Genomic DNA, 72,089 nt, shown 5'->3' with positions numbered 1-72,089 from the left:
AGGGGAGGCGGGTGGACAAAACGGGGCCCTGCCAAGCCAACGGAACATGAGCACTTCAGCTCCAGAAATCGACAGAACCCCAAGGCACGGGGCAAAGACCCCCGCCCCCCCCCCCCCCAGGGGACTCCAGACCCAGCGCATCCGGAGCTGGAGTCCAGAACCTTTCCCCACCAGCAGGGGGCGCCCTGAGCCCTCAGACAGGAGTCAGTAGGGGCGGGGCTCCAGAAATCTGAAAAACAGGGAATTTATCCCCAAAGACTGGGCCCCTCCCAAAGTGATTCTTTGAGAGCCTGACTTCCAGCTGAAAGCTGGATTCGATATCTAGTTAGTTTCATCTAACTGTTCCCAGCTACATGCCCTGAACCGAGCGTGGGCAGAAAGCAGGGACGTTTCTGGGGCTGGCTGTTGCCATAACTGTGTGCAGACGCTGGTGGAGAGTGAGGCCACAGCAGTAAGCGGGAGGGACCCCTGTCAGCCAGGGTAGCGGGCGTTTGTCATTTCAGCGATTTGCACAACGTTCTTCCCTTTGTGTTCAAACAAGATGGTTCAGTGACCCTGGGCGTGCTCCCCAGGGTCACGGAACAGCCCTGTCTGAGGTCCCTGTTCTCCCATGAAGAGCCCCAAGAACCTGGTGGGCCTGGCTGCTCCCCGAGGTCAAGGGCTACTTTCTCCTTCCACTCAAAACCTGTAGTAAAGGTTCGGAAATAAACTTCGCTTGAAATGGACAAGGAAGTCAACAACACAGTACGTTAGAGAGCTCACGGCCAAACTGACTACCTCAGAAAATGTAGGGGGGTGGCGCCCGCGTGGCTCAGTCCCTTAACTGTCTGGTTGAGCGTCTGACTCTTGGTTTTGGCTCAGGTCGTGATCTCATGGTTCATGAGTTCAAGCCCCCAGTCAGGCTTTGCACTGACAGTGTAGACCCTGTTTGGGATTCTCTCTCTCTCCCTCTGTCTCTGCCTCTCCTCAAAAAAATAAATAAACTAAATAAGAAAAAAGAAAAAAAAGAAAATGTAGGGGCACCTGGGTGGTTAAGTCAGTTAAGCGACTGACTCTTGGTTTTGGCTCAGGTCATGATCTCCCATTTTATGGGTTTGAGTCCTGCATCGGGCTCTGTGCTGACAGTATGGAGCCTGCTTGGGATTCTCTCTCTCTCTCTCTCTCTCTGCCCCTCTCTTGCTCACATTATCTCTGTCTCTATCAAAAATAAGTAAATCAACTTAAAAAAACAAGAAAATGTAATCTCTTAGGAAGAAGGAATTATGAATCAGGTTAGATGTGGACTCCTCGTTCATCGAATGCCTGGTAAGCATTTGTGAAAAGAACAACTTAACGACAGACCGATTGAAAAACAAATTCCAGTTAGGTTAAAAGAAATATTATGCTTAAAAAGTCTACATGCGAACGGTTTAGAAATACACGTTAAATGTATCTCTCAAACCTGTGACTGTCACAGGATTTTCCAAGTTTGAACACTAGCATTTATTTCAAAGACGGTGATAAATATAGTGGAATTCATCAAAATTTAAACAGTATGTGTCAGAGCAAACCATATGTAGAACTCAAAGTCAGACATCTGATTTCAAAAAGTCTTTCAAACAAATATGAAAAGTGGAAATATCATTAATATAAATTTCTTATACATATGAATAGAAAGGAATTCAAACTTTAATAGAACGAGCAAATGCAAGGTCAGATATATACAAATTATGATACATGAGTGACTAATAAATATTTGGACAAATGCCTGGCTTTATTAGTAACCATGAAAAGTGGTTTAATAATAATGTACAGTTATAAACAATCCATAATATAAATGGTAGTAAGTACCATTCTACGCACTCAACCATGAGCAATTGTTAAAAGTTGAGGGGCGCCTGGGTGGCTCAGTTGGCTAAGCGTCCGACTTCGGCTCAGGTCATGATCTCGCGGTCCGTGAGTTCGAGCCCCGCGTCGGGCTCTGGGCTGATGGCTCAGAGCCTGGAGCCTGCTTCCGATTCTGTGTCTCCCTCTCTCTCTGCCCCTCCCCCGTTCATGCTCTGTCTCTCTCTGTCTCAAAAATAAATAAAAAATATTAAAAAAAAATTTTTTTAAATAAAAATAAAAAAAATAAAAAATAAAAAGTTGAAACTTCCCGGCGGGCCTGGGTGGCTCAGTTGGTTGAGCGTCTCACCCTTGATTTCAGCTCCAAGTCCTGATCCCAGGGTGGTGGGATCGAGCCCTGAGTCATGGGCTCCACGCTGAGCATGGAGTTTGCTTCAGATTCTCTCTCTCCTCCTCTGCCGTCTCTCTCAAATTAAATAAGACGAAATACAAAAACGACATTAAGACATTTGAAAATTCCAAACCATCGTGAGAGCTCGTGAAAGCGAACGCTGTCTGATGCTGTCACTCGGGTCATAAATTGTCCTGACGTTCCTTGACTCCAATTTGACGTTGGACAAGCCCGTGCCTTTTGAGTTTCGAAATCTAACCTGAGAAATGATTTCCGAATTCAAAGATTTGTGCACAAAACGGCCATGGCCATAATATTTACAATGAAAGAAAGAAATGGAAATAACTCAAAGAGTAGGGCAGAACAGACTATGGCTTTCTATAAAATGTAATGCCGTGAATCATATTTTACAGAGAGTTCATAATGCCCTGGGGAAATCTTTCTCTTTAATATTTATTTGCAAAAAAGATACACCATTGCAACGCTTGTGGTTGACCTTTAAGACGTGAAGAGTTTTTAGAAGATAGTTGCTATTTTTTTTATGAGCAAATTTTAATTTTTTATCTACTGTGGTGAAAACAAACTGCTGATTTAAAGAACACTTAAGATTTTTAAAATTTTTTTTCAATTTTATTTATTTCTGAGAGACAGAGAGAGACAGAGCACGAGCAGGGGACGGGCGGAGAGAGAGGGAGACACAGAATCCGAAGCAGGCTCCGGGCTCCGAGCTGTCAGCACAGAGCCCGACTCAGGGGTCGAACTCACGGACCGTGAGATCATGACCTGAGCCGAAGTCGGACCCTTAACTGATTGAGCTACCCAGGCGCCCCAGAACACTAAATTTTTTAAAGATTTTTTTTTCTTCCCCTCAGCATCTGAAGCAGATGACGGAGGCCTTCCCATCTTAAACAACGAGATTCTACCTCCGGATAGAACCACATATTCAGAGCAGCTTAAAAATAATTACAACTGAGTCATTGTGTATAGCAGCTCGTATTTTTTTTCTCACTGTGACATGTGTGGGAATCCTGCTTTTCCTGATATAATTTGGTCTCTGTTATTCCAACATACGATGGGGGTTTGTCGTGAATGACAATGTCAGCATATTTTAATAACAGAATACACCTTTTGGTATCAGCGAAGGAATTAATTATTCATCGCACCCAGCTGCCAGAAGACCCAGCTCTCAGCCTGGGTAGCACGTAGGGCCTCAGCAGTGCATTATTAATGTTCCCTACTTACAGGCCTGTACAATGCAGAAAGCAATTTCCCATAAAATTGCTGGGTGTTTTGCCTTGTTCATTTGGAACGACTTGGAAAACGGTCGTTCAGCTGGATTATTACAGTAATGTTACAACTTTATGCGGTATTTTAGAAACAATCATGTAAAATTTGGTGGCATCGTGAATCATAAAAGCAGCTGTTTACAAATTACTGCCAGCTCCTGAGAACCAAAGATTGACAATTCTAAAGGCCACAGGCAGCTCCTGGGTGTCCCTTGAAGGGATAAAAAATGTCCGCTGTTTGCTTTTCATTATGCGTCCTACAGAATGCGTCCACTGTGGTGCTGCTGGGGCATCAGGCAGCTCCTGGGTGTCCCTTGAAGGGATAAAAAATGTCCGCTGTTTGCTTTTCATTATGAGTCCTACAGAATGCGTCCACTGTGGTGCTGCTGGGGCATCAGGTACCCTGTGCCTCCGTCATCCCCAGGCCCGCCCATCCCCCCACCACCCATAGCGCCGGTAGACCAGGAAAGAAGCCCACCCCCCAACGCGCCGATTAGAGTCTCTGTCCAAGGAATTTGCAATTTGCGACTTGGAAACGAGTTGACACACGGTGGCAAGCCCTGGAGACCCGTCAAGACACCTTAACACACCCTGGAGACAAATTCATTTAGATCCTAAATGGGTCACACATAGGATGTCTGTATGGCCCAGCAAATCCCCTCTTCGGTATATAAGCCCCCCCAAAACTGAAACACCAACCCAAGCAAGTACACGCTCTTGCCAGCATTATTCACGATAATCAGAAAGAGGAAACCACTCAAGTTTTCATCAATAGATGAATGGATTGGGGCGCCTGGGTGGCTCAGTGCGTGAAGCAGCCGACTTCGGCTGAGTCGTGAGCTCACGGTTCAGGAGTTCGAGCCCCGCGTCAGGCTCTGTGCTGACGGCTCAGAGCCTGGAGCCTGCTTCGGATTCTGTGTCTCCCTCTCTCTCTGCCCCTTCCCCACTCACACTGTCTCTCTCAAAAATGAATAAAACAGAAAAAAATTAAAAAATATATATGAGTGGGTAAACAAAATATGGTGTAGCCCCACAATGGAATATTATTCAGCCATGAAAAGGAATGACACCAAAGCCACATAGATGAAACGCAAAACACTCCGCTAAGTAAAGGAAGCCGGTCACCAGGAGCACATAGTAAATGATTCCATTCATGGGAAATTTCCACGATGGGTCAATCCAGAGGCAGAAAGCAGATTGGCGATTGCCAGGGGCTGGGGCTGGGGATACTAGGGAGAGGGCTTCATGGGTATCTCAGTCTCTTCTGGCTGCTGTAACAAAAATATCATGAACTGGGGGGGGGGGGGGGCTTGTAGACAACAGAAATCTCTTTCTCACAGTTCTGGAGGCTGGGAAGTCCAAGATCAAGGTGCTGACAGGTTCAGTGCCCGGTGACCTCAGCTTCCTCACGGAAAGCTGTATTTTTTTGTGGTGCCCTCAGATCGCAGAAGGGGCAGGGCTGTCTCTGGGGTCTCCTTTACAAGGGCATCAACCCCACTCATGAGGGCTCCACCCGGTGACCTAATCCCCCCCCCCGCCCCCGGGAAGCCCCGCCTCTTGGTTCCCTCCCAGTGGGCATTAGGTTTCAACACACGAATGCAGAGGCAGGGACCAAATATTTAGTCCGCAGCAATGAGCACCGGGTTTTCTTTCGAGGCGATGAAAATGTTTTGGAATGAGAAAGGAGTGGTGTTGCACACGTTGTGCATGTAGCAAACGCCACTGCATGGGGCACTTTAAAGAGGCTAATTTTATGTTAGATGAATCTTACTTCGGTGACAAGTGATTCGTACAGAGCTGGCACTCGGAATTGCTAAGGCAGGTGCTAAAGGAGGCCAGGAGGGTGGGCTGGAGGCCGCAGTGGCTGGTGACATCCTACCCCCGACGTTCAGGTTCTCAGGAAGTCCTCTGCGGACCCACGGCACATGCCCTTCCCTCGCTGCGGGAATGGAGTCTGCCTCTCGAAACCCAGCAGTTTCAGACGAAGGTGGCCTCTTTCTAAGAAAATCACGGATAGATGCGTCCTGCTCGACAGACCCGGCCAGGATCCGACCCGGGACTCAGAGCTCACCCTACAGCACTGGGGACTGACAAGCTGCTAGGATCAGGAGGGAGGCGGCTTAGAGATCAGCCCTGCTTTCTGCCAGCGACATGACCTGGCCACGTTTGTGCCTTCGGTGCTGGGTCAAGACCAGTGGTCTCCTTGCATAGAAACAGGAGGGTCTCACTACCAGAGGAGCTTAGGGACACCCATCTGGCCCAGCTCCGACAGGAAGCCTGGAGGAAAAGCCTGCACTTGGGCACCACGCGGACCAGATCAAGCCCTCCTGCCCCCTTTCCTGCCCCGCCACTCGAACCGCATTTGCAGCCGAAGCCATTTTGCCGGAGGACCGCAGAGCAGCGCTGATTGAATTTTTCCTCACCGACTCGATGCCTTTGAATTGATTGAGCCAGTTCAGTGCTTGGGCATTTTTACAGGCACGGCCTTAGTGTTCAAGCCTCCAGCGTTTACATCTGCCACAGTACTTGTTTGTTAAACGTGTCTGGAGCCTTGGAGCGCGCAGCCAACGCCCTCACTCTCGGGGGGGCCCCACACACTTGACCTTGTGTCCAACAGGCCTCCTAAGCCGTGTTTGTCGGGCCCGGCTGCCTCTTCACTGTCTGGGATGCGAGGTTTATTGAGCACCGGACGTGTGGAATCCGGATTCCTCTTCTCGACACACCTTGGAGCTCGGCCGCTTCACAAGGCCGTCCTCCTTCCTTTCCGAGAGCCCAGCGAGGTGACCTCGCTGCTTTCTTCCAGGTTCAGCTCCAAAGGGCCCCACAGGGAGGTCAGAGACGGGAGCTGAAGGCTGTTTTCTTCTCATGCACAGACTCCCTCCCTTGGTAGACGTTCAGTCTACCGAGATCTGTTCCTTAAAGGTCAAAATGCAAGTGACCATTAAAACCCACTGGAGACCCTCCTGTCTGTTCGAGCTTTCAGCTAGTCTGGGATTATTGTCTAAACCACCTTTCACCACCCGATACCAACCCACTGGGGAATTTGGTAGCTCTTACTTTTGAAATGTTAATTTAAAAAATACAGTAGCGTTCAGCTAATGGTGGTTGTAACTTTGGCTGATGTTTTATGTTATTTTACTTTTTCAGTTTATTTATTTATTTTTGAGAGAGAGACAGACAGAAAGAAAGAGAGAAAGCAGGGGAGGGGCAGAGAGAGGGGGACAAAGAATCCGAAGCCGGCTCTAAGCTCTCAGCTGTCAGCACAGAGCCCGACGCGGGCCTCGAACTCACGGACTGCTGGATCGTAACCTGAACCGAAGTCGGCCGCTTAACCGACGGAGCCACGCAGGCGCCCTTGACATGTTTTTATCAATGAAAAGCCAACCATACCAGCTCGCCAGCAATAACCCCTTTGATGAATCCCCCTTCTGGGCGTCCTGGCTGTTCGTGTCCCCCGCCCCCCCCAAGTTCATTTGCTGCAGCCCAATCTTCAGTGTGAAGGTGGGGCCTTGGGGAGGTGAGGTCCTAAGGGCGGAGCCCGTTGATGGGACTAGTTCCCTTGTAAGGAGGTGAGAGAGCTGGCTTCCTCTCTCTGCTCCCTCCAGCCGTGGCTACAAGAAGACAGACACCTGCAAAGCAGGAAGAGAGCCTTTATCAAGAGCCCGAGCCCCCCGGCCTCCGAATCCCGGACTGTAAGGCTCCAGAACCGTGAGAAAGACCGCTCTGTTGGTGAGGCCCCGGGTTCTGGGAGATTCTGTCACAGCAGAACGAGCTGAGGAAGACACCTGCCGCTCACAGTCGGATCTCTCGCAGCCACGGCCAACCCAGGCCCCTCCCCTGCTTGCAGTTCCCTCATCTGGCTCGGTGGGCCCCTGGCTGATTCTCCCCTGACAGCCTGCCTCCTCGGCTCCCGTTAGCGCCCACGTGGCCAGAATGTCACAGCGTGCGTCCCGTGGCTCCAGATATGCCGTCACTGAGAACGCCGTTCTTTCCCAGGTTGTCTCCGTTGATGTGCCCCTTTGTGTAACCTGCCGTGCACGCGCGATGCCCGTTTTGTTCCCCCTCCCATGTGCCCGGCGTCTAACAGAGCAGGTGCTCAGCAGCTATTTGCCGAGGGCGGCACTGAAATAGTGGCGGCCAGGAGCTTTCCCGAAGTCCCCGACAGGGAGGCCCACTCCACGAGGTAAGGCCAGAGACTCGGGGGGTGCACAGCAGGAAGCGGCCTCACAGCCACCAAGCGCTTGGGGCAGCCACGGTCTGGAAGGGCCACGGGACCTGCCCCAGGCTTGTGGCTGCTTCCGGAGCGTCAGATCCCGGAGGAAAAGCTGGCCGAGCCGGTGGGAGCGTCTCCTGTCGCTCTGGCTTGGAGGTGATGTCATCTTATGGCGAAGCCGTTCAGGACGGAGGAAGTGACTGTGTCACAGTCACGGCGGGAGGAGCATCGAGGGGAGGGGTGTGGCCCTTGTCCCCTCCCTCTCCTCTGTTCTTCTCCTCCCCCCTACCCAAGTGACGAGCACAGACAGATTAGCCGCTTGAGTATTTTTCTAGAATACTATCCTGTCCTCTCCACCCCCCTCTGCTGCAGCCGTAGCTGAAGGGCCTCCTCATAGTTTTCCTCCCGGCACAGAACCATCAGAGCAGTATCTTAAAACCGCAAATTTAACTCCCGCTCGAAGTGATCCGATATGTCAACGCAAGTCCAAACTCACAGCCCTCCTTGTTCTGGGCTCTTTCTTGTTCCCTGGGCTTCCTCCAGGAAGCATTGCCTCAGACCCCTCGTGCCCTAGAAGCAGTGGAGGACAGCTCGCCTTCCTCAGACTCATCAAGCTCGATGCCCCTGGGCCTTTGCACAGGCTGCTCTCCAAATCCAGAGCTTGATCCCTTCCCTGTCTAGCTGATAAACACTTACTCTTCTTCTCAGAGGGTACAAGGACCTGTTTCCACGCAAGCGTTCGCCCGTGTTGGCCCGTGTTCGCCAGTGCTCGCCGCGTGCCGAGTGGCACCTTACAGGTGCCCGTGTCAGCGCCGGCCTCGTGGAGCCAGAGGACAGAGACGAGGGGCTTGCAATTGGCTGAGTTCTGCCAAAGAAAGTGTCGGAGGCACCAGAATCCTCAACATCCCGGTTGGCCCAGACTCTTCTCGCTTTGGCAGCAAAAATCTCATGTCTCGGGAAATGGTTGGTCACCTTTAACCCTGCGGGGACTCAGAGAAGGAAGGCCCGGGTGCTAGGCGTTAAGTCCGCTAGATGGCAGGAAGCGGGAAGAGGCATCCAGCAGGTTGAACTGCTTGAGTGGAGGGAGGAGGGCCTGGTCAAGGAGCAGAAGGAATCCCAGTCCGGCTGGGCAGGGCGGAGACTTTCTGGAATAACCCCTCCGCCCTCAGCCGCCACGTCAAGCTCCAAGAAACACTCCTCCTCTCCTCTGAGGCCCTATGGACCACACGCCTCCACCAAATATAGCCACTCCCACATTTCATGACGTTGCTCAACGTATTACTTCCTTGGCCCTCTTTACCGATTTTCTTGGCAGTGACCCCAGGCCGGAGACCGCTGCGTAGTCCCCTGCGTCTGATCGGTAGCAGGACCGCAGTAAACATCCCAGGCATAGATGGCACTTGGACGGTGCCTGCTTGTTCCCAGAGCACCTTGCAAGCACCCGCTAAATTAACACTGTATCCAACGGAGATATTTTTCCACGACAGACAGGGAAGCATTAATCCCGGCCACGTCCGTTTCCAAGGCTCGCCGGGAGGCCAGGAGAGAGGCCCGGAGAACAGGATAGGAGGGGACACCCAGGGCCAGGGCACAACGCACGGGACAAGAAAATTCATGAGCGCAGGCTCAGAGGAAGAGTCTAGATCAAACCGAGTTGGCATGGGGCTTTGTTCTTTCCTATACTGTCCCGGACTCGAAGTCCCGTGAGGACAGAGACCATCTCGCTCCTGTTCACCGCTGTGCCCCGAACTTGCGGGGGGTGGGGGTGGGGGCTGCTGGGACTTCGCAGGTTTCGGCCGGTGTAACTCCCTGAAGCCGGTTCGGTCAAGCCTCTCTGTTCAAGCGTGGTGGCTGCTGCCTGGGCCGTGCCTCCTGGACCGCCCGCCCCCCACCCCCCCACCCCCCCCCACCAAATCATAATCGGACGTCTTCACGATGTTCTGTGTGGTGCATCTTAACTTCTGAGAACTGTTGTAATGGATTTCGTCAAGCCAGTGATCCCGGGTGGCTCTAAAAATTAATTACAACTGAGGCCTCCTCGCCCACCTGGAAAACGCTTCTTTATCTCTGAACACCCAGCTCAGACATCCTTCTTAGGAGAAACTTCCCAGGCATCATCGCTTTTGCCATCAGGGAAGATCATTCCATCTGCCAACTTGTCCCGTGTTATGTTCTCCCTTCTGTTGAGACATTTATCACACTGCATGCAACAAAATTCGGTCTGTGTGCCCGTTTCGACCACCAGATGGGTCAACCAGACTGAAGTCCTTGACATCGGAGAAGTGGTCTTGTTTCTTTTTCCATCCCAGGCCTGTTTACACTGAACTAACCGATGAGCGACTGGTCTGGCGCGAGCTGGCCTGTGGACTTTCCCTTTGAGTCCCTCATTCTAGAACCCAAACCTCATCCAGGCAAGTCTGTCCTCCCTTCCTCTCCCTCCCTCCCCACCTCCCTCCCTCCTGTCCTTCCTTCCTCCCTCCCTCCTTCCTTCCTCCCTCCTTCCCGTCCTTTCTTCCTTCCTCCCTTCCTCCCTTCCTTCCTTCCTTCCTTCCTCCTTTCCTTCCTTCCTCCCTTCCTTCCTTCCTCCCTTCCTTCCTTCCTCCTTCCCATCCTCCCTCCCTTCCTCTCTTCCTTCCTCCCTTCCTTCCTCCTTCCCACCCTTCCTCCCTTCCTCCCTCCCTCCCTCCCTCCTTCCTTCCTCCCTCCTTCCCGTCCTTTCTTCCTTCCTCCCTTCCTCCCTTCCTTCCTCCTTTCCTTCCTTCCTCCCTCCCTTCCTTCCTCCCTTCCTTCCTTCCTCCTTCCCACCCTTCCTCCCTTCCTCCCTCCCTCCCTCCTGTCCTTCCTTCCTTCTTCCCTCCTTTCCTTCCTCCTTCCCATCCTCCCTCCCTTACTCCCTTCCTTCCTCTCTTCCTTCCTCCTTCCCACCCTTCCTCCCTTCCTCCCTCCCTCTCTCCTTCCTTCCTCCCTCCCTCCCTCCCATCCTTTCTTCCTTCCTCCCTCCCGTCCTTCCTTCCTTCCTTCCTTCCTTCCTTCCTCCTTCCCACCCTTCCCTCCCTTTCTCTCTCCCTCCCTCCCGTCCTTCCTTCCTTCTTCCCTCCCTTCCTTCCTCCTTCCCATCCTCCCTCCTTTCCTCCCTTCCTTCCTTCTTTCCTTCCTTCTTTTTTTCCAATGGGGCTGTGGAAGGCGGTGATAAAGTCTGGGACGTAAACAGAACACACCCTATGGGATATAAGTCTCCTTGTTCACGCTGCAGTCCATCCTTAAGTAGACTGGCATCATCTGCACACTGCAAGCTCCTGGGAGACACAAACTCTGCCTTCAATGCCTGTGTATCCTTGGCATGCGACATAGCACCAGCTCGACGGATGCTTAGGGAACCAGGGAAACCTATGAGGTGATCACATCTGCGAGATCAAATCGACAAGACGCCCATCTGCCTGTACACACAGGGGGACACGCGTTTGCCACGCCCCTCAAGCAAACCACACTACACCCAGGCTCGCGACCGGTGACACGGAAGGAGGCAGCGCAATCAGTCCCGTCGTGGCCTCCGAGCCCACCTAACATGGGCGGTGCTGGAAAGAAGGTCAGAAGAGTAAGTTTCTTCTGTGGACTCGCTCTTGCCTGAAGTGCTGGTGAAAATTCATACGGATCAGCAGGATGTTAGAGCTTCATTAACTGGGGAGGGCGCGGGGGGCTGGGGGGCTCAGTCGGTTAAGCATCCAACTCGTGATCTCAGGGTCGTAGGTTCAAGCCCCACATTGGGCTCCATGATAGACGTGGAGCCTACTTAAAAAAAGAAAAGAGAAAAGAAAAGAAAAGAAAAGAAAAGAAAAGAAAAGAAAAAAGAAAGAAAAGGAAAGAAAACTTCATTAAGTGATGTAAGAGGACAATCACTGAATAACTACTGTTCTACAGTAAGGAAAATAGCTATTTTTACAACTGCTTTGTCAGCTCAAAAACAAAGCCTCTAGGCAGAGTAAAATAGAAAAAAAAATCCATTCAATAGATTATTTAACAATGCAAGGGAGATACATTTTTTAACCTCTTAAGAATGTCCCCAAAACCCTTTTTAAGAGTAATCAAATTAATCTGACCAATGCTTTAAAGCCCAAACGATGCCCAAACCTGGTTATGCTTCAAAATGAATTAGGGATTTTTTTTTAAATGCAATTGTGTGTGAGGTGCCAGCTGGCACCCACAGAATCTATGTGTTACAAATCCCCCCAAAATGTCCCTTCTCCTGGTTGACTCCACCCTGAGGCAGGGCTCACTGTGGATAAGCTGAGGGTGGCCTGGATTTCAGTCCCTATTAGTCTCCCTGGCCAGGTGCCTTTGCACAGTGCACAAACTTCACAACTGCACCTAGCACTCTTGCTCTATTTTTAATTTTTTTTTTAATGTTTACTTGTTTATTTTGAGAGAAGGAGAACATGATCAGGGGAGGAGCAGAGACAGAGGGAGAGAGAGAACCCCAAGCAGGCTCTGGCCCATCAGCACAGAGCCTGACCCGGGCCTCCATCCCATGAACTGTGAGATCACGACCTGAGCCGAAATCAAGAGTCCGATGCTTAAATGACCTGAGCCACCCAGGTGCCCCTGGCGTCCCTGTTCTTGACTTTTGCGACAGATTCTGACTTGGGGAATGGAGTGGATGAAGCCTGGGATAGGTCATTTCAGCAAGTTCCCCAGGCCAGTGTAATTCACAAGTATGAGAACCACGCCTGAAGAAGGCAATCAGCATGTATTCAGCAATCATGTTTCCAATGTACCTTGGCACTCACTTCCTGGTACTTTATTGGAACTGTTTGGTGGTTCCCACGTGCGGAAGAAGACAAGTGTGGCTTTTGGTTGGAAACACAATTTGGAAAGTCCTTGGTGTGCCGTGCAAACACCTCCGAGTCACTGTTGTGGCTGCGGACCGCCCGTCGTTGTGGTCTCACCGGGGACCCCGATATGAGCTAACCGGGCTGGAGGAGGGCACCTGACATCAGCGTGCCCCCCCCCCCGCCCAGCCGGGCATAGGTGCCCCCACCGCGGGCAGGAGACCCTCTCGGCCGCAGTCAGCACAGCTCCCACCATGCCCTGCTTTGCACCTGTCTCTCTGTACCGGTGCTCACCCGGTGACTGGCAAAACGCAGTCCTGTGAGCAGAAATCATCCCTAAACAAATACGCGCAGTGGGTGCCTGTCTGCCTTCTGAGATGTTGTCCTTGAAAGAAAATTCCACGACAAAGCGCGGCTGCCCTGCAAGTGGGAATGCTCCCCGCCCAGCCCTTGCCCTCAGCCTCCGCCCCTGCGAAGAGCGGGCGGCTGCTGTGTGGACGGTACTCCCAGCAGGACGCCCAGAAGGAGCGTGGATGGGGGGGGAGGGGGGCTCTGTCAGCAGACAGCAAGGGCAGGGGTGAAGCTTATGTTGCCAGAAGCTTCACTCTCCTAAGGAGAAGATGGACACCGTGTGCCTCATCACGCCCAGGAATGGGGCGGCCCGAGACCCCCAGGCTGCCTCCCCAGGAGGCGGAGAAAGGACCAATCCCGTCTCAGCCATGGTCCGCCTCCCTCAATCAGCTTATTATCCACATGAAATTCCATCCAGAAAAGTAGCCTAGAAGTCACCGCGATAAATGTTTTCATTTTCTTTCTATCCTAAGGGTCTCCTATCACTTACCTACAAAAGATGCTTCAAACACGGTTCGGAAAGGAATCTTTACTTGGTAAATAGTTTTTTGATGCCGGCTTAAATCCCATTTGCTTCCAAACATGAAGCCGGAGTCACTGAAACCGACAAAGTTAAAAGATACTCAATAAAAGTGAGGCAGGTGCAGAGCTGGACGGAACTCAGCCTCCTAAAGCCCCCTCCTCTGCCCGCAGGCTGAAGAAGCACCTGGCCTGCCTCGGTCTTTCTTGTTTCAGGGGTGCACCTGCAGACAGAGGGTCTGGAGACCAGCACACCCCGTAGAAGTGGGTCCCGCCCGCTCCCACCACAGGGCACCGACTCTTGGCTCTAGTAATCAGACCTCCGTACCCACGGTGAAACTTGAAAGGCATTCTTAAAAATACGAAGCTTCCTCAATAAGGTAAACAGAATTATCACACGACCCATACGTCCGTTCCTAGGTGTGTGTCCGAGAGAAATGAAAACATGTGGACACAAAACCGACACACCAATGTTCACAGCAGCTCTGTTCACAGCGGCCAAAAGGTGGAAACAACCCATCGACTGAGGAGCGGCCGTGCAAAATGTGGTCTGTCCACACAGGGGAACATTCCTCAGCCGTGAAAAGGAGTGAAACACCGACAGGTGCTGCAGCCTGGGTGAGCTGGGAAAACACGACGCTCAGGGAAGGAAAGAAGCCAGTCACACAAGACCTCGTGGCGTAGGATTCCGTGGATAGGAAACGTCCGGACCAGGTCGATGCGCGGAGACAGAAAGCAGGTTGGTGGTTGCCAAGGGCTGGGGGAAGGGGTGGGGAGCGGCCGCTGATGGGGAAGGGGTTTCCTCTTGGGGTGACAGATATGTTTGGGGGATGGGTAGAGGTGTCGGTGTCCAACAGTACGAAATGTACTAAATGCCACGGAAACGTGCGCCCTGTAAGTTGGTGAAATGGTGGATTTTATGTCAAGTGAATTTTGCTACCAAAGGGGGAAAAGAAGCGCCCAACCCCACTCTCCTCTCCAAAGGAGTGATCACGGCCCTCACCAGCTTCGTTCTGTCACCACACACCTTCCTGCACGACCTCGGTCATCAGATCGCATTATTGCAATTACTTGTTGGCTTATCTGTCTTTCCTGAGGGGCTGGGGACACCACTGGGGAGAGAGCAAGCCTGTGTTAGTTCTGAATGATGACCAGACTGTCCCCGTGGGCACCCAGGTGAACCACACTTGCACAGTGGTTCACACACACTGCCGGCCCGTGCCGTTGACCCCTCCCTTCTGTACTTCCTCCCGACCCCTCTTCTGTCTTCACAGCCTTCTTCCAGACAGGTGTAACTTCATTTCAGTTACTAAATTATAATACCATTCCCAGAATTTACACTGGGGTCCACATCACCTTGATTAGATGGTCGGATGTGAAAGTACCCAACAACCTAGAACAAAATTCTCTTTAGCTCTTCTGTATCGAGTTGAAAGAGGAAAGAAAGAAAGATTAAGGAAAACTACAGCCCTTCACTGTCATTTAAAAACAAGAAGTGTTTTCCTTTAATGCTCTCACTGGTTCTCAAAATGTGGTCACCGGATCCATGGCGGCCACAGCGTCACCTGGGAAATCATTAGGAATGAAAGTTCTCAGGCCCCACCCTGGACCCACTGAGTCAGGAACCTGGGGGCAGGACCCAGAAATCTCTTTTAAGAGGCCCTCCAGCTTTATTCTGATGCACATGCAAGTCTGAGAATGGCTGTTTTAAGGCAATGATTCCTATTCTGGATGCTTGTTGGAATCACAGGAGGAATTTTATTTTTTATATTTAAAAAAAAATTTTAAGTTTATTTACTTATTTGAGGGGGGAGGGGCAGAGAGAGAGACATAGAGAGAGAATTCCAAGCAGGCTCCACACTGTCAGTGCAGAGCCCGATGGGGAGACTCAAACCCACATACCTCGTGACCACAACCTGAGCCGGAATCAAGAGTTGGATGTTCAACCGACTGAGCCACCCAGGTGCCTCCTCACATGAGGAATTTTAAAAAGTAAAGACCCCAGGGCCCCAGGAGATTCTGTGTGACCCAGAGCCCAGACCCTCTTCTTCACCCACGGTTTGCATTTTTGCAGAGAAATTGACAAAACACAGATCACAGAGTCCAAAAGAGAGTCATTGAGCCAGAAGAGGACCTAAAAATGATCCCCGACCCAAACTGCAGATGAGGAAGCTGAGGCCCAGAAGGGTTGATTCAACTGCCGAAGGTCATATTGCTGTTGCGTATGGAACTTGGGCCTGGACCCCAGGACTCTGGCCTCCCAAGCCCGTGCTCTCGTCCTCGGTGCAGGCGGAAACTTCTACCCCGAGTTGTTTTGCATCGTCCCCTGTGCCCTTTCTCTGGAGGACGGGAGATGCTTTCTGACTGGCTGTCACTCAGCCCCTGGGTCAGGTGGACTGTGTTTGGGGGGACATCCCCCCGATCTGACGCTCTGTGTCCCTGGACCCCACACTGAGCACCCCCGGCCCCTCTCACCTGCTACACACTCTGTTCAGGTGCGACTCCTCCAGGAAGAGCTTCAGGCTCCCTCTTGATCAGGCTCCTCCCTTCTGCCCGTCCTGCCTGTCATCTCAACTTTGTCACCTTTCATAATGTCCCCGGTTTGTCACACCTTCTGCTGCCAAGCAACTTCCAGGGCCAGCTTTCTGTTTGTCCCCCGTCCCCCAGAGTCTCAGGCAGGGTGATGGGACCCCAGAACTGGGCATTGGTGACATGATGCATCACACCTGCACTTTTGTTTTAAGTTTATTTATTTATTCGGGGGGGGGGGAGGGCAGAGAGAGAGGGAGAGAGAATTCCAAGCAGGCTCTGCACCATCAGCATAGAGCCCAAGGTGGGACTCCATCTCACAAAGCTCTCCATCGTGACTTGAGCCAAAATCAAGAGTCGGACTCACAACGGACCGAGCCATCCAGGTGCCCCCATCACACCTGCACCTTTAGAGATGACCGGCACATTCGGCGACACCTCCCTCAGCCCTGCCCAGCGAGGACCTTTTAAAGAGCTGCCTCACTCTGGCAGCACGTTTCAAAGTTTATACGCAAGTCATTCTCTGTGCCCGTCTCTCGTGCGTGCACCTGCCCTCCCTGGTTGTCCGCTCCGCTCCTGGCCGCCCGCCCTCTCCCTGGGACTGTTGTGCTCCATCCAGCGCCCTCAGCCACCTCCTCCCACCTCCCCCAGCTACGCTTCTCATTGTTTTCCTGTCCTCTGGGAGCCCCTGTACTCAAATTCCCTGCCTGCCTCGCCCACCATCACCTACCTTACAGCAAACAGCATGTTTTATCTCTCAGAACGAAAATGAAAATTAAAAGTAGTCACTGCTGTCGTTCTCAAGCAATTTTACCAAACACTGTGTCTTTCTCACAGTCGTAAATTGTACATTATTGCAGCATAAAGAACGCCGAATCGCTCCTGAGTCCCGGAGGGAAGGCTTATGCCTCCACGTGGTGCCAGCTTGTTGTTTGAGGTTGCTGTTAGGGATGGAGGAGGCACCTGTCTTTGCAACCCTAAAACCAAATCTGCAGTTATGTTTGGACGGCATCCTTTAAAAAAAAAAAGTTTATTCATTTATTTTAGAAACTGAGAGAGGGAGAGTGGGGGTGAGTGGGGGAGAGGCAGAGAAAGAGAGAGAGAAAATCCCAAGCAGGCTCCCCACTGCCAACGCGGAGCCTGATGCTGGGCTCAAACTTGCGAACCATGAGATCATGGCCGGAGCTAAAATCAAGAGTAGGAAGCTTAACCGACTGAGCCGCCCCTGTGCCCCGATTGGACGGCATTCTTATCAATCGCTTTGGTCCTAGGATGGGTTATTACAAGCACCAGAACAGCATACGACACTGGGCCCCAAGATCTTAGCTTCCTAATACCGTTCTCCGATACTAGTAAAAGGAACCAGGGCTCCTTTGAAAACGGCAAATTCTAGGACGGGGGCAAGGAAGATAGATACAAGTTGAACCTGGAGAATTTTGGAGTGTCAGGAAGTAAGGCAGTGCCAAAAAACAAACAAGCAGACAAACACACAAAAAAGCAAAAAGAACAACAAAACAAAAAACCCCCACTGACGCCAAAAGAGCACAGGAGCGCATTGAAAGAGGGCCCTAGAGCCAACGCCGCAACAATACAAACAGCACAATTAAAACAATAAAGCTGTTTGGAATTATCACCAAAGTATAAAATAAATATCCATGAATCTCTGCTGATAATCAACGATTGACTACATTAAGTAAGTGAGGGAGAGGATACGAATCTCCTGTCCAGAAGGATTCCAGAAATTCCTTAGACACGCCCTCCTGCAGCAGGGGAGTGTAACTTCCCATCCAGTGCCTGTGGGCTCCACGTGGCGGCATCCTTGGGAGAGGACAGCCCGGAAGAGGCAGCGGCTGCGGTGGGGCGGGCGTGGCAACTGCCACGGTTAGTGCGTGTGGTTTTCGTAGGGTCAGTTCTGTGGAATGGTTTTGGTCACTATTCTTGGAAACTGGGCCTCGTCACGATTCTGTCACGAGGAGAAACTACTCAGTCTCTTTTAAAAACATTTTTTTTTTAATCTTTATTTATTTTTGAGAGAGAGACAGAGTGTGAGCAGGGAAGGGGCAGAGAGAGAGGGAGGCACAGAATCGGAAGCAGGCTCCAGGCTCCGAGCCGTCAGCACAGGGCTCGATGTGGAGCTCGAACTCATGAACCACGAGATCATGACCTGAGCCGAAGTCAGACGCTCAACCAACTGAGCCACCCACGCTCCCCCTCAGTCTCTTTTAAATAATTTTCTATTTACTCAGCCAAAGGCATTTTCTGTTGCATTTCACCACGAGCAGTCAGTTAGCAAGAGGAAGAGTGAGCACGGGAGGTGGGTGTGGCATACTCGAAGCATGAGCCCTGAAATTAATATAAACTATGGCAGTAAGTGTAATCTCTTATTCATTATAAAAATCACGTGTGTGTGTGTGTGTGTGTGTGTGTGTGTGTGTGTTTAAAGAAGATAAAATAAAAACTCTTGGGGCGCCTGGCTGGCTCAGTCAACAGAGTATCTGACTCTTGATCTCCAGGTCACGAGTTCGAGCCCCACATTGGGTGTGGAGATTACTTAAATAAGCAAACTTAAAAAAAAGATAAAAATAAAAAGTCGTTTCAAAATTGTTTGGAGCCGGCTTCGGATTCCGTCTCCCTCTCTCTGCCCCTCCCCCGCTTGTGCTCTGTATCTCCCTCTCTCTCTCAAATATAAATAAAAATTTTAAAAATTTTAAAATAAAATAAAAACAAAGTATATTTATTTATTTATTTTTAGAGAGAGAGAAAGAGAGCGCACACACACTCAAGAGCAGGGAAGGGACCCAGAGAGAGAGGGAGAGAGAGAATCCCAAGCAGGCGACACACTGCCAGCATAAAGCCTGACCTGGAGCTCGATCCCCCAACTGTGAGATCATGACCCGAGTCAAAATCAAAAGTCGGATGCTTAACCACCTGAGCAACCCAGCTGCCCCAAAATAAAAAGTCTTAAGCACGATAAGAGTATGGGTTTTTAATGGGCATAAGCATAACAAAATTCTTACCATAATTTGATGAAGGATAGAGATAATAATTTCCTAAAGAGTTTGCTACAAAATACTTTACAGTTAAGTTGACCTGGCATGCAACCCCTAAATTAATAAGAGTCTAGCCTTTGGCTCATCCACAGAGAAAAAGTCTAGGCTTTGGCTCATCCAAAAAGTGGGGAGAGAATTGAATGTAGGAAACCTCGTTAATCCAGTAGAAGGAAGGAAAATTCAGAAAAAAAGAAAAGAGAAAGGATAATAAATAGAAAATCACCATAAGATGGGAAAAGTGAGTCCAAATATATCATAATCTCAATAAATGTAAATGGATTAGGCTTTCTAGTTAAAAGACAGAGGTTATCAGGTTAAATCTTTTAAAAGCTAGCTAATATTACCTAAAAGAAACACAGAAATATTAAACTGCATCAAAAAGTTTAAATTGAAAAACAGGAAAAGGTATGCCTCTTAACTGTTGACCGAAAACTGGTTAGGATAGCACTGTTAATATCAGACAAAAGAGAATTTAAATAACCTGTGTGTTTGCCTTAAAAACACTGCCTCAAAATACGCTGAATTTTGAAACTTTGAGAGAGATTTCAACATTTCTACGCTAGGAGTTGACCTATCAAATATGCAAGACAAAAATTATAACCAATAAGATGAGGAAACAGAGTTTATATAAAATCTTCAATGTCTCCAAAATATAAAATAGACGTTCTTTTCAAGAGCACAAGTAAGATTATGTAGAATTTACCACGGGCTAAATCACACAGAAATGTTCAATCGGTTGGAGACAATCAATAAAATACAGATTATGTTTGCTAGGCATATGGCCATTCAACTGGAAATTAACAATAAAAGCTAACTTTGTAGACAATGCTTTTTCCTCTCTAGATACGGGGACCCTTAAACATACACAAGTAACTCCTGGATGAAGGAGGAATTCGCAATGAAAATTACAGAGTATCTAAAACTAAACAGCATGAAAATACTATATGTTTCAAAACGTGAAGCATATAGCTAAATTGGTACTTGGGGTTTAAATTATAGCCTTACGACAGTTATTCTTAAACAAAGGAGTTTTGTTTCTTCTAGAAGAAGAAAGACCACGTAAGCCTAAAGAAAGTAACAAGAAGAAAATAGCAAACATAAAAACGGACATTAATAAAGCGAAAAGTAAACAGTAAAGAAAACCAACGAAATCAAAAGCCAATGCGTTTAAAAATCGGCAAAATAACACTGATCATTAAAAAAGGAGCAAAGAAGCACGAACATGAGACAAGGACTAATCGTGGGGCTCTAATGGCAGTGTGTGTGGTGGGGTTATTAAAAACCCATAAAAGGCTGCTTTGTGGGACTTTATGCCAATAGATCTGAAAACGGTAAAAATGGAAACATTTCTAGTCGAACACAATTAAAATGTAGGACCCAGGACACATTCCACAGTGTCACACTGCAAAGGAAAATCTAGAAGAAACAGAACACAGAGGATGTGCTATAAACAGAGAGGGCTTGGGGGCCAGGCTGCTGGGAGAGGCACAGCGGCCAGACAGGTGCTTGGGGCAACGCACCCGGTGACCTTCAGGGCAAGTCTGACTGGCGGCCCAGGCAGAGCCCCATCCACCTCGAATGGTGGCTTCTGCCCTGCTAGAACCCTGAACGTCTGAGGGAGCCCGGCTTGTGACTCGTTTGTCTTCCGTTACCCACACCGATGCCCCAAGAAATAGGAATCCTTATGGAAATAAAACACTTTGAGAACAATGAATTGGTTAGTAATCAGAAGATTTCTGCTTGAAAAGAGAACAGAATAGGATGATTTTATGCTGCATTTTGCCATACCTTCAAAAAACACCTAATTTAAATAACCGTTCAGGAGACTCAAAAAAGAAGGAAAGTCCCCAAACTCACTGGAAAAAATCTAGCGTGCATTCTTTTCACCAAACTGACCAGACTGGACCTGGGGAATAGAAGGAAAGGAGAAGATAAACCAGCCTCAGTTGTGAGGGTGGATGCGATCATTTTACACAAAATTTTGGCAAAAGAAATGCCATACTGTATTTAAAAAAAAATGCAGCTTTATTCCAGGAACGTATGATATTTGAAAAGCAGAGCATTTATCATGTAGTTAATAATAAATTATAGATTATAAGAAGAATAAGAAAGCCCCAAGGAAAATCCTAATAGATGTAGCTAAGGCAGTCACAAAATGCAACACCATTTTAGGATTTGAAAACTCTCCTGGAATTGGGAACAAGAAGAGACTTTAAAAACCATCAGTATCCGATAACCCTACTGGTTAGTCTCTAAAATTATCAGCAGTGAATTCAAGAACAAAGGAAGGACGGCCTCAATCATCGCATCCGCTCAAAGACGCGCTCTGGCTCCCAGCTAGAGGTATAAGAAAAGAAAAGAGAAATGATAAGTACAAGAACCAGAAAGGAAGAGATAAGACCATCTGTTTGCAGATATTATAGGAGTTTATATAAAATACTGAAGAGAAGGTCCAGACAGGTGAAAATTAGGAGAGTTTGGAGGGTTGCAGGATACAAAATTGAGGTTAAAAAGGCAATAGCATTCCTATACCGGTAAAGAAAGATAGCATATGTGATAGAAAGGCTACGACTTTTGCTTTGGGCCATAGGAAGGAAGTGGTCAGCAGGACGCCCCTGCCCTAGAGACCTGGGGACCTGGACACAACATAGAGTACAGCTGCCTGACCCTGGACCACGGGGCCCCAGCGAAGAGGTGGCCAGTGAGCAGGCCTGCCCCCTGGACTGTGGGTCCCGGAGGGCAACCCAAGCTGAGTCTGACAATCTGGCTGAGCTGAGGAACCAGGAGACGAGAGTTCAGCATGTGTGGCCGGGGGACCTGAAACGAAGCACCTACCCAGTGAAACCGGGGCAGAAGTCTGCAGAGGAATCCCCTTGGCAGTGAGAAAGAATGAAATCCTGCCGTTTGCAATAACGTGGCTGGAACTGGAGGGTATTATGCTCAGTGAAATAAGTCAGTCAGAAAAAGACAGATACCATATGTTTTCATCCTATGTGGGATTTGAGAAGCTTAACAGAAGACCACGGGGGAAGTGAAGGAAAAAAAAAATAGTTACAGAGAGGGAGGCAAACCATAAGAGACTTTTAAATACAGAGAACAAACTGAGGGTAGAAGGGGGTGGGGAACATGGGCATCGGGGAGGGCACTTGTTGGGATGAGCACTGGGTGTTGTATGTAAGTGATGAATCATAGGAATCTACCCCCGAAGCCAAGGGCACACGGTATACCCTGTATGTTAGCTACCTTGACAGTAAGTTATATATATATGAAATAAATAGTTATAATATATAATAATTAATATAATATAATAAGTATATATATATATAATTATATATACATAAAGGAATCCCCTGGAGTCTTTGGCTGAAAATCAACCTGCATGTGTATAGGTTCAAAGCTCATAAGGCCGGATGAGAACAATTTCTGAGAAAAGACCAATTTCCAGGCAGTGATAAGAAGTCACCATTATAAAGTCATACCCATCACCTAATGCCCGGTTTTGGAACCAGAAGCCAGGGACTGAGGGAAAAGTTGGTCCCAGGAGAAAGTACCCCACAAAAGTCCATGATAATGACTCCCAGCCCTTCCCTAAATGAGCCTGCTTACGTGGGTCACTGCACCGTGTGGAAAAGGGGATACTCAAATGTTTTCAGTACTGTTGGATAAGGGTCCTGGTCAACAATGATACTCAGGGAACTTGACATCATGGTATCCTTTAGGGCGACAGGTAATAAGTGGAGTCCTGGCCCACGTTTACTTCGCGTTAGACCCACCAGAACCTGAAAAACACCTCAGTCCCCAAATGTATAATTGAAGCAGATGCGTTGGTGGTTAGCACAAGGCTCACATTGGATTTTTGGCCTAGAGTTGCAAGCTATTGTAGTTGGAAAAGCCAAATGGAAACCTCTGAAACTCTCCCTCTCACAAACACACACCACCAGCACAGTGTCCCATCCTAAAGAGAATGGCAGACATTAGCACTACGAGGGTGGGGATCACCAAGTCATCTCCTTTGAGTCCCCCAGCCTGACCCCCACAAACACAGACGAATCTTGGAGGATGGCAGGGAAGGAGGACAAATATTCAAGTACACAGTAGCCCAGCGGCAGTTTGTTGTGCCCGGTGTAGTATCTTTTCTAGACCCCCGCGTCCATGGTATCTACCAAACACATTCTTTCATCCTTGTCCAGAAGGATCAGAAAAATTTCACCTGGAATGGACAGGAGTGTGCATAGATAGGCTTGAAACTTGTTAACTAACTATTCTACCCTCTGTCTTAATATAATCTCAAGAGACATGGGCCTGCTGGGCATCCTTTGGGCACCCCATGGGTCTCTGTTAGGAATGAAATCATGCTAATTTGACTGGATGACCCACAAGTGGCTGGCACGTTGGAGGCTTTGATAAGATACACTCCAGATCTCTCTCCAGAGAGTGAGAGAGAGAACAATTCTATAAAGATTCAGAAGCCTGTCGTATGAGTGCCATGTTGAAGTGCCCAGTAGTTTGGGGCATTCTGGGACCTCTATTCCAGAGTTAAGAAGAGAGTAATGTGGGGGCATCTGGATGATTCAGTCGGTTGAGCGACCAACTCTTGGTTTCGGTTCAGATCACGACCTCATGGTTCATGGGATCAGCTTTCACATCAGGCTCTGTGCTGACAGCATGGAACTTACTTGGGATTCTCTCTCTCTCTCTCTCTCTCTCTCTCCCAAAATAAATAAAATTTAAAAAAAAGAGAGAGAGTAATGTAGAAGGAGCATGGCATCCGGCCTTTGGGCACGGCTGGCAGCATATTCGTCGGCACACACACCTGCCTGTCCTCATTGAATGAGGTCCAGAGCAAAAAAGGAATGACATGATTTATTAACAAGACAAAAGAAAAAAAAAAGGATAGCAAAAGATGGATGTATTTGATTACATTAATATGAGAATGTCTACACAGAACCAAGAGAAAAAAAAATAAGCCATAGACTCTGAAAAGATATTCGTAAGACATACAACCAAGTAAAAAGTTTCTGTAAATCAATGAGGAAGAGACAAACCACATAAGAGAAAATTCAAAGAATATAAATCAACAGTCCCGGAAGAAGAAATCTAAATGGCAATAGGGCTTTCATATCGGCAGATTTAAACAGATTGCTCTCATAATGCCTGTGCGTGACTCTGGAGTAACGCGGACTCTTTATAACACAGGTTAACATTACCTAGGGCCCCTGGGGTCCCCAAATTCAGCTTCTGAGGCTACAACTGAGAAGAGCTTTCACCCATGTGGACAGACATACAAGATCATTGCATCCGTGCTTGTGAGGACCAATAAAACCAACCTCGATGTCCACCAATTAGAGAGTGCATAATTAATTGCCACAGAGTCGTTTAATGTGCTGCTAGTGAGTTAGCAAAATGAAGGTGAAGGACACCCAGCTGTCTGTCCTCATGAGTAAGGATTGTTTGATCAGAAAATGAAATTACAGAAGAATATGTAATAGAGACAGGGTCGCTAACAGCAGGTGGTGGTTGTCGCTGTGTTAGCTCACGGGATTTTCACAGCAATCCTACGAGAGGAGCCCCTTAATTATCCCCATCTTTTCCAATGAGGAAATGGAGGCGTGGAAATGGAGGTTAATTTGCCCAAGATTTGTACGGCTAGGAAGTGGCAAGGCCAATATACCTATGAACATGACTGGATGATCTTCATACAAGAGTGCAGAATTGGTGAATCAAAGGTATAACTATTTTAAATTTTAAAAGATGCCTTAAAGCACGTTTAAAAGGTTGTAGTGTTTCCCAATCCCACCAGCAAAAGGGAAACAGTATCTTTCCCTTCATCCTCTCTAGTACTAGTTTTTATCGTCAAGTAAAAAATAGACTTCTACATTTAATTTGAAAATTTCGGACTCTGAGGAAGTTGTTTATAGATGGTTTGGATTTCTTCTTCTGCATATTGCTGGTTTATAGACATAGTCACTGACCATTTTCATATTTGGTTGTAATTCTTTTTCATTTTATAGAAGAGCTTCTTGTAGATCAGTAAGATTAATCTTATGGCTATCCTATCTTACAAATTGATTTCTTTGCAATAGGGTGCTTTTTTATTTTCTTAATGATTTTATCTTTATCTATAAAATTTTCATTTCCCATCAACCCATCTTAATCTGGTTCAGGTACTTTGTCACTGTCCTCAACTTCAGGCTCCATGTTATCAAATTTAATAAAGAATTTTCTGTCTTAATCTTGCTCGACCCAGTGATACGCACAAGTCGGTTTTTATTTTATCTAGAAATATGAGACAATACCACCAACCCTACACGTTTGTTCCAAAAATTAGGAGGTGTTTGTGCCTCGCACCCAGAATGGTGCCCATCGTCCCTGCTGCTCAACAGCCCAACTTTCCACTTGTCTGTCTGTGTTCTCTGGCCTCTTGGCACCCTGGAAAATGCTGTCATTCTCAGCAAGAGGCGAGAAGCAGAAGCCAGTGCTGATGCTGGCCTCGTGTGTCCCTCGAGTTGCGCTGATCACGTCTCAGAAGAACACAAATACCAACAGCGTTAGTAACAACAACAAAATTATGAACATTTACTTTACTGAGGACTTACTACATCTCAAACACCTTGCTGAGTGAGTGGTTGGTGATAATGGGTCCACGAGACACAAAGCACTTGGCCATCCAGCGCCTGATGAGGGCCACGTATGATGCCTGCAATCATGCTCATCACCATGGCCTATTTTACGGGTGACATCTTATCAAACAAAGCGCAAGGAACAATGCCTTCATTCCCAGGCAGATGGCTGGGGAGTGCAGTCTGACCGACCTGGGCATCATGCCCGCCATCAAGTGGGCTGGGAAAGCCTTCTCCTCTCCAGATTGAGTCGGCAGGGACCAAATGGAACCTCATGAAAAGTTCTGCCCCTTGGGATAAAGCCTTTCTGCTAAGTCTTTGCAGAAAACTGGAGTCCTGGGAGGGAGCGTGTTGTGTTTGCCTCTCACTAGGTTGGCCCAACATTGGAAAGTCCAGACATGTCACCTGGAAGCAGGGCTTCTCTGCCTCTGTTGACAAGTCAGATGAGCAGCTCTGAGTGTCTTTCCACCCAGCGGCTCCACACGTTCCATGTGCCTGCCTGGCTGGGAAGGCATTTGGGTTCCTGGCCCGCGAGCCCAGCTCCTGGCCCTCGGGAGAAAAGACCTCCAGGGGAAACAGACATAGTCTACTGAACAGAGGGCATCTTTAGAAAACACCTGCTGGGTATTCTCCAGGCTACTCAGGAAAAAAGGTCTCTTGTTTAATTCTCCTGGCTGCAGCGAAATAGGAAGGGAGCGGTCCTAGAAACAAGTTTATAGCCATAAAGAATGGAGGCAGATATTAAATTCACACCGGGAGGGAAAAGAAAATCAAGCTCGTTATTGAAGGAAATCAAATCAGTATCGCTGAAGATGAACTTGAGCGACCTTAGAAGATCACAGAGGAAATGAACGCAGAGATTCAAACGATGAAAAAAATAAGATAACAGAGGCGGAGGGCTAACCAAGGAGATCCATCCCATGGGTAAAAGCTGCCCCCGGCAAAGAACACCCTAACGATGAGTATGTGGCAACAATAAGAGGTATTAGAGAAGACTTCCCTGACCTGGAAATGGACTTGGCACCCGGAGGAAGGGAAGAGGGATGACTCCGTTTCTAGGCAACCTTGATAAAACCAAGACAATGCTGGCCATTTTTTACAGTTTCAAAAACAACAAAAGAACTCCTTTGAACTTACCCTCAAAGGAATGAATGTCACGTAGGCTGGCCTAAAATTTCTCCCCTGCTACGTGAAATGCTCAGGGACGAGCAATACAGGAACCTTGGCAGAGCTGAGGCAAACAGCACACAGCCCAGGAACCGTAGACCACGGGTAGATGCCTCAAAAACAGCTCATTTGTCAGCTTCCAGGGTGGGGGCTGGGTGGGTGGCGGTCGGCAGGCCATCAGCATGCCACCCGTTCGGCGACTTACACAGGAAACATCTCCTCGTGTCCTGTACCGGGATGCAGGTCTAAGAGCAGACCCTGGGAGCCTTAAGAGAGGCCAAGCTTCCCCATCGATGGCCTGACCTCCGTTTGTGACTGACGTCGGCATCCGATGGCACCTGTCCACTGGCTCAGCGCAGTCCTTGGGGTTGGAAACACACATTGCAAAACCTGTGTCGCTGGGAGCAGAGATCCAGTCCTCAGTGACACTGTGGGGGGGGGGGGGGGGCGCTTGCTGATGTGTCTTAAGGAACCAGACGGTCGGCAGAGGAGGATACATTTGGGTACCCCACACAGGCCATGAAAGAGTGCCAACCTCTGAAAATACCGCGGGTGGACAGGCTGGGTGGAAATCTACATCTCCACCGATTCCAGCTGCCCACAGACCCAACGTAGTCTGCCCGCCTCAGCCTCTTTCCAGGGTCTAAAGCGCTGCCTTTGAACTCCAGATCCCTCCTGGGGCCCTAATATCCTTGGGCCTTTGCTTCATACGAGCCAGGAGACCAGCAGGAGTCAGCAGAGCACCCAGTGGATATCCCAGCCGGGTGCTCATCACACGGACATCCCTGCCTTCTGTCTGACCTCCCAGACTCCAGGGACGGATCACGCACGTGGAATGTGGCTGGAGGAGGCTGAGGCCCGCCAGACTTGTCCCCGAGGCGAGACCTTAACTATCAGCCCATGAAGGTGGCACCATCACCTGTACCCCCACCAATGGGGTGTGCACATCTGGAGCCTACCCTGCTTGACGCTGTTTACAACTTCGTCTGCAGAATTCCCCTTAATTAGAAGATTGCCAGCCTGTCATTCTTGCTGTTTACACATGACTTCCTTCCAATTGTCATCCTGTGTTCTTTTTCTATGCTGAAAGGTTTAACTTCAGAGATCTATTTTGGTGGTACCAAAGATCAATGCGGCGTGTGATGTAATTAAGCAAGACACCATTGATTCACCCACCACTATACATTATGCCTCCTCTTTCCACTTCTAAGTGCCTAATGAGTTTATCCTGAAATAGGTCTTCATCGACATCTTGACAGCAATAATTCCAAAGTGCCCAGAGGCCCGTCCCAACACGAGCGGAGTTATTCATAATCTGGATGTCACCCGAGTGTTGCGTTTCCTGCTATCTTTACCAAATGAATATGGAAAGGATTAGAACTTGAGGAAAGAGCCAGGTTCTGGCTTTCAATGTGTTTGTTAGAGACACAGCTTCTAACAAAAGCAGGCCTGTTCTGACAGCACCCAAGTTCCACGCACCGTGCGCCATTTCGTAAGTAGACTGCTGCTCTTTTTCATGGAGCCACAGAGGCTGATGGATGCCATCTGAAGCACGGTTGTATCCCCGGAAGGGAGGGACGGAGATACTAATTACAAACGAGTTCACATGGCCACTGCCTGATGGCGATGAATGTGGAGAAAAACTGCCCTGAGTCTCTTGTCCATTCTCCTTTATGTGGGTTACAGGAAAGAGATTTGGAAAGGCCACCTGACGTCTCGTTTGTAGCGTCACACGGACTGTTTAAAGTTTCTCTTTCCAGAGCCAGCTGTGCTGGTGGCTGGGACCCACACAGCGGGCGCACACGATGGCAGAGAACGCCTCCCTGAGCATCTTGAATCTCCTCCAGCCTGCTTCGTCCTCCAGCTGCCAAGTACCAGGGTCACCAGCACGCTCCCCGAGGAGTGCGAAGTCAAGAGCCCTGCATCCTGGGGTAACGTGGCACCCAGAGGGCTAAGTGAGCCCTGGGTAGACCCTTGACTGTGGTACCCCGAGGAAGCACTACATCAGTCAGCCCTGGGATGGGGGCGTGGGCGTCGAGGTGGAGCAAGGTTACTGGTCCCTGTCCTGACAATGTCCTGATGGGTAGGGAAGAGCCAATCTTCTCAGGAACCAGAAGGCCTCCCAGAATGTTCTTCTCTCCTTCCTGATAGCTCCGCGAGGCTCTCTGCCTGCCACGTGCCCTTCCCTGGAGCGGTCACATTCTCCTAGGTATGAGCTTCTTCGCGGGCAGCCTGCATCCCCTTCCTCCTTCTGGGGCCACGGGTTTGAGATGAGGCTGACTGTCCCAGGCTCTAGGACTGGAACACGGGGCCTGGAGGAGGACCATTGGTGCTTTCCACCCACTACTGTCAGTGATTGGCTCTGTGATGGACACGCGACCTGGAACGGGCTTATCGGGGCCAATGGGGCTCAGAGCAGAGCTTTTGTTTGAGTGATTGAGCTCCTCCCACAACGGGTCTCTACAGCCTGAACTTTGAACAGCCCCACCCACCCTTTCTTACGGGATGTTGTCTGTTGAACTCCCTAAAAGGAATAACATTCGCTTCCTTTTTGTCCCCATCAGTGTGACAAATGTATTGATATTTCAAATGAGAAGCTTTTGCTTTTGTTCATTTTCTCAATTACGTTTCTGTTCTCAATTTCCTTGATTTCTGCCTTTAAATGGTAGGATTTCTTTTCTTCTCTTTGCTTTGGGTTTAATTTGCTCCTCTTTTTCTAGGTTGATTCTATTACGCTTCATAACGGAGCCAAGGGAGAAGGTCTGGGATTGTGGGGGAGGAGGGTGGCATCACGCCTACACCCGATAGGCCTCTGCTCCCCTCTACCAGGCTGCACCAGGAGGGCGGCCTCCTCGTGTCTACACTCGCCCCGATCTTGCTAGTGAGACCCCGGTGAGGTCTGTGCAGAACAGCCCCTGTGTCGGGCGCTTTCCCAAGGGTTCTGTGCCCCCTACACCGGTCCACCCTCGGCCTTCAGCACTTTGTAAACATTCTGTTTCCCTCCTTCTTGCCTGACTTGTTTGGCATCCGACTCTTCTGGCCCCTGGGAAGCAAGGGCTTGTATCCCGTCTCTCCTTGGATGATCTTTCTCCTTTGATTTTTTTTTTGTTTAATTTTTAAAAATTGAAGTAAAATTCGCCTCATGTAAAATTAACTACTATATGGGGCCCCTGGGTGGCTCAGTCGGTTGAGCGTCCGACTTCGCCTCAGGTCATGATCTCGCAGTCCGTGAGTTCGAGCCCCGCGTCGGGCTCTGGGCTGATGGCTCAGAGCCTGGAGCCTGCTTCCGATTCTGTGTCTCCCTCTCTCTCTGCCCCTCCCCCGCTCATGTTCTGTCTCTCTTTCTGTCAAAAATAAATAAACATTAAAAAAATTAAAAAATAAATAAATAAAATAAAATAACATGACATAAAGTTAACCACTATAAAGTGTACGATCTAGTGGCCTTTAACACACTGACAATACTGTGCAGCCATGACTTCCATCCAGTTCTAGAACATCATCACTAACCCAAAAAGAGACCCGCACCCACTGATCGCCGCTCTTCACGCCCCACATCCCCAGCCCCTGGCAAACAATAATCCTCCTTCCGTCTCTGGGGATTTGCCTATTCTGGCTATTTCGTATACATGGATTCTTAAAATGTGACTCTTTGTGTCTGGATTATCCCCTGGGTTTTTGTTCAGTTTGGTTGTCCCGCAACCCCCGCTTTCCGGCGGGGTTAAGACAAATGATGATTTTGCGGATTTTCTGCCGTCCTGTTCTTGTTGCTGTTCAGGTGATCTCCATCTGTCTATATCCACCCATGTGTCTCCATCCCCCCCCCCCCCCAGCTGACTGCTGTTACCTGAAGCCACTTCTTAACTGAATCTGGAGGGTTTTGCTGTTTCGCTGCGGTCGTGGAGGAGTTTATAGGATCCCATGCAGAATCTCTCTCCGCTCGCGCAAAATCACAGACCCTGTCTGATGGTCTTACGTCCCTGAAGGCGTAGCAGGATCGATTTAATGAACTCCACACAGATTTTAGTGTCAGGAAAATGTTTCTTTTCAAAACCTGTGTTGGCTTTGCCTTATCACATAATGAAAAATATAAAACTTGTTTTGGTTTCCTTATTTCCTCAGCTGTCGAGACGTTAAATTTAGCTTTCGACTGGATTAACTAACTGACTGTATGTTTCTGGAATATTTATTTCTCTTCTCCTTCCAGAAGACTTCTGATTTTTTCATTTAAATTTTATTTAAATAAAAATTTTATGTAACTAAAAACGTCAATTTAAATAAAATTAAATAAAATTAAAAATTTCTCTTGTGAAATAAAATAAAATTTTATTTAAATTAATGTTTATTTTTGAGAGAGAGACAGAAAGAGAGACAGAGTGCAAGTGGGGTAGGGGCAGAAAGAGGGAGACACAGAATCCAAAGCAGGCTCCAGGCTCCGACCTGTCAGCACAGAGTCCAATGTGGGGCTCGAACCTACAAACTGCGAGATCATGACCTGAGCCGAAGTTGGACGTTTAACCAACTGAACAACCCAGGGGCCCCAATAAAATTTTATTTGAATAAAAATTATATTTTTATTTTTAATTAATTATTTTTATTATATTATATATTAATTATATTTAATAATTTTTAATTATTTTTATTATTAATTTAGGTAAAATTAAATAAAATTAAAAATTCCTGGTATGAAACTGAAACGTACATAGTATGACATCAGACGTTTGTATTTTAAATACCTACAGACGTAAATTATCTAAAAATTATAAGAATTTTAAAACAAAGTTATATTAGGCTCTCATGGACACTTTCCATATCAGTACACGCAGGATGAACCTCCCCGTAAATTTTCTCAAGAAACCTGTGCCAGATTATAGTAAAACAGACTAAATGTACAAGCAGGCAATTAAAGTGCAGATTATTTGTGAAAATGATCTGTAAGGATGTATAAAAATGGTACGAAGGAATGGTTGAGGGTTATTCTTCGTCTTTAAACCTCTGGATTGTTTGAACTTGTGAGCATGTTTTAGTTTTGTTATAAAAAAAAAGAAAGGATCCATGAAAACAACAGAACATGCCTATATAAATAAATGTAATGTAAATACAGCTCAGAAACACGACACAAAAATTCACCAGCAGTCACCGAACACCCTCACCCTCTGTACTTACAGAATTATTTTTCTTCGGAGAAGTGCCTTTCTGTTCACAGAAGACACTTGAGATTCAACAAATAATTCCCTGTCCGTCAAATGTCTGGGCAAAGGCTTGCTGTGAGCACAGCGGCAGGAAGCTTTCATAAATGAGCCTAAAGATTCTTTCCAATTCTAAGATTCTAGATCCAATTCTGACCCTACTGACAATCTCAGACGTGTCCTCTGGGCCCCGAACATAACAGATCAACGTCAAGACAAATTAAATACACCAGGCCTCTTATAAACAATGTCTTCGTGTAAGATGGGCCTGGATTTTAATTCAATTACATAAATCCCATTAAACAATCTAAGGAAAGAAGCCATAATGGGGATTGTGAGAGACGAACATTATTTTCAAAGGAAAGCCAAAGAGAGAAAAATTCTTTTTTAAATTACAATCAAGGCCATCTTCTCTATGCCTATATGTATAAGCTTATTCACTGAACACCTTCAGGTGAACGGCTTCTCTTCGTTCCTGGTAGCTCTAGAGTTCTTTTTGATGATTTCCTTCTTGAAAAATTCTCCAGTTCATTTTGGGCGGGCACGTTTCCATAGTTGACACACACGAACGTAAAAATCATTGCTACCTTCACTCCGGAACGTACTGTCGTTGTCCAAAGGCACAGTTCAACCTTGCATTAGGAAAGGAGGTATTTGGGGCTTTGAATCATTATTTGTATTCATGTACAATTCAGAGCTGCCTAACTGCCAGCTTTTCTAGAGTTGTAGAGGATGCGAGACAGGGGTGCAGGATGTGTAAGTCAATCTAAATATTTTTAGGGGCGCCTGGGTGGCTGGGTCGGTTAGGCGTCCGACTTCGGCTCAGGTCATGATCTCGCAGTTCGTGGGTTCAAGCCCCGAGTCGGGCTCTGTGCTGACAGCTCAGAGCCTGGATCCTGCTTTGGACTTTGTGTCTCCCTTTCTCCCTGCACCTCCCCTGCTCGCACTCTGCCTCTCTCTCTCTCAAAAATAAATAAATATTTAAATAAATAAATAAATAAATATTTTTAAACGAATTGCATAATGGTAGGGGGGAGTTCAAGAAGATAAAATGTTCATGACCGGCATGGTGCAACTTTCGTTAATGAAATTAAAGGGCCTTTGCAAGAGTGTGGCTGATAATAAATCTGGGCACCCTTGCAATCCTTTCCATGGACAGTGAAGTCAAGGTCATACCGCAGACAGCGGGTCTGGTCTACAGTAGCTGTTTTCCTATTATCTAAGAATTTAAGAGACCCATGATGCTCTGCTTAGTAAATTTCTATGATGGGGCCACCCTAAGGCGATAGATGTACTTTATAGTTTTAAAAAACAACAGCTCATGAATAAACAACGGGTCTAATGCGAGACCCCTCGGGCTGGAGATCCAATTTGGAGCCAGCCACTCCCCAACCCTTCCCTCAGCATATTAAGAAAAAGCAAACCATGTTGACATTCAGTATCTTTCAGCCGCGAGCTTGGAAGGACGTCCTTTCTTGGCCTCAGAAGCAAGTCTACTGTGAAATCCTACGGAGAAGCAAAACAATGAGTAGGTGGTAAAGTAATGAGTGAGACAAAAGAATAATAAATACAGATTTTCCGGGCTCCGCTTTTCTTCCCATTGCTGGTTTCAAATTACAAGACGGATGACCAGCTGACTCCCTGTGTCTGCAGGGCCAGGGCGGGAAAGTCCTCTGAAGTCCACACTGGCTTCCGGCTCTGGGATTCTATGAAGGGTCCCAGACTCCCTCTCATCCCTTAGCTGAGGGAAAGAACATCTGTTCTGACGGCCTTTCTGAGCCCCTGGTAAGAATCCCTTCTAGGAGAAGAAGGGCCTAGAATCCTACCGGGGGCCACCCGACACCTGCTTTCATCAATGGACAGTGGCTTCTACCGGGTTCTCCCTTGGGTAAACAGAAGGAGCTGTAAGTCTCCCTAAAACCTCCTCCACCTTCTAAACGAAGAATGAGCAGATGCCTGATAGAGTTGTAGAACTTACTTCTCAATGTTAGTTTTCACCTAGGATGAAAATTGTTCATTTCACAATTTGGGGAAAAGGCTCTGCTACAACTTTCCCAAGAAGCAGGAACAGGTCACCTGAGATTCACCCTCATACCAAGCAGTATTTACTGGTTCTCAGACCTCAGCCAGGAGAACCCCTGGAAGGAGGGGCCCCTCCTTCCCAGACCAGGGAGACTAAGTGTCTTAAGGTTTGACCATTAAGGCTTGTCATTTCCCAGCGGTATGTCCCTCAGAGGTGACCTGGACCTGGTACCACTCAGCGCCCAGCTTGCGAGAACCTACTGTGGACTCCCCCGGATCTGGAAAATTCCATAAAGATAACCATTCTGTAAATTAAATGATGCAAACGTGCAATTAAATAAGTTATATTAAGAGCAAGGTAACGAATGTTCAAAACTTATCCTTTTCCCAATATTTGACCAAAAGTTAAGTATCTCTGCGTTGAGGTTAATTATGCCCTTAGTACCTGTGACACAGAGCTATAAATAGTCTGCAACGGTGTGCTCCCGAATCTCTTCCCAGCTCGCCTTTCAGTGAAACCAGGCTGGGAGATTGAAATTGACCTCATGGGGAGTGTTTACACCACAGTAATCAGTAAATGCTTCAGACCAAGTCCTTTCTTGCCCCTGAAGATCCACCCGTTAAACATTTGCTAGCTCACCACTGATCTCCCACCAGAACACGAGGGTCATGACTTGGGGGTAAGTGTGTGTTCTGAGACCAGATTTCCATGTACCACACTCGGACCTTCCTGCTGCACAATGGTTTCGTAGGGGGCGGGGGTGGTCTTCCTTTCTAGTAGCTGACTGACCAGCATACCAGCTGGCAGCTTCGAGCCCCATCTCTTCCCAGTCGAATGTCCAGGGCTGACGCTCAGAAGGGGCAGAACGCCTAGGAATTCAATCAACGGGGCAGCTGGTGCCTGGGAGATGGGGCTGTCTGTTCTTGCACCTTTGGCTACTCAAAGCCCGGGTGGGCAATCACTTTTTAGCCTCTGCAACTTTTTTAAACAGAAGGCTTTTTCATTTTTGTTTTTGTCTTTTTGCAGTGGTGCAATGTATAAAACAGATGGACGCGTGGCCGCTCCGTGACAAAGTGGGAAGGGGACCAGAGCCCGCTGCTCCCTGGTTCTACATCTCCCTTTGTGCTGGGGGCAGGTCCCCAAGGGGAACTTGTCGGCCCGGGGTGCACAGCTTGCAAACCCCCACCACGAGGAGAGACGGCCGAGAACAGTTGACTACTGATGTGTAAACGCACCGCAGCCTTGCTTCTGCCCACAGATTGGATCTCCGCAGGACCGTGGACAGAGGCGGCTGGTTTCACATGACCACCTGAGGTTCTCCACAATGAGGACCCGGGCCAAGTGGAAAGAAGGATTTTGTTTAATGACTTGCGGGCCCAGGTGACCAGCAGGGTTCCCACACTGACAGCAGAGAAGAGGCTCACCGAGGTCCACGTGGCCCCGATGTGTGTAGCATCTTCGGGGTGGATGAGCCTAAGTCACCAGGAGGGGACATGAGAGTGGCTGAAAGTCTTAGAAGTGTTCAGACGCGTGGTCAGTGATGAGGGCGTGCGGCGCGGGCTGGGGACAAAGTGCGAGCTAACGCACCCCTCCCCCCGGTGGGACGTGTGTGACACTCCTCAGGCTCTCCTGGTGCCCAAGGACAAAGGAGAGGACATAAAACAAATGGCCAACTGACAGAGATCACAGTCGTATAGGACATGGGTCTCCATCAGTTTACAAATATCTTAATATGTTACAAGAAAAAGGCAATCTTATCAATAAATAGCCTTAATCTCCAGAAACCTATAGACTCTGTTTCCTGGAGGCCCAACATCACCCCTCCAAGAAGGAAATTGCGGATAAAATTAAATTTCCTTACAGCCTGCAGCCCATTGACAGGTACTTGAGGCTGGCAGAGTTTCCCCACGAACTCCTACTGTCTTAATGTTACTGTTTTGATAGAGGGAAAAACAACCTTAGCTTGACAATAATTAGGCCTCCAGTAATTGGTGAGTCTTCTTTAGCGTATGAAAATCTCATTGAAAACTTCCCTTTCGCTTTACCTCCCAACTCCATAGTATCCAAGAGCCCTTCATCACAACCCCAGAGTAGCTCTTTCTGCCCTCAGGTCCTATCCCAGTGCTTTAATAAAATCACCTTTTTTGCACCCAAGACGTCTTGAAGAATTCTTTCTTGGCCATCGGCTCTGGACCCCACGAACCCACCGTCACGCCAAAACTTCATCAGTCAACACCCTGTGAGAAAAATCCCAGCCTGGCTGATCAACCCAGTGAGACAAGTAAGGTCACAGATGAACCTTCCCTTGGGGCTCCTCGCGAATGATCCCCAAGACTCTCAGATGAGCCAGTAGGTCTGTGAATGGAGTGAGGTTAACCACAGATCTGTCTGCAGAGGGGAGATAACCACATAAACATGTGCAATACTTCCAAACCTTGCCATGTCCTTACCCTTGACAGCCATCATAAAAGCCACATACCTCGTTAATTGGTGGGCCCCATGGCTTCCTTTCATTACTGTAAGCCTCTCCAATTTTGTACCTTTAAGGGGAGTCATAGTCTACATTGCCTTCATAATTACCCGTGTGCCCATAATTCATGGCCTATGTTTTTCCCACCGGTCATAAAGCATTCCAGAGTACGGAAGTGACCACAAATGAACATTCTGCAGATGCGTTTACTTCTTTAGAATCTCCTTAGCCTTCTTGAGCCAACTCTGTGTGTCTCTCTCATTCTCCACTGCTGCTTGAGCCTGACCCAGCCTCTTGATCCCCAGGTCCATATCCATGGAGACTGGATGCCCTCTCCTACCAAGTACCCAACCACCTCCGATTTCTGTGCTTCTGTCCGATTGCCCCACTGCGGGTGCCAGCTCTTCATGAGACAAGGAGTGGCATTAGTTGGGGTGAGAAGAGATGGGGGCTTGTGAAAAATCCGTCTCGTTCCAGGCAACTTCCTCATTATCAATTCAGAAAGAAACACTCTGCTTTTGTATATCCATCTCTGTGAGTTGGGATAGCATGTGTCATCGGACCCCGTGTGTTTGCTTCAGATTAAAAAAAAAATCATCGTTTTTAGGATAACTGCATTGGGGAGCTGTTTAGCTTTTTCATTTTTTTAATGTATACTTATTTTTGAGACAGAGCATGAGTGGGGGAGGGGCAGAGAGCGAGAGGGAGACACAGAAACTGAAGCAGGTTGCAGGCTCTGGGCTGTCAGCACAGGGGCAGACGCGGGGCTTGAACTTGAACTCGGAATGGTGAGATCATGACCTGAGCCGAAGTCAGGCACCTAACCAACAGAGCCACGTAAGCACCCCTTTGGGGGAGCTTTTCATATAGGCAAACTTTGCATTAACTTCCATCCCCTCTTTACAGGCACAGAGTACTTGTCTGAAACTTTAGACTCTGCTGAGGCCCACTGTCCCAGGCTGAATTCTGCATTTCAGTCTAACCAGAGAAGCCTGCATCACATACTGGCCTGGCTTCTAGAATGGCGTTTTATATCCAGCTGGCTAGTGTCCCTTGGGGAGAGGCCCTGAGCTGGCCCAGGGTAGATGGGGAGATGTTAGAAATTGAACCCTGTACCCCTAGCTGCCTTCACTGACAAACACATCCAATCCCAATTTACACAGAAACTGAACTAAGGAAAACATTTCACCCCTGAGGATAGGAACATGCAAACAAGGTGCAGCAAAACAGAGGAAACCTGTTTGCCTCGTCTTGAACATCAAGGAGTATTTACCTCTCTCACATTAATGACATCTCTGTACAAATATTTCCCCGGGGAGGCCGCTTGTGATGACTCACAAACCTTCTTCCATTGAGGGAGGAGGATGTTAGCTTCTTTTGTCTATCACGGTTCTGCCTGTTGACGGTAAAAACCGATGCTCGTGAGGTTACCTTTCTCACAGATGAAACTGGAACAGAGAATCCTGCCCTATTTCCCCTCAAAAATACCCTTGTTGTTGGGGTACCTGCTCAGTCTGTTGAGCATCCGACTCTTGACTTCGGCCCACGTCATGATCTTGACCCATGACCCTTCGGCCAGGGTCAAGGATCGAGACCCACGTTGGACTCGACGTTGAGCTCAGAGCCTGCATAAGATTCTCTCTCTCTCTCTCTCTCTCTCTCTCTCTCTCTCTGCTCCCTCCTTCTTTCTCTAAAATAAATTTTAAAAATATACCTATTGTTGAATTAAAGTGTTCTCCTAGGGATTTTTTTCAAAGTCTCGTGATGTTCCGCATCAATATTATTGCCTAAGTTACTTCTACTTCACAAGCACCTAGATTTGGACTTTCTAAAAACACTCTAATAATCAACAGCTCAATATTTTGAGAAGCTAAGTGGCCATCACATGAAATTGTTCCTCAATTGCCAAAGAGCCTTCCATGTCATTCATCCATTTCTGTTCTGGTCCATATAGTTCCCCCGGGGAGCCTGGGTTGGGGAGACAAAGACGACCTGAGGGACTTATTCATGGTCGACCTGCGGAAAAATCCCTTTAATTTCTGATAGATCTTGATCAATCCTTGCCATAATGAAAATGTAATATCATCTTATTTCTTTTTGGGCACCTTAGCTTCACAGTATGGGCACAGAACACTGTCGTGGCTGAAATTCTACCCCATGGCTATAGAATCGTCTCCCACGCCCGTTTCATTTCTAGCTGATGTTTCTGGATTTTCTAACAATTCGACCTTTTACTTTTGATAAAATATTATTCAGGGGAAAAGGGTTCAGAGCAGTTGCATATTACTGTGAACTCTGTTGGCAATTAAAAATGGCCCTTTGTTCCATGAATGTTTCCCTGCATTTTACTTTCATGTAATTTTTTTCCTCTTTCTCTTTGCTTGTATTCAGTTGCTATACCTTTGTTCATTCTTTTACTTATAACTTCCTGCATTATTTTTGGTGATTCCTTTTTACATCAGGCATTTTCGATATATCACTTGTTTTCGGTGTGTGATAAGGAAAGCGACTTTGGAAGAAAACGGCTTTGTTTTTCTGAGAAGCTGGGTAGGCATTTCACGGTTTGATAGCCCTGCTCACATCCATGGTCTGGACGTTTAGACGAGGGCTCGAATCAGGATTCCTGCTATCAATTCCCGCTGCACTTTTCCAGGGGCACCTTTTAAAATAACCACTTAGAGGGGCCCCAAAGTGGCTCAGTCGGTTAAGCATCTGACTCTAGCTCAAGTCATGATCTCACGGTTCACGACTTAGAGCCCGGCATCGGGCTCTGTGCTGACAGCTTGGAACCCGGAGCCTGCTTCGGATTCTGTCTCCTGCTCTCTCTGCCCCTTCCCCACTCACAGTCTGTCTCTCTCTGTCTCTCTCTCTCTCTCTCTCTCTCAAAAGTAAATATTAAAAATAAAATAAAATAAAACAACCACTTAGAGTTGAGTCTAAGAGAAGTTAGTGACCTCCGCTCCAACCACCTTATAAGTAACAGGTGCCAAACCCCCCTCTATCCTCTGCTCACTCGTGCCTGCCTGGGACAAAGACTGTCCTTCCTCAGCTCAGTGCCCCCTGCCCTGATTCTGGGACCTGGAAGTAATAAATCTTGTGACTCCACATCCTTTGTGTGAGTGTATTGGAATTTCGCTTCCTTCCAAATGACCTCACTTTGGGTCTCACTTCCCCAAAGTGGGGGCTCAGAGGCTGAGGGACCCACCTGCCCACTGCGTGTGCTTGGCTGGTGTCCTCTCACTCGGCAGGTCATAATCTGCATACTCTTTATTCCACATCAGCTGGACATCAGCTACAGCTTCTGGACGCACAGTGGGGGCTTCTGCTACGGACTGAACTGTGTCTCTCGCAAATTCTTGTTTTGAAGTCCTTAATCCCCAGTGTGACTGTATTTGGGAAAAGCGTCTTTAGGGAGACAAGTAAGGTTAAATAGTCATAAGGACTGATGTCTTTATAAGAAGAGGCAGAGACGCCAAATCTCTCTCCCTCTCTCTCTCTCTCTCTCTCCCCCTGCCCCCACCCAGAGCTCATAGAGATTAGACCCTGTGAGCACACAGCAAGAAGGCAGCTTGTCAACGAGCCAGGAAGAGGGACTTTGCCAGAAATCGAATCTGCTGGCGCTTTGATCTGAGACTTCCAGCCTCTAGAAATGTGGCAAATACATTTCTGTCGTTTAAGCCACCCAGTCTGTGTCATTTGGTCATGGCAGCCTGAACTAATATAGCCTCTTAAAAAAAAAAAAAAAATATATATATATATATATATATATATATATATATATGGATCTTGGTTTTCAAAAAGTTTAAGAATGTTTAAAAGGGGTGTCAAACATAATTACACTGCATTTCTTTGGGTACTGTGTTCTTTTTAATGTTTTCCTTACAGCCCCCTCGTCTCCTGCCTTTTCTGAACTAAGTCTCATTTCTTTTACCTTTGTAGCTCTATACAACGTATTTTATGAGAACCTGGCAATTAAAAAATAGGAAGGCTTGACTGCCAGAGAAAGCAAGTATAGAAAAACCTTAAGCACACTGAGGACACGGGCGATCCTTGGAGAACACGTACACTCGATGGGGAATGAAATTCCCCAGAGGTGACAGAGGTGGGGGGGTGGCCCCAGGTACCTGAAACCATGCATGGCAAGTGGAGGGAGGCCTTCAGGAAGTCAAGGCTGGAAGACGGGGGTGGTCACGCAAGACTAAATTAAGAAATCCTTAGGTTGGCTATGAAGACATCACTAGGGAGTCTTGAGGAATCTTCTTTAGCGAAGGGGCAGGGGCAAAGTGCTGAAAAGTGTATCATAAGTAAGCTAGACTATTTTTTTTTACCGTTTATTCAGTTTTGAGAGAGAGAGAGAGAGAGAGAGAGAGAGCATGAGTGGGGGAGGGGCAGAGAGAGAGAGGGAGACACAGAATTGGAAGCAGGCTCCAGGCTCCGAGCTGTCAGCACAGAGCCCGACGCGGGGCTGGAACTCACAAACCGCAAGATCATGACCTGAGCTGAAGTCGGGTGCTTAACCGACTGAGCCACCCAGGCGCCCCTAAACTGGACTATTTTTACAGACACTGAGCGGGAGCAGTGAGAAAGGGGCTCACGGCGTCTGGCCACAGCCTGTCCTGGGCCACGGAAGAGGCGGGACACGTGTATTGATGCTGGAGATGGGTGTGATAAGGCAGAGAGGAGACAGCACCCTTGATGGAGCATGGTCCCAGAGACAGACGCTACTGGCTTTGGGATGCTGCGGAAGAATAAAGACCCACTTTACTCCTCACTTGAGGGTAAGCATTAAGCATGGAATACGTAAATAGGCCAGACTCCATTAAGCTTCCCCTGCTGGTGTCGAGGGCTCAGAGCAGGGACTGCCAGAGCAGTCTGGGAGAAAAACAATTTTGTGCACAGGAGGGAACGGGGTCACTTGCAAGTCAATGGCCGCCATACGTAAATCCATTAACTCATCGAGCATACTGTAAGAGGCTAAGGAGGAATGAGCGGGGCTTTCGGGGAAGGCATTCCTCAAATTTCTCCCTCCTTTGTGGCTCACAATTGTCCTCTGAGATTTTTAATTTAACCAGCTTTTGCGAATAAGCTCAGAAGTGAAGTGACCTGCTCGGGAAGGCGAGTTGCTCAGTGATGAGAGCAACCCCTTGGTCTCTTCGCTCTGAATTCAGCGTTCTCTTCACAACAGGCCACTCTCCTTTCCACGCCCATCCATTCAACGCAACACCTACAGGTCACAGAACAAAAGCGTCAACCCAACAGACCATAAGAACGACATAACTGTGAGAGTTCGTCTCTCTTGGACACTCCACCTCCCATGACAAGTGAGTCACTGAAAGTGCGCCCCCTTTGCTTCCTGGACAGAGCGTGCTTAACTGAATCCTGTCTCCTTTCCCCCCACCAGAGAACTGTGTGGGACAAGCTAGAAGAAAACGTCCGATTGCCCCTTTCCTGGAGGTGAAAGGCAGCCCTCAGGTCCTGCCCCCGATTGTCCCCCTCCCACCAGGTTTCCTTTGACCTTCTGTGGTCACCGGAGGCTTTCAAGCAGAAGTCCTCCAAAGTCCAAGGGAGGGACGAATCGTATGAGGAGGGCGGGGTCAGCATGGGCTTGAACGCTGGGACCTAGACTCTGACAATGCTGCGTGGGATGCCCGAAACTAGCCGGTGAGCTTTTAAAAGAGTCATAAGAATTGCATCATTCTAAGAAGTTGTTTTAAATGTAAGATCACATCAGGGGTGCCTGGGTGGCTCAAGAGGTTAAGGGTCTGAGTCTTGATTTTGGCTCAGGTCATGATCTCATGGTTCACAGGATGGAGCCCTGCAGTCAGGCCCCGGGTGGGAGGTAGGGCCTGGTTAAGATTCCCTCTCTCTCCTTCTGTTCTTCTCTTGTGCACACTCTCGAGCACACCCCAAATAAATAAGTAAATAAATAAATAAATAGTAAGATCACATCAAATTCAGGTGTCTTCAAATTCGAATGAGGGACACCTGGGTGGCTCAGTTGGTTAAGCATTCGTCTTCGCCTTAGGTCATGATCTTGTAGTCCGTGGGTTCGAGCCCCGCGTTGGGCTCTGTGCTGATAGCTCGGAGCCTGGAACCTGCTTCAGATTCTGTGTCTCCCTCTCTTTCTGCCCCTCCCCCATTTGTGCTCTGTCTCTAAAAATAAATATTTTTTAAAAATTAAAAAAAAATTCTAGTACAAAGGACACATATACATCATTTAGATTACTGTAAAGTTCAAAGATCTGTACAGCTTGATTTAAGTACCTAAAAAATGAAAAAGAAATACAAAATCCTATGTGGGAGCTGCTGACCTCTGCCATCTGAATGAGAAAAAAGTGAAGTGTGTACCTTGACTTCTGGTACAGCAGCGACGTGAGCTGTGCGACCAACCCCTTTATAGACTTGTGGCTCATGAGCCAGTGACTCTAAAACGACACTCTGTTCGCTCGGTGAGTGGGTGTCGACAGCAGATCTCTTAGACAAGCAAACTCTCCAGCTCTAAATTATCTCAGTGCACTGGGATGTTCAGTAAACCACATTTCCTTCGTGTTGTGCGTTGCCAACTCCAGAAAGATTCAGAATGAAGCAACTTGAGTTAAACACGATCATAACTGTCTTCCTTAGTGCATAGAAATCTTTTAACTCCAGAAAGGTTTAGAATTAAATATAAAAAGGTTTAAGAAGTCAAAACTAAATCTGTATATAATGGGCGACAATATGCTTGTTTTATATATATATATATAAATATATATATATGTATATATTTTAGAGAGAGAGAAAGCAGGTGGGGGAAAGGAGCAGAGATAGAGAGAGAGAGAGAGAGAGAGAGAGAGAGAATCTCAAGCAGACTCCATGCTCGGCTCTGAGCCTGACGTGGGGATCAATCCCATGACCCTGGGATCATGACCTGAGCCAAAATCAAAAATGGGACACTCAACCAACCCCAGGCACTCCATGCTTATAATATTTAAAAGAACATGGTCTATTAGTGTGATCACTTTCTTTCTCTCTCTCACATTATGTGACTGATGAATTAGTTTAGGTCCTTTATTTTGGTTTAAAACCTTAACAAATTGATCCACAGATGTAGAACATTTAAGGGAACTTTTATATATATATATATATATATATATATATTTTTTTTTTTTTTTTTCAAGTAAACTGCCCAAGAAATAAAAACCAGTAGGAGGATCTATCTTATAGCATGGCCCCACCCAACCTGTCCCCAAGGAGGCTCAAGTGAGTGGGACTGCACACAGGATGCTGACGGTTCAGTAGACAGAGCCCTTTAGGGTTTTCTGACCCATGATCCACTTTGTAACAAGCATTTCAACTCAACAGACACTTACTAACGGTATTAAAAAGGACCATGCTACGCTATGCAGCGAAAAGTACTGAACCTTTCCAGCTGAAACCAGAAGAATGAGTTTGGTGGGTTTGTTTTATCATTAAACTTTTGATGTTAAGATCATTGCCACTTCCTGGGTGATCGTAAGAAATGGTACAGAGTGGTCCCACGCGCCTTTTACCCAGTGTCCCCCAGTGACGTCATCTTGCAAGACCATAATACAACATCGCAAACGGTGTATTCACAGGGATGCAGACAATATACGGAACATTTCCATCACCAGAGCCCTCACGCTGTCCTTCTGTACCCCACCGACTTCCCTCCTTCACCCCGGCCTCCTTGACCCCCGGCAACCGCTATCTGTCCTCCATTTCTAAAGTTGTGTCATTTCAAGAATGTTATGTGAATGGGGTCGTAGGGCATGTAACCTCTTGGGGTGGGCTTTTTTCATTCCGTGTAGTTCTCTGGAGATTCATCCAGGTTGCTTGTCTACTTATAGTTCTTTCTTTATTGCTCAGTGGTCTACTCCCCTGCACAGAGGTACCATATTTGTTCAACCATGCAGTGTTAAAGAACGTCTGGGGACTTGTTATGGATTGAATGTCTGTGTCCTGCCCAAATTCCATGTCGAAGTTCTACCCCTTGAACTTGATGTTATTGGGAGGCAGAGTCTTTGGCCAGCGATTAGATTAGGATGGAGACTTCGTGAATGGGATTAGCATCTTTACTAAATAAGACCCCCATAGAGCACTCTTCCTCTCCACCAAGTGAGGAAGCATCCCGAAAATAACCATCTGCAACCAGGAAGAGGATGTCACCAGAACCCGACCATGCTGGCCCCCTGACCTCAGATTTTCAGCCTCTGGAACATAATAAATAACTTTCTGCGGTTTCCAAGCCACCCAGTCTCTGGTATTCTGCTATGGCCCAGACAGACTAAGCAGAGCTTTTACAAATCAAGAGGCTGTGAACATTTGTGCACGTGAACCCGAGTTGTCATTTCTCTTGGATAAATGCCCCAGAGCGCGGCAGCTGGATCATACGGTGGTCGCATGTTGCATCTGTAGAGAAACTGCCTGACCCTTTCCCAGAGTGTGTGTGCCATTTTCCACTCCACCAGCAGTGTGTGGTGGTCCAGTTTCTCCACATCCCAGCCTGCGCTTGGTGTTGACCCTATTTCAGTGTCAGAAGATTCGAACGTGTCTGCCATCTGTATTTTGGCACCTCCTGACTATTTTCATTCCATTGGAGACTTTCCTGGTTCTCGCTATGATGAGTGGTTTTCTGTTGGAAACCTGGATGTTTTGGGTGGTTACTTCTGGGACACTGGATCTCATTTAAGCCTCTTTTAGCTGGCTTCCTCTGACATCGCACCAGTGGGGGAATCGGGGAGCCATCTTGCTGTTGACATCTGAAGAGGGGGGGCTCCTTGCTACTGCTGGGAAGGGGTAGGAATTCTGGCCCCTGCGGGGCATCGACTCCCCTGATACTTCCCTGACTGGGACAGACAGTGATGTCTGTGTTGTCCCCATGTAGTCGCCACTGACACTGAGGTGGGGGTGGCCTCATCTCCACTGCATGGTAGAGAAAGTCCTGACTCTCTGGCAGTCCTGCTCTCGACTCTACCCCAGGGGAGAAGGGTGGGTGTCTCGTTTCTGCCTGTTGGGGACGAAAGCCTCGGCTTCCTACACCACCTTCTCTGAAACCTTCCTGACAAGGTGTTGGAGTGTCTCGCAGCCTGGCCAGGGGGGAGGCTAGGTCCCTCACACTCTGCCCTAGCTAGTACGGTGAGCAGTGAGGGGCAGCCGTCTCTTCTTCCGTGTTTGGCCAGAGTAGAGCGATGAGCGACCACGCTTGTATCTTAATAGGCTGCCCTTTCGGTCTTTTGCCAGAGAAAACAGGCTTTTGTTGGGGTTTTTGTTTGTCTGCCCTTTTCCAAGTTACTGGCTTTTCAGCCCAGATCTGGGCTACAGAAGGCAACAAGGGAGCCCGGGAAATGGACTCTGGCCTGCTTTCTCTACCTTTAAGAGTCTTTGTATGTTTGTTTTCTACATGGTGTCCAGGTTGATAGCAAGAGACAAGATATACCTACTCCAGCTTTCTGGAAGTGGACATTTGGCAAGAACTAAGTTTTGAAGGGTTCGGATCCCCAATTCCAAGGTGTATGTGGTTCTTGTACAGCATCACTAAGCCAGGCTCCAGCACCAGCCAGGTGTCCTCACCTCATCTCAGTGCCGATGCTACCCACAGAGAACGTCAGATCCTGCAGAATGAGGGCTCAGGCCTGTGGATCCCAAGCCCCATTGTCACCTGCGCCCTGACTGACTGGCTAGAGATTGGAGGTTTCCAGGACCCCCTCCTTGGGTGTGATTAATTTGCTGGGGCAGCTCAGGAACGTTTTACTTGGTAGATTACTGGCTTATTGTAAAAGGAAGAGATGTGGGGAAGAGCTCTGAGGAGACACACAGGGCAGGGTGTGGGGAAGGACTCCGAGTTCCCATGCCCCCTCCCAGTGCGCCGCTCTCCCCACACTTCCCCACGTTCACCCACCTGGAGGCTCTGTGGATCCCTCCTTTGGGGTTTCTATGGAGGCTTCATTATACAGGCGTGATTGACTAACTCATTGCCCATTGGCGATTGGACTGGATCTCTAGCCCCTCTCCTCTCCCCAGGGATCTGTTCTCCTGGCAACCAGTTCCCAGCCCCAGGTCTCCACCGGGGCCACCTCATTAACATAACAAAAGACACCTTCATCCATCTCCTCCCTAAGGAAATTCCAAGGATTTTAGGAACTCTATGCCAGGGGCAGGGCCAAAGATTAAGTACATATCCCTTATTATAAATCACAATATCATAGCTTGAAAATTCAATGTAACCTTAAAAATGGAACTTCCAGTTAATGGGAGTGTGGAGCTCCGGGTAGGTAGAAAAGATGCTGGGAAGGAGATGTTGGTGTCGTCCTTCTCTGGGTCACGTAAAACTCTACTCTTTTTCCTTCACAGTTCAGCATCCAGGCCCCTCGTTTCTCAACAGCCTCCAAAGCAACATGAAAAATGCCAGCCGGAAGGAACTGCTTGGATGTCCTGAAATTAGCATTTGTATTCAACTACTAGTTCTGCTAAGGAATCCCAAGCCATCTCTGTGGCGGGTTCAGACTCAATTTGCCATTGCCATTCATCTCATCAGGGGAGCAAGCTGGGAGGCTCTTGTCTTAAAAGAGGGCCAGGACATGGTTGCCGGCAGCCTTTCAATCAGTGCCCACGCGGCCACCAAGCAGCCACGTGATCTGGATCCTCAGGGGCTTTTGACTGGGTTTCCTTAAATTGAAATACCCATCCCTGTATCTTCTTACATACCTTGGATTCTGAGGAGCTCCGAAGCATCTATGTAATATAACAACCACAAAAATGTCAAAGGGTCTGAAGCCAGTCATGAGCTGGGTTACATTTAGGTGCTAGTTTCCATGGGGTCAGTGGATTGAGTTCCTATTTATGGGAACAAGGGATTATGTAAGGCCTGTGCTCTGGAGAAACCAGTTGGTCACATCTGCTTGTACTTACTGGCATTAACATTTGGAGAGGTCCTTTTTCAGAGAGGGTGGTCCATCACCCCTCCCCATTCTACTGGTAAAAGAACCCCCGTTATGGGGAACCCGGGCCATATGGATCATGAGGCTGATTTATTCTTATCCATCACAGAAGTGACATGATTAAGGCTTGGCCAATCCAAGGAGCCCATTTTCCTGGCCACAGTGACTGGTCGAGAAAGGGCATGTGACCACAGGCGACCAATCAAAGTCCTTTCTACATTCTGATATGCAAATGTAAGAGAGAGATTTGAGGGCCCAGAGCTGCCCATGCCCGCCCCTCCTGCCCTGCGGGGGAGTCCACCTGAGGCTGGGCCCACACAGAGAAGAAGCAGGCTGGAAGAGGAGGAAGGGACCACAATCCTATGGTTGGGGGATTTCCTAGAAGGAATTTCCTTTCCATCCTGCTGCTTCTGAGATTTATGTTTCCCAGGGAAGTTGAGAGGAGTGGTTTAATTATGGTGAGCTTGCTAGAAACAGCCTGGAGAAGGCTGCGTATTCTCCCAGCTCTTCCTGGGTGTGAAGGAATCCAGTTCAAAGCTACTCGGCACAACTATCAAGACTAGACCTGTCCTCTGAGGCAAAGGCTTAAGCACCCGGACAAAGCATTGATTCTCTGAAAGCAGTTCACCTCCTGTTTGCAAAAGACCCTAGAAGCTGTGGTTCCTTCTAGACATCACCTTCAGTCAGGGAAGCACCAACTCCACTTTGAGGGAGAAAAGGCTCGCAGCATCTGCGTGTATCTTGGAGGAAACTCCGTCTTGAGTCACATCCCAATTCCAGCGAGATTATCTCCTGGACTTCCTCACTCCTGAGGACTCCAAGGCACTGTCCATTTTATTACTTAAAATGAGAGAGAGAGAGAGAGAGAGAGAGAGTGGGAGAGGGGGGCAGAGAGAGGGGGACACAGAATTTGAACCAGGCTCCAGTCTCCGAGCAATTAGCACAGAGCCTGATGCAGGACTCAAATTTATAAACTGTGAGATCATGTTCTGAGCCTAAGTTCTATGTTTAACCAACTGAGCCACCCAGGTGCTCCCTACCCCCGCTTTTTTTTTAAAGGCTTTGTCCATTTTAGAGGCAGATTCTTTTTTTTTTTTTTTAACATGTATTTATTTTTGAGAGGCAGAGACACAGAGAGACAGAGAACAAGCAAAGGAGGGGCAGAGAGAGAGGGAGACACAGAATCCAAAGCAAGCTCCAGGCTCTGAGCTGTCAGCACAGAGCCCGACACGGGGCTTGAACTCATGAACTGTGAGATCCTGACCTGAGCAGAAGTCCAGTCTCTTAAGCGACTGAACCACACAGGAGCCCCATAGAGGCAGATTCTTTTAAGAAAGGTGAGACAAAGATCATCTTACAGAGAGCGATTTTCATGAAAGAGAGAAAGAGACTACAATGTCATATCCTAGAGACACCCTCGTCGCTCTCCTGAATTCCTTGGTCATAATAAAAGTATAAACAAGAATGTTAGTGAAATCAGTCTCTGCCCTGGGAGACAAGGCCCCACTGCCTTTTCTGATCCTATCTGACTCTGCAAATCAAAAGTTTGAGTTTACTTCATGCACAGACGGTTAGGCTACATAAATCCCATCTTCCTTCCAAGAGTAAGAAATCACCAGTCTCCTTAACAGGCAGGCGGCACACAGAATTCTGCTTCCCGAGAATCTGCTGTGATTGGGCCCCAACCTTAAGCCGTGGATGATTTGTTGTGCAAATGGCTCAAAATTATCATTTTACTTCCCCTCAGACGGACCTGCTCTTTGGGGTCCTGGCTTTGGAAAATTAATGGAAACTTCCGAGATGTTTTGGACACTCTGCCTGCACCACCCTCCTTCTCCAAATTTCAACCAACTGAGAATGCTCACCCGGAACCAGCAGGGATCCAAGGATAGCTTTATAGCTGCTGAGAAGAGCACGAAATGGGGCCAGTATGAACACGGCCTCTTTTCCCCACAGCAGGGGACAAACTACGCCTGGTTCCGGCGGGTCTGAGATTCACCCCCAGAACGTGCACGGTGCAGGCAGTTTTCTGGAAGGTTCTATTGTGGTATTATGCACCGTTCTGAAGGCCATTAAAAATCATAGTCACAGATACTCAGGAACTAAGTTTTCAACGCTCAGAAATAAGTCAAAAAAGGTGGTCTGATGACCTTTTAGTTTTAGGCTAAATGATATTCTAATGAGCACATCTGAAGGTCAGCTGACTCGGGGAATGCACTGGTTTGAGTAACAGTTGATTCAGGCTGGGGGTGGGGGGCTACCTGAGGAAAACGGACCCATTAGACAAGATTGCCCTGAAAGTCACAGTTTAGTTGCCCGCAGGAGTATTGATCAGTCCTGTGCCTAAATCACCAACATGACTCTGCATATCCCTGTTTTCACTGACTTTGTGTCTCACGTCCACACAGACCCTTTGAAGCATGAAGCAGGTCCGTAATTTCTGTTTTTACCTCCACGAGTTAAAAACAACTCTCCTGTGTGATTGCTCTCCATTTTGATTGGGATTATAATTTTAACAATTTAAGAATTACCCTCGATCAAGGATTTGTTTTGATCTGTGAAAATGCTTAAAACATAATATTAATTTGTAAAGCTACCCACAGCACTAAATATAAGCTCTCTTCTGTTGAGATATATTTATCCACCCATGTATCCAATTCTCTACCCATCTGTCCATCCATCTGCCCATTCATGACTGTCCATAAAAGAATGTAGCATCTGAAGTCTGACTCTTGGGTCCTTATTCAGCCTCTGCTGATTCCGTTCTAAATTCTGCACCTTACTAACCCCATGACCTTGGGCAAGTCCCACAGGTTAAAAGGCGTGTTTCTTTAGTTGTAAAAGGGGAGCGGTACGGGATCACGGAGACATGTAAAAGGGAACTTAGCTATAAAGCCCCCGGGGTAACACCTGGCTCCCATCCTCAGTCAATTTGCTCTCCCTAATGTCTCTAAGTCCAGAGATAAAGATGACATAAAAATGAAGGAGGTTGGACAAAAAGTAAACATGAGTTATCTGGGGACTTGGGGATCAGTTCTTAACAAGGGCTTGGAAGTCAACGTTTCTGTCCTTAAAGCAGGGGGAAGCCGGACACATGGAAAAAGAATGGCTTTTCTTGGGCTCTCCTGAGAACTGAGGGTCCAGGGCAAACAGCCACCCCCAAATCTGGAGAAACAGAAGAACTGAGGGGGGGCAAACCCCAAATCAGCCCATCTAGAGCAGTAGCTGCTGGAGCGGTCAAATGGCAGGAGACTTACATGGGAATTGTGATGAACTCCTGGAAGCTGAGTGTGTCTTACCCTGGAGGCTGTGGTCTTAGAGACTCACTCACGTCAGTGGGTTTTACTTGTGGGACCCTCACCGGGTTCTCACAGTGAAGATCTGAGAAAGACCCCCCCGCCCCCCATCCCCACCTTGGCTCTGGCAGGCAGAAGGGAAGAGGAATCATTGTGAAATCTGCCCACACCCTTCTCCGGGGAAGAGAATTCGTCAGAGCTACTGGAACATTCCATTTGGGGGAAGGGGATTCCTGTCACGAGAGCCCTCTTAACTTTCTTGTCTCACGTCCCGAGAGGAAAAGGAAACACAGGCAGGGGGGTCAGGGCTTCAGGGAAATAGATTGAGGATATACTCCAGCCGGGGCAGGGGGTGGGAGGGCAAGGGTAGGGGTCCCCACGGGAGTGACACTTGGGAAGGTCACAGGCCCACCAAGACTTTGAGATTGAATCCTAGAATCGCAGAATGCCCCTCTCCACACCCACAGGCCCCCAGGGCAAGAACAGTGGATGACAGGACAGAGCTGCAGGGCACAGTCTCCCTCTGAGGAGGAGCCTGGAGAAGCCCAAGGTCAAGGTGGGAGGCAAGAGGGAGAGAAAGAAAGAAAGAAAGACAGCAAGCGGGAGACAGTTACTCACGTGGCAGATATGGTTCCAACCGTATCAATAGTCACTTTGAACACGGACGGTGTGAACATAACCATGAAAAGGCGGACTGTTGGGCTGGGTGGTAAAGTGACACTCAACCCTAAGCTGTCTACAAGAAACCCGCCTTAAACTTGAAAGCTCAGGTTAACTGTAAGGGGTTGGAAGAGAAAGCCGTACCACGTGAACAGGAAAGCCGGAGTAGTTATGTTCGTTTCTGATCCTACTTCCTTCAGGACCGGGCCAGTCACCGGGGATGGGGAAGGGTGTGAAGTCCCCCGCGGACGCCTTAAAAAGCGTGCACCGAAAACACCCCTTCAAAGTAGGTGAAGACCTTCTCTGGGTGAGGTGATTATGAGTCATCTTATTTTTATCTGCCAGCTGTTCTCCGACAAACACGCGTTAGTGACAGAGAGCAAACTGCACCGTGTCCTCCTGTCGTGTGCCCGCCCCTTCCGGGGACAGAAAGCGGAGGGGCGCAGGAACAGCCATAGCGACAGACGCCCGGGAGGTCAGCTGTCCATTGAAAGAATTCGAGGAGCTATTCTTTGCACTTGGCAGGTTCACCTTGTCTGGGAGAAAAAAAGAGCAGGAGCTCAGACAGAACAGATGGCCTCACAGACGGTGCTGGCCACGGCAGAGATCTCAGAATATCGGCGTTTAAAAACCGAGTCTCCCTCCCTGGCTTTCCTGTCAATTAAAGACCGAGGGCCCCCCGGACAAGTTTTGGGGAAGCGTTTGGGCCGCTGAAGCGAAACCACAGAGCGAGGAGTGGAGTCCTGGAAACATATCGACTTGCACATATTTGACCTTCAGAAGGATTTGAGGCATCGGCGGACGGATGGCCCCTCAGCTCTTGGGCGTGGGTGGGAAATGTGTGGCTGGGACCTTGGGCAGCGAGCCCCTTGCAGACCTCACCTGGGGACTAGGTGGTGTCATTTAGATGCAAAAGCTGGTCCCAGGGATGTTTATAATTCCTGAGCGGTCCTAAACGCAAAGCCGAGAAGACCAGTAAACCCTCGTCCTCTGACAAACGCCATGAAATGTCCCGTCCTGTTGAAATAAAAAACTGGATATATTTTCTTCATTTGGGGACATAGATCTCATTTACTTAAATCTGGCTTCATAGGAAACTTGAGAAGTAAACATAGAAGGTTAAGCTATGTTTCCTCCAGGGGGGCCTGGGTGGCTCAGTCGGTTGAGCGTCTCACTTTGGTTCAGGTCATGATCTCACCATCGGTGAGTTCGAGCCCCTCATCAGGATCTGTGCCGACAGCTCAGAGCCTGGAGCCCGCTTTGGGTCTTGTGTCTCCTTTCTCTGCCCCTTCCCTCCCCCCCCCCCCCCCAAAAATAAAATAAAAACATATAAAAAATTTTAAAAGAAGATGTGTTTCCTCCCAACTGAGAGTTAATAGAAAGATATGTTGTTTACGTTCATGTTGACAAAGAAACCATCCTGGCTTCTTTCCCCAACGTAGCTCCGCACAGGATCTCTTTGTTGTTGTTGAGGAATCAGGTCTTGCAATGACTTGTGTGTGTGGTTACCGGCTAAATACACATCTCTCATCATACAGCCAGGTCATGAGAATTAGGGAGACTTACATGAATATACACTAATCCCAGGATTTACGATGAGTCAAAAATTCAATTACCATGATTTTTTAAAATGAAAATGCAAAAAGGGCCTTATATCCACGTATTCGGTCGTGATCCCAGGGTATCCTGAGAGTGGGTCACTCAGTAACGGCATCTCGCCGCCATTCCCGATGGAGCCTCCAGACCACGACGTGTCTTGACGCCCCTGGGCCTGGGGCTGAGCACGTTGCTCACCCTGTGTCCTCGTGCAAGCTGCTGCAGCTGTCACAGCCCGGGCTCCAGGTGAGCACGGCGGGCCCAGCGAGAGAAGGTGGGAAGGATCTACCTCTCGCTCGGCTCGCACAGGTGCGCACACCCCGCAAGGCTTCCCCTCCTGTCCGTGCCTGCCCGCCTGCCGTGAAATCATGATCTCACCCGGTTTTGAGCCCCGGTTCTCCAAGAGTTCAAACCCTCTCCGTCTTTTAGCAAACACCCAGCGGCAGCGGCTGTGTGCCAGGCAACGTTGTAGGCACTGGAGATGCGGAGAGTAGGAACTCTGGAGGCCTCCACTTTGTGGGGCTTGTGTCCTGGCCAGAGAAGTCAGGTGATTGTGATGCCGTGAACGAATGAAAGCTCAGTGGTACCAAGGTGGGCACCACAGGGGAGGCACAGGGGAGGCCACCTCAGCAGGTAAGATGCTCAGAGGAGATTCTCGTGGAGGAGGGGCAGGTGCCCTGAGACGAGAATGACTAGAAGACGGTTTTACAAGGACCTGGAGGATGAAGGGGAAACTGTTGAGGAACCTCGTGTACAAACGGGCTCCGCGTGTGTGAGAATGCAGCCCCGTCCAGCCATGAGCCAGGGAATGAGTCCTGAGAGGCCGTGGAGAGGACTTCGCACAGGGCCTGCTTATCTGTGTTCCTCAACGTGCAAACCACGAAGGCATCAGACAGCGTTGAACCGGAGACATGCACGGTTCATGGGGGTTGGCAGCAGAAGGCAAACCAAACGCCCCACAGGATGATGTCACTTTGGCGACTGTGCGGTGAGGGCTGGCCTCTCCCCTTCTCTCTGCCTGCCGAGCATGCTCCCCCCACCATGGGCACAGCTCGGGGGATTGGTACAGGGGTGTGGAGAGGGAGTGGCTCCAGCCAATGGGGGAGGGGAGAAGGGGTAATTCTTCAGCCTCCCCACGTCCCTTCCCTCACTTCAATCCAGAAGAGAGCAGAGAGAGAGAGCACGAGGTGGGCCTTCCTTCCGGGAGGACCATAGCCATCCCTACTCTGTACTTCTGGGAAAGGGCAGGAGAGTCTCATGTGAATTCGGTATGGCCGGTGTCTCTCCCATGGCCATTTGGGCCGGCCAAACCCATCCAAGATGAACCTCTTGTCACTTAGCCAACAGCCAGGCATTAGGGGTTCACCTTTGCCTCCCACAGTCCCTGGGCAAGAGTCACATAGCAGAGTTAGGGCTTGGCCGCTGGGGAATTTGGGGGTCAGGGAGAAGGGGCACAGGGAGTCTGTTAGAGAAGAGCTCGGTCCGGCAAATCGTGACCTCGAGTGTGATTTTGCATGAAGTGGGAGTTATAGGTGGAAAGCTCTCCGGCTGGTGGGTTAGCCGTGATGACAGGGACAGGACGATCTTTTGACGTTCTCACCACGGTAAGGGGACTTACCTCCAAGGCCTGTCTGGAGGACTCTTAGGGGTGCTGACCCTGCTGATGGCCAGGCACAAGGGGGAACCCCAAGCTCTTTGCAGAGCTCGGCCCTGGGAAGGCACAGGGCCAGGGCGGGTGGCTTCACCCCTGTCTTTTCCTTTTGCAAAGTTTTAATTCCATTTGTTTATTTCACGCGGTCTGTTCCTAAACTTCTGGTTTTAGCATTTTATTTTGTTTATATTGAAGCGTTTGAAGGAGTATTGGGTTTCTTAACTCGTTCATGGCTTTCCAACGTTGCCTTTATCTTACTGCTTTGATACTTCAGCTGCGAGCCTCTCCTCTCTGAAATGAGTGAGTTTGATCCTTTGTGTGTGCGTGATTCTGTTTCTCTCTGCTCTCCTCTCCTCTCGGGACTTTTGCTTGTTTTCATTGTCATTTCCCTCTATACCCTCATGGCTTTAGTGATCTACTTACTACTTATTCCATCCTTCTATTGTCTAATCACGAGGTAGAGCCTTGGCTCTTGATTTCAGGAATTCCAGTCATGGGAAGCAGGTGGCAGGGGCCCGGTGTGGGAAACTGCCACCTGGCCCTGGACAGTGTCATGCCCGCTGTACCTGGAAGCCGAGCAAACATGGAACAGACACTTGTCACATTCACCCAGGATCTCCAGGGTGGGTCCTGTGACAGTAACTGAGCAGCACTTATTCCCATGAAAGTCAGAAAAAAAGGAGAATCTAAAGAATTTGTGGTTTTTTCACATTTATTTATTTATTTATTCAGAGAGGGAGAGAGAGAGAGAGAGAGAGAGCACAAGCAGGGGAGGGGCAGAGGGAGAGGGAGAGAAAGAGAATCCCAAGCAGGCTCTGCACAGTGTGGAGCCTGATGTGGGGCTTGAACTCACGAACTGTGAGATCATGACCTGAGCCGAAACCAATGGTCAGACGTTTAACCGACTGAGCCACCCAGATGCCCCTAAAGAATTTTAAGAATTCTGGTCTTTTGAAAATGTGTAATATTAATACTCAGCAGTGGAAATATAGGCATGCCAGGGTATGATATCATGCTTTATCCTGAGTGGTCACAACCTTCTTCCTTTTAGCCTACTCATGTGAGGACTTAGGGTGCTACCTGAGCAGAAGGGGGTAGATGGGAGGCTGGAGAAGGCATTTTAACAAATGGCAAAGCTCACCTATAAAATCATGTACATGGATCACCTTCTCCAAACCAGATTTTTAAAAATTTTTAATTTTTATTTTAGAAAGAGAGAGCGGGTGGCGGGGTGGGGAGGGAGGGATAGTGGGGGAGAGGGGGCAAGAGGGACAGAGAGAATCTCAAGCAGGCTCCACGCTCAGCAGAGAGACAGACACGGGGCTCCATCCCATGACCCTGGGATCACAACCTAAGCCAAAATCAAGAGTCAGACACTCAACCGGCCGAGCCAGCCAGGCGCCCCTCCAAGTCAGATTTTCAGTAGGGACAGTCTACTACCCTGCTGTGAAAGGCATCCCAAGGTCAATAAAACCACTAGTGATCCGGCAGGCCAAGCCAGATTAACCTCTCTGGTTCAGCTCAGGATTTAAGGAGGCCTTGGCCAAGAGAGAGAAGCTCCTAACTCACCAGGGATCGAATCCCTCCCGTTGTTGTCACTGGAACAACCAATCTTAAACTGGGTCCAAGAGTACCGTGCTGCAATGCTGTATTTTAATTGCTAAGAGAGTTAAGGTCTTTGGAAATCTTGCAAGGGAGCCAGAATGCTAAAAAGTCAGCATTTTCTAATCTGGATACATGTGCATTTATAACTGCCAAGAGTTTCACTGTCTGTCCACAGGGTATGATGGGGATTAGAGCGGTAGGAAAAATGGTCATAACCGTAAAGGTGGAGAAGGGAAAGAACGATAGAATCTATCTGCAGATAGAAAACGGAAAAATAAATGTGTCTGATTCTTACGGTGGCAATTCGAGGGGAAAGTTTTTGAAGTAATGAATGGAACTAAAATTAGACAGGATGAGAAATTAGCTCATGAACTGAAAAGCATCGGTCTGAGTCCTAAATAATATGGAGGCTCCAGATACCGGTTAGAGGATTCACAGTGCCTTCGTGGTATCTCAATAGAGTCTTCAAATGGTTATTTATTTTTCATTTGTTTTTTTTCTTTTTAGGGAGAGACACAGAGTGTGCGCAGGGGAGAGGGGTGGAGGGCGAGAGAGAGAAAATCTTGACGCAGGGCTCCATCTCACCACCCTGGGATCGTGACCTAAGCTGAAATCAAGAGTCGGACGCCTAACCCACCGGGCCACCTAGGCGCCCCGTCTTCAAGCATTTAGTACCTAAGGGTGAAAATAAATTAGGCAAAATATATAAGCAGAAAGAGCATGGGAGTGTAACAAAAATAAAAACAGCTGATGTGTCCAGCTGAGCCCTAAACATTTTAAGTTGACCACGTAATTTCATCCTCTCCATGGTATTGGCTGCTACAAACAAGGAATATGAAGCTATAAGGTTAAGCTCCTTGTTCGAGATGACACAGCTGTTATCATCAAATTGGGGTGTGAGCCAAGGATCTCTGAAGACAGGTGCTCTGCCATTCGGTGCTACCTGTCCCCACATTCTCCACCAGGAGAATGGCTCAGCCATGTTCAGTCACGTACCAGCCGTGTCACCCCCACTCCACTCTCAGCATCCCAGCACCTGCCGTGAGCTGGACAGATGGTCTCCATCTCAGGGACCTCTGGCAAGCCTCGATCTGCTGTATCAGCTAGCGTGACTTCAGTGCTGATCTTTTGTTTCTTAGGCATCCTGTTTCTTCCTCTGTAGAGTGAGAAGTTTTTAACTATTATGTGATTTAGAGTGAAGAGCGTGCCACAAAATCCCCTTTGAGAAGCTTTGAAAAGTAATAAAAATCCTAACTCGCAAAGATACACGCACCCCTATGTTTATCACAGCACTATTTCCAGGTGCCACGGTATGGAAACAGCCCAAGTGACCATCGATAGATGAGTGGGTAAAGAAGATGTGGTATTTATGTACAATGGAATATTATTCAGCCATAAAAGAGAATGAAATCTTGCCTTTTGCACCAACATGGATGGAGCTAGAGAGCATTATGCGAAATGAAATACGTCAGAGAAAGACGAATACCATAGGACTTCACTCGTGTGGGGGAATTTAAGAAGCAAAACAAACGAGCAAAGAAAAAAGAGACCAAAAAACCCAAAACAGACTCTTAACTATAGAGAACAAACTGGGGGTTACTGCAGGGCAGGTGGGTGGGGGGAGGGTGAAGTCAGTGAAGGGGGGTGAGAGTACACGCATCGTGACGAGCACTGAGGAATGTATAGAAGTGTTGAATCGCTGTATCGTACACCTGAAATCAGCATTTACACTTGACTCTAAAAAGATTTTTTAAAACCATGGTTACCGGGGTCCTACTCCAAACCAACTGAATCAAGTTTGGGTTGAGGCCTGATGTGGAATTTGGAAATCCTCAGACAACTTAAATTTAAAACTGTATTTTAAGAACCACTAAAAATGCTGACTCCAAACTCCTTTCCAGCTCTCACATTCTAGCTTTACCTTTAGAAGGTCTTTAAATATCTCCCCGTGAAGCAGCATTCACACCTGAGTGCCGGCAGGGAAACGCTGACTGGCATTGCACTACCAAGTACCAAGTACCTTCTGAAATGGAGAACGGTTAGCTATCTCTTGGTGGGGCGGGCATGTTGAAACTCTCCACTGAGCAGAATGCAAGCTTACCAGAGCCTTCCGTGTCAGGCAAGGAAATGAAGACGGCAAATGACCTACACTCATTGTCAAGCCCGTCCACAGTTTGTCCCCTTGGTACCATTTCAGGTACTTGGACCAGCACTTCCAACCCAATGAGTCCTTGGCACAAGGTCTCCTACCAAAGAAATTCCAGTTCCAAAGATGTTGCAGGGGGAATGGGTTTCTTCCAAATAACAAGATTGAGTTTTTGACCCAGGATGATAGATTAGGAGAAGCAAGATTAGGAATTCACAGAAATTATCAGACAGAAAGTGAACGTCTTCAGACCATGCGGTTGGGGGTATGAGTCAAGCCGTACAGGTTCTCAGAGGGGCAGACACGCTGCCGACATCATTCAGATCGAGTGTGCATGGAACACGACATTTTAGAAAATGTTTGCAAAAAGAGATAACTTCAAACCCAGGTCACTTGCTGTTCCTATGTGCTCCACAAGTATCCCCAGACTTTGTAATAAAGAAGGAAATAAGAGGCTTCTGGATGGCTCAGTCGGTTAAGCGTCCGACTCTTGATTTCGGCTCAGGTCATGATCTCATGGTTCGTGGGATCGAGCCTTGCGTACGGCTCTGTGTTTAGCGTGGAGCCTGCATGGTCTCTCTCCCTCTCTCTCTGCTCCTTGCTCGCAGACGCTCTAAACAAACAAACAAACATTAAAAAAAGAGTAAAAGAAAGATGTCAAATGCAGTGAACACAGAATCCCATCTATACACAAAAACCTACGGGGAATATACTTCAAAATAAGAGAAAATACAACGATAGAAAGTTACAATTCAAATTAGTAGTGAGTGGATTTTTTTTATTAGATTTTTTTCCTTCTTGGCTTCTATAAACCGAGTCTGTGAGAATAGGGATTGCCTTCCTTTGACACCTGTGCCCACACTAGCGTGTGATAATATGAAGGTTACCCACTGGGATTGCAGCACAGGAAATGCCTGGATGCCATGTGGAAATCCAGTCCCGTCTTCCTCCTCCATTGTTTCCACACAGTCCCCTTATCTCCCGTGCACCCAACGGCCAGCTGCAGCTCAGGTGGCCTTCTGGGGTGTCACTGGTCACGATCTCCCGTAAGCTTGGCTGTTCTTCAAAGGGCACCACCAGTTCAGGCCCAAGAGGGTCAACGGCAACTTCAGCCCTCTCTGAACGTAAAAGTTATCGCCGTTCCAGGGCTCTCCCTAGGCGTGAATGAGCAGGACCCCAAGTGGGAGAAACCTGGTACCAAAAAGCCCTAGGAGCACCCCTTGCAGCCAATCCAAGAGAGCAGAGATGACTTCTCAATGGCCACCAGCAGCCAAGTCAGAGCAATCGGAGGCTGAAGTCAGGAGTCTGCCGGGCCGACGAGGGGTCAGGGATGTGACCCAAAGCTGACAATGGGAGGCACTGGCTTGTTTGCGGGAGACAGCAGGCCCCTCAGCACCTCTGGGGTGTGGATGCTTTGGAGAAGGTGGATGTATGTGCTCTCTTCAGCACTGCTGGGCATCTGGTGGGTTCCACGTGGGATCCCACAGTGGCCTGGCGTCTATGGCCAGGCTGCCTCTTCCCTGCAGGGACACAGGGGTCGATCACACGTTTTGCCCCTTCTGGAAGCTTCCCAATACCTACATCGGACAGTCATTGTTATCTTTCCCTTGGAGTCTATGCTATGAAACTGTTTTGCAAAGAAAACGCGCCTGTTCTTTGCTATTATTTGAGGCTATGTCTTGGCCCCTTATAGGATTATAAAGTCCTCGAAGGAGACCGTTTTGGTCTTATTCATCTTTTTTGGTCATCACAACCCCAGATACACAATGTACTAAAAACCACCGGCTGACGCAAAGCACAAAATTACCCCAAGTGGAACCGGGGACTTGTGCTCAGTTGCTAAGGAAATGGCTCTAACCGACGGGAGGACATTTACCTTCAGCTCCAGCTGGTTATGATCATAGAAGATTCCAGACAAGTATTTTCTTGCTCCTTGTGCAGGAACCGAGCGAGGGTCCAGCAGGTAGACACAAGGGCTGTGTGAACATCCTCCTGGACCGTCCACCTTTTGCTTGCACGTGACACGAAGGCATTCTCTTTATCGTTAAGCAGGTTGGCGTGGGTTGTGGAGAACACAGGCTCCCGCAGACCGATGGCGTGAACAGGAGTCATCAGTCTGAGAGCTGACTACCGTAGCCCTCCTTTGTCATTGAGACAATTCACTGAAGCATGTGACTTTCAAAACATTAGAAAACAGAGAGAGAGCGAGAGAGGGCAGAAATACAGTCTTGTTTTATGTGACTACTGGACCAAGGCCTCCATGGAAAAGTGCTCAGACTCCGGGGCAGGGGAGCCAGAGGGGAAACCCGGCTTGGCCACTTCGTAGCTGGGGGAACTCAGCCAGCAAAACAAGGAAAGCCTTGGTGTCTTCATCTGTGAAGTGGGGACAAGCGGTTTGTTAAAGGGACTACTTAGATCCTTTGTCTTCATGGGCGAGATCCATCACGCAGTGTGTGGTAAGTGGTAATCCCTAAAGAAATGTTCGTTAATGTTTTGTTATAATTGTCAAGAAAGGTTAGCACTTAGGAGGTTGGAAATGAAAACTCAGTCCATATAAAGCAAGCACCCTGACACCCTAAGGAGCACATGCCCCCAGTCCAGGGAGGGTTGTGGGAGACAGAGCTTCAGAGGAGCCCGGAGCACGGGGGTCAGAGGGCAGGTGGTCGGGCCGCAAGAATGTCACTGGACTCCAGGCCCCAGAAGCACTGTTGACAGGGACCCCAACCCTACAGGCTCTGAGGTGCCCAAGTGAACCTTAAAGCAACGGTGGAGACACGGAAGGGAAGGCTCAGGCCCAAAACCTGATGCGCTAGAAGGAGCTGCTTTCTGGAAACAAGGTGCATGTCCCTCCCAGGGCTTAGCCGACCGGAAGGCCCAGAGAGAAATCTCTCAGAGAAGACTAAATACACGAAGTGGAAAGGCCTTCCTCACGTCCGGTTGGTACCGCTCACAGGAGGCAGAATAAGCAACGAGAGGCGTCGGTAAAGAGCTGATGGCCACGTCCCCTTCACGCTCCACTTCCGGGGCGGGATGAATCCGAGTGGGGGTGGGTGGAGGGGTGACAAGCAGGGGCAGGAGTGGGGAGCCAAGGATCCCCTCCAACGCAGTAACTCCCAGTCAGGAGCCTTCCAAATCAAGGACTTCTTCAAGCCGCCATTAGTGATAACGACGCCATCGCTTTGTGAATGTTAAACAAGTTTCGAGCATACATTACATAAAGCAGGTGTGTTGTAACCTACTCTTGGGTTTTTTTTAGCAACACTGTGTACGTTCACGGGCATCAGAGGGTTGCAAACTGGGCCTTGCCGAGCGCCGGCAGACCTGCCTTGGGGAAAGGAGCTCCCAGCAGCCAAGGCCCCAGCACCCAGGCCTGCTCAGCCCCAGGCCTCTCTCAGCGTTGGCAGCTTTCCCATCCCGACTTCCTTATCAGGTTCCCATGAAATGGTGGCTCTGGCACTGACATACTAAAAACACTGGTTGGACGTAACAAAGCCCGTGTTGGTGATCAGCACACCGGGTTGTGTCTGCTGTAACGCAGCCAGCTTCCGGGCCACGCCACCTTCCCTCTCTGATCTGGGGACCTAAGAAACCACAGGTTCTGGGGTGCACATGAAGACAAAAAAGGCTGGCACCCCTGGTGGTTTTCTTGAAGGTTAGGAGCAACTCTCAGAGCGCTGATAAGCAAACCCACATCATGAAGACACGTGGGAAAGTTGCCGCCCGGGCCTCCACCCCGGGGCTCTCCCTCCGCACATACAAAGCAGCTCTGTGGAAGGCCAGGGGCATCATTTTTGTCAAAACTCCGAGGCTAAAGATTTGGGAGACCAGACAGCTTTTCAGCCCCGCCCTGCGCAAGCCCGGCCGCCATCATAGGATGTGCTTGGCCCACCACCCTGCAAAGTCCTGAGATAAAAGGTTTCCAACAATGAGTGAGGCACCTCTCACCAGGGTTTTCAAGCTTCCAAACGCGAACTGAGCAGCTGAGTGCGGGAGGGCCCGGAGGTTCTCTCTGACTGTCCTGTGTTAGAGATGACAAATCCAAATCCTAGGAGGGACCCAGGAAGCCCTGCTATTCCCTCTCACTTCTTCCTTTGCTCAGGGCATTGAAGGAGCTTGACTGTGAAAGCCTATGGTGAGAGGTGATTTGGGACAGAGCTTGGGTAGCCTCCATCCTGACAATCCAGAGCTGGTTGAGTCTTTCTTGCTTCAGGTTACAGACCAAAGCCTGGCCGTTGACAAATCCCTCTGTGGTAGCCACGTCCAGGAAACCTGTATGAGTGACCAACTACCTGCCTGCCTGGGACAATGCTACCCCGGGTGAGTTTTGTTCTCATCTTTTAAATTCCACAGAATGGTTGATGCCCTCAAGGCAGCTGACTGCTCTGGAACCAAGGAGATCATCATTAGTTAGTGTTTGGGTTTGGCTCAGAAAAAGCTATGGCTGCCATTGCCATTGGCAATTGGCTGGTCACCGTGTGCTGATCCATCCCCCAAATGGGAACCGTGTTCTTGTCATGAACACATAGGGCACCCAGCAGAGTTTTTTAGGACGTGGGTATTTGTAAGGAGGCAAGACTGAGCACCCAACACGTACCCAGGAGCCTAGGAGAAGCATTGGTTTTAATTATTGGGAATAATTGTGTCCTCTGAGATATGACCTGGAGAATCCACGAATATTCCTTTGGTTAAAACCAACACAAATGCAGGTCTTACTATTTGGAGCAAGAAGGGGAATTTATGGGACGGACGGAAGAGGGTATGGCCTAGGCAGACCAGATTGGAGTGAGGGTGTCCCAGCCCCTGGCTCATCCTTTCCATGCTACAGCAGGAATGACAAAGAATGATCCCCACCCAGGCTAACTCTGGCTGTCTGCTTCTACAGATAAAGTTTTATTAGAACACAGCCACACACCCCTGCTTTCACACTACAATAGCAGAGTTGGATAGTTGTGACCAAGACTTCATAGCCGACCAAGCTTAAGATATTTAGTCTCTGGCTCTTGACGGAAAACATTTGCTGGCTTTTGGCTGAAGGTCAAGACATCCCAGAAGAGGACCCAGTGGTTGTTCCCTGGGGCTGGAACAAACTCCTGAGGAGACAGCCATCTTCCTCCTTGCTGTTTAGAAGCATCCCATGAAATAATAAAATGGCTATTTTGTGACTTGGGCTACATTTGTGGACGTGGAACCAGCAAGTTAGTTTCTTGTGTATCGTGTGACCCTCTGGATCTCTGAGGAAGGGCCCGGTGTTGGAATACGATAGGCTTTGAGGCTCTCAAGGAAATATGCCAGTTCGGGTGATATGGAAGAGAAAATTGAGGTCATGGGGCAAAATGCATATATGAGGAATAATAGGGAAATATTCAGTTCTGTATGATAGTGGCAAAGTTGTGTCTTTTTTTAAACCTTTAATTTTTTAGGGAAATTTTGGGTTCATGGCAAAATTAAGAGGAAGGTACAGAAATTTCCCATATGTCCCTGTACCACACATGCAAAGCCTCCCTTGTTATCAACATCACTCACGGGAATGGTGCATAAATACACCATTTCTTTTTTTAACCAAGAATGAACATACACTAACACATAATCACCCACAATCCGTAGTTTACTTTAGGGTTCACTCTTGGTGTTACACATCCTGTGGGTTTGGGCAAATGTCGAATGACATGTATGCATTGTTATAATATACAGAGTATTTGTTCGCTGCCCTAAAGATCTTCTGTGCTTCAGTTATTTGTCTCTCCCCTGGCAACCACTCATCTTTCTATTGTCTCCAGAGTTTTGCCTTTTCCAGAATGTCATAGGGTTGGAATCATAAAGTAGGTAGAGATTGGCTTCTTTCACTTAGTAATATGCATTTAAGGTTCCTACATATGTTTTCGTGGCTTGATGGCTCATGTCTTTTGAGTGCCAAATAATAGTCTGTTGCCTGGAGGCACCAGAGTTCATTTGTCCACTCACCTACTGAACGGTAGGACATCACAGTCGCGTCCAAGTTTCAGCCGCATGAACAGGGCTGCTGTAAACATCCATGTGCAGTTTCCGTGCGGACATGAGTTGTCAGCCCTTTTAGGTAAATATCCAACAGTGTAATTGCTGGGTCGTATGATAAGAATATATCTAGCTTTGTAAGAAACCCTTAGAATATCTTCTAAAGTGGCTCTATCGGTTGGCATTTCCACTAGCCAAGAATGAGAGTCGCTGGGGCAGGCACGTGGGGGGCTCAGTCGGTTGGGTGTCCGGCTCTTGATGTCTGCTCAGGTCATGATCCCAGGGTCACAGATCCTGCTTGGGGTTGTCTCTCTCTTTCCCTCCCTCTCTCTCTGCCCCTCCCCTGCTCTTTCTTTCCCTCTCTTTCTCAAAATAAATAAATAAACTTTAAAAAAATAATAGCGAGTTCAGTCTCCTTCAGGCAGGTGGATAAGAACACAAAAGGGCAACATGAGTTTATAAGTTGGCCTATGTTTTCCAGTTGTCATGATCGAGGTGGTGGGCACCTTCGGAACTTGTGTTTGTTTCTCAGTGAGGGTGAAGCCTGATAAAAGCTGGGGAGGGGAGGCCAGTTGATCAAACGGGAGTTCTTGTTTTCCACAGCCATTCGCTGTGTTTCCTTCCCGGACCAAAGAGCGACACACCTGTGTCAGAAAGGAAAGTCAGAGACTCTTCAACCAGCAAAATAAGCAGACTTCCCGCACGCTGTTCTGAATGGATTGCTTATTCTTGGAAGCTGAATCGTGCTGCTCTAGCTTGCTTTCTAAACAAATGCCACCGAGTTGTTCCTCAACCTGACTGCACGTCGGAAACACCTGGGAAGCTTGCTGTAAATACAGATTCTCCAACTCCAGCCCCGGAGATCCTGATCCAGTAGGTCTGCCTGGGGCCCGGGGATCTGCATGCTGGGCAAGTGCACCTGGCGTCTTGGAATCCAGGTACGGCATGGTTTATCCACAGTCTCAGACCCCACATTAGCATGTTGGAGTAGAAACAGGGAACCTGGAGATCATGCGACTCAGCCTCCTTGTTTTATAGAGAAATAGCATTGGAACAGAACTATAAGACCGGCTTTGATCAGGCAGGGCTGTGGTGCTGTTTGACACTCAGTGTCTCTGCAGAGAATCTATTGCCTCTCACTGAATTGGGAGGTTAGGAATGCATTTCTGGAAAGGGTTAGAAACAAATGTCTTCACAGGGATAAAAAAAAAAAGGGTTATTAGAAGTCATCTATATAGAAAGAAGCCTTTGTTCAGGAAAGATGCCTTTGAAAAAGCAAATGTTAGTGAAAGATGCTGCATCAGAGGAAGGCCCCAGGGGCAAATCCGGCCCCGAGCACAAGGACCACCCTTGTCCAGCCATCTGCAGTCCGTGTCTCAATGCCCATTGAAGAAGCCAGAGCTCCGATGGCTAATGGCTTTTGGACTCCAAATAAAAGAGAAACAAAGGGGTTCTTAAATAAAAGGACTGCAGTCTGAAAGAAATTCTTAAAGAGAAAAAGCCTTATTGATGTGCATTCCTCCTAAATGGAGCTTAATTAGGCCACGCACGCTAATGCACTTGGGAGAGACCCCAAAACCGAATTCCCTTCTTTACTGCTAGACCAAGGAGGAAGCCTGTGGGACTCAAGGCTGCCTTGGGAACACGATGTGGACCATCAGATAGGAGTAGAATAATTATGGTGCCCTTGGAGTTACCCATAATGACATGTAAACCCCTAACCAAACAACTTTGGGTGCTCTCTCCCCACTCTTCATCCCAGTTATTGAATCACAGGATCCAGAAGCAGAATAGACCTTTCTGAGCATCTCACCTTTGGCCTATAGGTACACGATGTGCAGATTGTGGGCTCAGAGTGAGCTGACAGACACTTAGCTATAATTCTATAATTCTGGGCCTTTCCATCTCCATTCTGCTGAAAATGCACCATGAAACAGGGGCCCCTTGAAGCATTTTTCACCGAGTGGAAGAAGACAGAGAGCATGGCTTCCCTGGGCTCCACAGTCTGCAGGATTTGTAGACTGCAGGACTGACTGTGATTCCCTGGGTTCACCACGTCAATCTTTGCAAAATGTCTGCAGTCCACTTACCGTGGACAAGACCCATGTGTCCCAACATACACACCTTCCACATCAATGTGCCCATCTTCCAATTAATGTCATAATTGTTAGTTCTTTCCTAAGTAAACAGTGACATCTGGTCACAGTCTTCGTGTTTGTATGGAATCTTCTGGAAGACTTTGTTTTATACCAAACACGCACACCGCCTTCATGTGACCCCCTCAATAAGGCACACCTTTGTATAATCCACTCCCGTTGAGTATGGTGGCATCTGTAACCTGCTTCTAACCAACAGAATATGGCAAAGGTGATGGGATGTCTCTTCCTGGGGTAGGTTATGTTATATAGGAGAGTCGCTCCGTCATCGACAACTGAAGTATAACATTCTTGTGCTGGCCTGAAGAAGTGAGCTCCATGTTGTGGGAAGGCCAAGTGGCAAAGACTCACTGGCAGGTTCTTGATGCTGAGAGCAGCCCAGAAAACAGGCGGCTAGAAAACAGGACCACAGTCCCATAGCCACCAGGGACTGAATTCTGCCAACAATCACGCATGCTTGGAGAAGACCCAAGCTCCTCCGAGGAACACGGTTTAGCCGACACCTGACTGCAGCCTTGGAGACCCTGAGCAGAGGACACAGTTAAGCCACACCTGGAATCTTGATCTACAGAAACTGTGAGAAAATAAATACAACGAATGTACAGTCAATTCTCACTATTCACAGCGTTATATTCTATGACATTGTTTTGAAAAATGCATTAGTGCCTTTGTTCCTGGGGGAAGTACAGAGTAAGGGTCCTGCCAGCCTCTGGTGACGACGATGTCATCAACTGGTCAATACATAACCTCGTTTTATGCGTGTTTCTGTGTAAAGTCACTTTATTTAAAATGTTGCGGATTCATTACCATTGAACTCGCAGCCAACAACACTAGAGCTCGGGCCTGAACGAAGCTGACCCAACACACAGATTTTCTCCACGAGGCACGTCACAGCCTCGTGCTTGGTGGCACCAGACAGCGCTTCAGCACTATGCTCAGGGGACCACTTGACACAGTGAACTTACCAACAAAAATTGCAAAAATGCAAAAAAAAAAAAAAAAACCCATGGCATTCAACCGACTACAGAAAGGACGCTTGTTTGCAGCGTGACAGCTGAAACAAGAAGGCAGAGCGTTGCCTCGTTCTGGAAACACGCACATGGGGCGACTTAAATCTTGTGCAAATGGCGTCTGCAAATGGCCAGGAAAGCACTGTGGGTACTGAGTTTTTTGAGGTTGCAAATAAACTGCAGCAGCTACAGAATCTGCAAATAATGAGGACGGGCTGTAGGTTTTAAGCCGCTAAGTTTGTAGTGATCCATTCCGCGGTAGTATCCGACTAATGCAGCCCCCAACTTCAACTATGACTGTGAACATGCTTTTCCGCATCCCTGACTGGCTTTACCATTCACCTTACCCCGAATGGGACTTTTGCTCTGTGCCTATAAGGGCATGAAATACATTCTGTTCTTCTGCTGGAAACTTTCAGTCATCTGTGCATTGTAGAGAACATTCCCAGAACTTCCCAGCGTGTATAAATGTACAAGGAGCCAGAAGCCTTTGCTGTACTACATTAATAGATGGTCTCTGCAACCGTCACGACTGATTCCCTTGGCCTGACTTACGCATTAGGTCGAATCTTTGCTCTTAAAGTCAAATGGTGCAAACCTCCTCCTTAGCCTGTAAGAACGTTGTTTTTTCTTTTCCAAGAATGCCACGTTCCTTTTCGGATGGTTCGAAGAATCCAAGGGCTCACTCACCGTGACGCGTCCATGCACCAGTCAAGCTCACCAGGGTAGAGAGATAACCAGGAAAGCTGTCCTGTTCTGGCCACCCAGGCCTCTGACGCTGTATCTGTGGTCACTGCCCTGCTATGTGGCTCCTGAACCCTTGGCTCACGGGCCCCTTCCCCTTTGTTCCTTACCATATATTTGCAGCAAATTGGACTTACACCTCAATAAGACTGACTTCTGGCCTGTCCCCTCCCCCTTCTGGTCCCTCAGCGCAGATACACCTGCGTGGCCTAGAATTCCTGGCAGACCAGATGTGCCTGCCTCGTTCTGTAGAACTTCAGCTCGGAGACCCCACATGCCACAGCCCCGCTGCTCTGTCTCAGCTCTCTCTCCAGCAACTCAGCTGATTGGGTTGACTCATGGTCATAAGCCAATGCTTCTCCTAAGGCTTGTACAGAGGAGCAGGGAGGCTGCCTCTGAAGGGCTTTCTGTTTTGTTTTGGTTTTTAAATGTTTACTTATTCATTTTTGAGAGAGAGAGAGAGAGGGAACAAGCAGGGGAGGGGCATAGAGAGACACACACAGATTCCGAGGCAAGTTTCAGGCTCCGAGCTGTCAGCACAGAGCCCAAGGTGGGGCTTGAACCTGTGAGCTGTGAAATCATGACAGCCGAAGTTGGACGCTGAATCGACTGAGCCACCCAGGCGCTCCGGAAGTGCTTTCTGTCTTATGCTCAGTTCAGCTTTGTCTCAGAGACCCCTGTTTGACTCTCCATATATATGCTATCCCTTTTACCCTCCTCCTGTGCCCCCTCCTTAATCATCCTCAAACCCAGCCTGCCCTCAAAGAAAAAAACCCCACATATATATAGTTGTATGTATTCCAAATATTATGGGAGAGAGAACTCAGAATGGTCCGCTTTCGTCACACATTGTACACATTACACACCCACACTTGACTCCACACATCAGCGGTCCTAATACACGATACACAGCACACGATCACCCCTATGTCAGACTGCGCCAAGCGGCACAGGACTTAGGCACATGAAGGGAACAAAGTCATCTTTATAAAAGCGGAAGAAAAATGGGATTGTCCACACACAATTAGCAGTGCCTCCCATTCCAAGGGCTGACACTGCCTTAGTGGTTTCCCCACGTTGCTAGGTTAATAATCATCATCTGCGTCCATGCAGCAAAGGGGGAAGAGAATTAATGGCCCATTTCACGGTAAACATCCACTTCATCTCGGAGTAGGCTCCCAGACTCGCCTCAAAAAATAAATCACACAGCCCTGCTATCTGCTTGCAGAATGTGGGGAAGAGCCAATAAAGCCATAATTTCCCCTTCTTTTAAGCCTCCGCACAAAGTATATAGTTTTCCACTTCAGTTGATTTCCCCAGGGTTCTATATTGGTGGTGATTGATTTTCTTCATTTATTGTTATCAACTGATGCCATGTTCTCAGATCACTGAGCATTAGCAATGTCCCATTCCTGTTTTTAGAAAGCTGTTAACAAGTTAAATTTGGAGAGCGAAGGACAATACGTAAAAAGCATTCTAAGGCACGTAAGCTCTTTTGCCTAAAAAAAAAAATAAATAAAGATAATTGTAATCATTTTAACATAATTCTGCTTACGATTTCATTATGCTCTGACTTTGAGATGCCCTCTTGCAGAATTCCTAAGTGAAATGAATCCTAAGACAGTAAAAGGAATCAGAGAATGAAAGCAGAAGAAACTACGTGATATAAAAATTACATAACCGTGGGATCCTTCAGGGGGGAAAAAACTAATAGGACAAATCCATGCACCAGTGATTACTTCTAACTTGCTCATTAATTTATTTGCATGACTTTATGATACATGGTCTTCTTGTAATATTCCACCTGTTCCTACTCCAGAACGCTTCCTCTCTCCAAGGATGAAGTGATTTGACATTATTCTCATTTGACTTCTTTCTCCTAGACTTCTCCTTAATGGCTGCGTTCCAAACGATATTAAAAACTATCACCTAATGCCATTCTAAATGTGATCTGAGCCACTCATGGAAATCTAAAAGGATAGGGTAGCGTTCTCCAAAATATTTCACTGGTATTTTTCCTTCTACTTCATCTTTTTTCCAGAAAGTGTTTGAGATATCTCACTGTTATATAGGAAATAATATACGCTATTATATCAGGAAATACAATTTTTTTAAAGTCAGGGAAGCAACTAGGATAATGGAAAACAAGGGTGAAAGTAGGAAAAAGCCTGTGCACCCGTATTAGACAACCAGTATTGCAAAAACGCTGTATAATGAACGATGAAAAAAATCTCAGGGGCTACCAGCGCCAACATGGTTCCCGCTCATTTTGTGAGCCACGGGTAGCTCTTACTTGAGAGTCTGGTGTCTCTGTTCCACACGTCTCATCTCTTATCCTCCTTCTTCTCATTAGGACGCCAGGAACACAGGAAGGCAAATGGAAATGCATGATGCCCTCCAAGGCCTAGGCTCAGAGCTGCCAATTATCACTTCCACGTTCCAAGTCTTGCTTGAGTTCTTCTCGTGGACCAACTCGAAACCCAACTGTACGAAGAAAGGGATTCTGGGAAATGTAGTTTGCAGCCTCAGACATATATGGCAGTGGTGGAGATGGGGGTGGTGGTGGGGACGATAGTAGTCATGGTGGATGTGAATGGTGGTAAATTCCAACTCCCTCTCTAAAACTAAATGGATGGACAATGAACATCTCTTTAGAGTATTTTTAGTATTTGGAAAACACTCCCTCTCATAATGCTTCCTTTTCAAAATATCTAAAACTTATTCTCATCACTTTATTCTTCCAGATGAACTTTGAAATTATTTTGACAAGTTCTGTCAAAGAACGTTACCGAGATTTTGTTTGCAATTACTTAAATCATGTAAATTGGGAGATTTCGTCGTACAAAACCGTTATAGTCTGACCACCCAGGACACGCCATGTGCCAAATTGTTTACTGCGCATTTCTTGGGAAGTGTAATAATAATATTTGTATTAATGATTATGATGTTTTCTAAGTGGTTGCAGAGGATATAAAGACTTGATTTTTATGTATTACTTTCATTTGCAGCCACTGAATCCACCAACAATCCACACATTACTTTGATCGATAATCATGAGGTGTTTATATATAATCACATTGGCTGGAAATAATACTTTCCTGTTCTTCATATCAAGTGCTTATTCGTTATTTCTGTCCTGTCTTTGGAGCTTCCAAAATAACGCTGCAACATAATGGTGGTAACGGAAATCCTTATTTCTCATTTCGTTTTGCTGTGGTTTCTCCATTTATTCTTTGATTACACTTGGCAGACGTGTTTATTATCTTTGCAAATAAATCACTTCTCATTTTACTTACTGATTCTACCTCTTTTCTAGCTTAATTTCTGCTTTTATCAATTTCATGTTCTTTGTAGTTCCCTGCACTGAATGGCTATTTATATATTTCTTTTCTTTTTCATTTGGGAATGAAAGAATTTAGGGTTAAGAATCAGCCTCTCCAGATACATCTGAGAGCCTTAACAGGGTCCTCATTCTTCTGATTTTCTAAACAATCCGACGTAATATTTGGTAGCTGACTCATTATTTGGGACTGCTTTTATTTTATTTGTAATATCCAAGTAATTGGGTTATTCTTTCTAAATGTTTATAAATTTAGAGTTTTAGAAAATTGTGTTAGCAAATAATTTTTGCCTTGGGGACATTTATGAAGTCAAATTTATGCCACTTTTATAAATATTCCATGGACACCTGAAAATAAGTAGTCCCATCAGTGTGAGCATGACTCTTATCAAATCTTACTATTATCATTGCCCTACGTTGAGTAACGGCCCCCAGAGATATCGAGGTCTTAACCCCCAGAAACTGAGAATATCACTTTACACAACAAAAGAGATTTCTC

This window comes from Panthera uncia, assembly GCF_023721935.1.
Source record: "Panthera uncia isolate 11264 chromosome C1 unlocalized genomic scaffold, Puncia_PCG_1.0 HiC_scaffold_3, whole genome shotgun sequence".
NCBI classification, from domain to species: domain Eukaryota; kingdom Metazoa; phylum Chordata; class Mammalia; order Carnivora; family Felidae; genus Panthera; species Panthera uncia.
This window is presented reverse-complemented; position numbering follows the sequence as displayed.